The 72,089-nt window shown below is 32.6% G+C and overlaps 5 protein-coding genes across 6 annotated transcripts; 2 read left to right on the forward strand and 3 right to left on the reverse strand.

Moving 5' to 3' along the window:
• Positions 1-2,158: 2,158 nt before the first annotated feature.
• On the reverse strand, positions 2,159-21,846 carry LOC115710354 (cellulose synthase A catalytic subunit 8 [UDP-forming]). Its single transcript, XM_061112597.1, has 26 exons — positions 21,589-21,846; positions 21,422-21,518; positions 20,980-21,041; positions 20,737-20,793; positions 20,550-20,609; positions 20,053-20,109; positions 19,790-19,832; positions 13,792-13,869; positions 13,351-13,678; positions 13,114-13,270; positions 12,932-13,018; positions 12,780-12,803; positions 11,443-11,693; positions 11,075-11,310; positions 10,714-10,790; positions 6,273-6,324; positions 6,028-6,181; positions 5,675-5,941; positions 5,222-5,567; positions 4,997-5,134; positions 4,771-4,896; positions 4,457-4,669; positions 4,056-4,314; positions 3,766-3,965; positions 3,298-3,651; positions 2,159-2,970 (listed from the first exon to the last, which is right to left on the reverse strand). The coding sequence occupies exons 1-26, from the start codon at positions 21,688-21,690 to the stop codon at positions 2,383-2,385; spliced, it is 4,413 nt and encodes a 1,470-aa protein (XP_060968580.1). The 5' UTR covers positions 21,691-21,846; the 3' UTR covers positions 2,159-2,382.
• A 4,781-nt stretch (positions 21,847-26,627) lies between these two features.
• On the forward strand, positions 26,628-28,469 carry LOC115709136 (uncharacterized). Of its 2 annotated transcripts, none has more exons than XM_030637172.2 (2): positions 26,628-27,940; positions 28,031-28,469. In XM_030637172.2, exons 1-2 carry the CDS (start codon positions 27,721-27,723, stop codon positions 28,249-28,251), a joined length of 441 nt encoding a protein of 146 aa, XP_030493032.2. In that variant the 5' UTR covers positions 26,628-27,720; the 3' UTR covers positions 28,252-28,469. The 2 variants fall into 2 exon arrangements, with proteins under 2 accessions (XP_030493032.2, XP_030493031.2); XM_030637171.2 differs by having other exon boundaries at positions 26,632-27,940; positions 28,025-28,469.
• Positions 28,470-28,678: 209 nt separating this feature from the next.
• LOC115710464 (putative disease resistance protein At1g59780) lies at positions 28,679-30,580 on the reverse strand. The gene has a single exon (XM_030638824.2). The coding sequence runs from the start codon at positions 30,578-30,580 to the stop codon at positions 28,679-28,681; it is 1,902 nt and encodes a 633-aa protein (XP_030494684.2).
• A 24,051-nt stretch (positions 30,581-54,631) lies between these two features.
• On the forward strand, positions 54,632-58,779 carry LOC133036109 (uncharacterized). The gene is made up of 5 exons (XM_061112598.1): positions 54,632-55,231; positions 55,433-56,482; positions 56,632-57,998; positions 58,105-58,234; positions 58,375-58,779. Exons 3-5 carry the CDS (start codon positions 57,727-57,729, stop codon positions 58,777-58,779), a joined length of 807 nt encoding a protein of 268 aa, XP_060968581.1. The 5' UTR covers positions 54,632-55,231; positions 55,433-56,482; positions 56,632-57,726.
• Positions 58,780-59,706: 927 nt separating this feature from the next.
• Positions 59,707-62,404, reverse strand: LOC115699784 (uncharacterized). Its single transcript, XM_061112599.1, has 3 exons — positions 61,505-62,404; positions 60,271-61,345; positions 59,707-60,138 (listed from the first exon to the last, which is right to left on the reverse strand). Exons 1-3 carry the CDS (start codon positions 62,323-62,325, stop codon positions 59,707-59,709), a joined length of 2,328 nt encoding a protein of 775 aa, XP_060968582.1. The 5' UTR covers positions 62,326-62,404.
• Between the last annotated feature and the right edge of the window lie 9,685 nt (positions 62,405-72,089).

Here is a 72,089-nt window from a genome sequence, read left to right on the forward strand (position 1 = left end):
GCCTTGGAATTTCAACAATTTTATTTTTAAAAAAATTTGCCTACTTCTAGTTCCTTGAGGTTCCAGTTCTAAGGGCCTGAACCTCTTGGATTTTAATTTTAGGATGAGCCCTAAGAATATCTTTGTAACCTAAAACAAAAGGATAATCCAATTCATCACATTTCTACAAGAGTCTAACATATTTGTTGAAAGTATGGTCGAGCCTACCACAATAGTAGCAATAGTTTTGAAGACCCTCACACTGAAAACCAATCTATTTAGTCCTAGCAATGTTCCTGAAAAAACACTTGCATACCACGATGAAGAGCTCGAGTAACATCAATGAGAACTCTAATTTTAAGAAAGGGAACAACCACCTCATAGAGAGTAGGGGGTGTATCTCTATAAGATCACCCACTTCATCAGCAACAAATTGGGCAAACTGAGGTGATTTATTCCCAAAAGGAATGTGATGGACTTGCATCTAAAGAGGAACGTATCTTACCTGATCAACAACTAAAGTATCCGAATCCTCAAGGTTGGCAAACAACATAAGACAATGATCAAAGTGTCAAGGTTGACCCTCCAACACCCTTCTATGATCACCGTCACAACCAAACCTAGCGAAGAACATACCAGAATAGTACTCTGAAAAACTCATTGGGAATCTAACCATCGAAGCTTCCCTCATAACTTTGTTAATCCACTCAAGTTTCAAGGGTTTCGAAGTGAGAATTTTAATAACAAGAGAAAAAGATTCAATAGGAGGTTCATGGTTCAAGGAAACATGATCAAAGGTATGAATCAATGACTTTTCCACAGTTAAAGCAAAACTAGTGGTAATCGGTTGACTAGAAGTTGCCATAATAACGTAAGAGCTAAAAAGACTAGAAATGGAAAATAATAAAACAAGTGATAAATGCTAAACTACCATAAAACCCCCAAAATCTTAAATAGAACAACCTACGCAAGGAGAGGAAATACTTGGAGCACAGATGAAGTTAGAGGAGTTGAAGAGATGTCGAGTCAGTCCTATCATTAAGCTTCCGTAGGCGATATCTTCTGAGTATAGCTTGCATGAGGGCAAAATCTTTTGGGAAAACTGGAAGCGACAACAAATTAATAATGAAGAGATTGGTAAAAGAACCAGTACTAAAGGAAATTAGCAGGTCTAATTAAATTCTCGTACTTACAGATCACAATCAGTAAGAGCAATAAATGCAAACTAATAATTAAGGGTAAAATGGGAAGAAAAATTGAACATGTAACCAACCAAAATGACAAGAAAAGAAAAGGAAGAAAATAGAAAGAAAGATTAAGGAGAAGAAGAAAAGCAAAACGGAACGAAGAAGACGCAGAAAGAACTGGAGAAAATCCAGAGCCCTGGAGACACCCCTAGAGAATTCTAGATCCAAAGCATTTTTATAAACACATTTGTTACGTTGATCAGCCAGACCTAACAACCAATGTCATGCCACATATAACATAATGTAGCCTTATTGTATCTTAAATGAAAAGACATAATAAGCTCCATGTTATTTTAAATATTTTTTTCTTATTTCATGAAGGGTGTCAAATTAATGATAGTTTCTTGTAGTGAACACCACATTTCTACATTAAATTTCTCTAGTTTAATGGTTAAAGATATTTAATACAAAATACTCAAATATTTATACTAAGAATATAAAAGATCATCGTGAAGTGACATCAAATTAATTAGAAATTATATGTTTGGTAGGAGGGAGAAGTGGAGGGATGGAGAGAAGAGGAGGGAGAGAGGTGGGAGGAGATAATAAATCCTTTTGTTTGACAAGAGGGATTGAAGGAGAGAAAGGAGAGGTAAGAGAATAGCAAATCCACTCAAATCTCTAATTTGTAATCCCTCTAATAATGGAAGGATTGGAACTCTCTTTCTTCAATTATTGTAAATTACATAAATACCCTCAACAAATATTATTAAAAAATAATTATAATGATAAAATAGTAATTTTATAATTTAATAATTATCTATCATTCAATCACTCCATCCTTCCTACCAAACAATATAAAAGGATTATTACTCTCCTCTCCCTTCTTTATATTCTCCATCCTTCATCAACTCTCTATCCATCTAACTCTCCCTCCTTACTACCAGACATAGCCTAAAAATAACATAAAATAGTAAAAACTCTACAATATATGTCATAATTCTTCTTTTTCATCATACTCAATATATAATAAAGAATCAACCCCATCATTTTTACAATAACAATTCTCACATGTAAAATCTCTTTCAACATTTACAAATTAATCATAGCTCCAAAACCAATACAAAAGAGATTGAATCATCACAAATTATTCTATACTAAAAAAATGATGAGTGATAAAAACTATGGGAAAACACTCTCGTAGCTATAGTTCCAATTAACAATCTATAGAAATGCAACTTTGTGCAATTGTGGTACCATCCACTTTGCTGACAAAGGGGTTAATCTTAACCCAGACAAGAGAGAAAACAGAGGCCAAAAGCACAGACCAGAGCACAACAATGGTTGGTGTCCTGTTTTGGCGTCCCATGAGACCCTTGAGGAATGGATAGAGATGAAGGATCACCCAAAAGGCAAAGAAAACCTTGCCGAAAAGTGGTCCCCAAGCCTCGTACCCTTTGTTCAAGGCATCAGAGAAGCCTGCAACAACACCAACCAAGTTAACAATGAGAAGTGTTGTTGGAGGGATCAAAAGGGTTGTCCATTTGATGATGTAGAGTTCTCCAAACTCTGAATCGTCAGCAGATTTTGTTGTGACTGTAAAGTTGGTGTCCAAACCAGCCAACATTTTGAGAAAGCCTTGGAAAACGGCAAAAAGATGAGCTGAGACTCCTCCAATGACCCAAAACTGCTCGTTTCTCCATAACTCTTCGATGGTTACACCACTCCATCGGAGTTCAAGTACACTAGTTGAGATGATGGAGAAGAAAAGGCAAAGGAAGAGAAGACTTGCCAAGTTTGAGAGCTGTGAAGAATGAGTACATGCATATATATAGTAAGTTCTTTTGGCTTGTCATGGCTCATAAGGCTACAACTCATGTAAAAGTTACTATGCAAATGTTTACAATATTAGTAGATTTTAGTATTACATGTGTGAATCTATCTTATATATGAAGGTTGTTAATATGTGAATTTTGACATTATTTTTAGTGTTTAGAGAAAATGAACATTGACATGACAACATATATAGATACTAACCAAGTGAGTAATTTCTCTATTTTATTTAGATGTGTACATATGTATATGAATGTCAGATTTGTGTGAAGAATAAAAAGTAAAAGTAAATAATTACCGTTGGTATGATGAATTTTCCAGTGAGAAGGCAAATGGCGGGGATTAAGCAATAAGCAACGAGAGGGAAGGATGTGAAAGGATAGACAATGGTATTAATATAAGCAAAACGTTGGAGCAACCTAAGACGACCCCCTGCAAAACCATACCAAAGTGGACAATGTCTACTAAAGAATATCTCCACTGATCCAAGGGCCCAACGAAGAACTTGGTGCAACCGATCAGACAAGTTGATTGGTGCTGACCCCTTGAATGCTGGCCTTATGGGCATGCAGTAGATTGATCTCCATCCACGACACTGCATCTTGAAACCTGTTAAGATATCCTCTGTAATTGACCCATATATCCAACCAATCTGCGAATACAAAGCAATAATTTTGTAATTAAGAAGAAAATAAATGTCATAGGTTATACATTATAATTTAATATTTATACTCATAAAAAGTGTATAGAATAATAGTCATCTTACTTCTCTTCCCCATTCTGTTTTCTCCTCATAGCCACAACTAATGACATGAATTGCCTCCTTGATTAATGTCGAAGGGTTAACAGAATCGGGCACTCCTCCATTCTCCATTAGTGTAGATTCAATAAAGACAGATGACAAGCCAAAAGTTTTCTCAAAGCTCATCTGGGATATCAGCATTGACCTCTCCTGCTCATCATAATCTGTAGGAGGAAACCGAAAATGAATTTTATGTATTGAAAACTATGTCATGATGATATGTTGAAATTCAACTTTATAAAAACTAGACTTACTATCTATCTCCTTGAGGTTAAAAATGGCTGCATCAAGCTCTTCACGTTTTGCATCTCTATAAGCCTCTGAAATACTTTTGGAGGGCTTCTTTGTTGGACAACAACATGAGCAACATCCACACCATGAGCATGATGAAGAAGGTTTTGGTAGGGTTGGAATAGAAGAAGGACTGTATCCATAAAGTGCTTGTCTATTAAAACAACAACCTGTTCCCACATAGACTGGTCCTTGAATACCATCTAAACCTTTCATGTTAACCTGTAATCAGACCAATTAGAACTCTCATAAGTCAAAATGTCAAGTCCACAATTTTGTGTTGTATAAATACAAAAGTTAATGACAAGAGTGCTTAAACAAAAGACTTGGCTTCTAGTCCATATAATATAAAGGTTAAACTTACGTCAAAGAAAACGGTGTTTCTATTGGCATATCGATCACTGCGATCAATACCATCAAACCGTTGAGGGAACTGCACAAAGCATACACCTGGTCCAACCTCAGGGTCCATCATGAAACACATTGCTTCACGAACAGCCTTACTATTGTTAACATAATGATCACAATCAAGGTTAAGAATGTATGGAGCATTAGTTAGAACTGCCGAGACTCGAACCTGGTATCAGTCAAAAATTAAATAATCTCTTAGTCAAACTGTTTTTTTTTTAAGAAAAAACATGAAAATTTATTGTATCTTAATACAAGTGCAAATATTACCAGAGCATTTTCAGCACCAGCTTTCTTGTGGTGTTGGTAACCGGGTCTCTTTTCTCTGGAGACATAAACTAACCTAGGGAGTTCATTTCCCTCGATGTCTTGGGCACCTGTATTGCCAAGAAACACCTAAAAGAAAATGATAAAAGTGCAAGTATGATCAAATTCGAGCTCAATGCCTAAGCATATGGTTCATTGATAAATTGGACAAAAGAATAGACAATTCAACCTGAATCATGCCAGGATGATCACGTGAGTTGTTCCCAGGCCATGGCGTTCCATCTTGCATAGTCCAGCCATCATCTGGTGTCTTTTGAGCTTTTGCTACTAAGGCATTAATTCTCACTTTGTACTCTTCATAATCTCTCTACAAAATCATATGAAATCATTAACATGTTATAAAGAAAAAATATGTAATATGAATGACAATTAACCCATGCTTTGGGAATCTTACTTTCATTGCTCGACGTTCTTTTACAAAAGAAGGTTGCACTTTATCTTTCAAGTAATCAATTTTTTGAGAGAAGTAAAACTCGGGAGCTCGAGGTTCTATTGAAAATTTCTTGCAGAAGGGAACCCATTTTCTTGCAAAGTCAGCTGTTTCAGCTAGAGATTCAAAGGTGAGCATGGCTGCACCATCATCAGACACATAACAGGAAACCTTATCAACAGGATAGTCAACAGCCAGAATGGAAAGAACAGTGTTGGCTGTGATTAGTGGCGGTTCTTTGAGTGGATCGACTGTACTCACGAAAAAATCTACAGCAGCAAGCCCAGATGGTTCACCCTCTCTTTCATACCTATCATAACATGAAAATGAGTATAATATGATTTCATGTTACACCCAAAATTTTAACATTTTGTCTAGCTCTATCCAAAACTCAACATTCAAGATAAAGATATGAACCTTGCAGATAGGACATCAATATAGGTCTCCCGGTTAATTGGAGACCATTTAGGAAATTGATCCAAAACCCAAGAAACAGCAAACCAAATCTCGCAGATAACTGATGTCATCCATAGCCCATAGGCACTGTCAACAGGATGTGTTACTCGATAATGGAAAAAGAGAATTAAGATGATCAACCGCATGATTATCACAACCCTGTAGGGTGTAAGTTTACTAGATTCAACTGGAATTATAGTTGATAGCGCTTGTGGAGCTTCTGGAGGCCTACAAAAGCAACCAAAAAGGCTTAAGTATAATACCTTAGTAAGAATTATCATTTACCAAAATGTTTATGTAACATTGTTACTTACAATTGTTGATGATCATCCATCTGTTGCTCGTGAGGTGGAACTTGAATCTCCTCTTTTTCAGCCTTGGTTGCATTCTTTTTCTTTTTGCTCTTTTTATCCTTCCAACTTTCTACTCTGTTCTTCCAAATTGGATTTCCGAATTCGTCATTCATTTCTTCATCAAAAAGAAGATAAGCACATTAATATAAATGATTTAGCTTTAGGAGACAAGAAATGCAAACATAGAAAAATAAAAGATCTCATACCACTATCCACTGTTGACACACTGCTTATATGTCTTGCATGAAGTCCAGTATCCTGAAATATTGGATTAATATGACTATTAAATCAAAAACCCTTAGTATGCCTAAAATGGATGGATACCATACCAATCATTTCTTATTCTATTTTCTTCATGTTTCTGTTGGTAGCTTCATATGGTACTACTACAAAAACACTATTGGTGACTATTTTTCATTGTGGGTGACATGTTTTGTATTATTCTTTACACGACAAGAAATATATTGTAAGAGAAAAATTAGTTTTAAGAAAATATAATCTCATTTAATGTTCATCATAAAGGGACAGGCCACATATTTCACCTCCCTAAATGAAGATGTTAATTTTTTTTTTTAAAAAAAAAAACATTAATTTTCCAATAATACTATTACTACAACTACTTTTTATTATTAATAAGTAATCCTAAAATAGACTAACTCTTGAATTTATTCCTTGTAAAATACTTAAATTGAGATTCTAAAATGAAAATTTGAATTTAGTTACTGGGAACATATTTTTGAAAATGTGATTAGTTAAGTGTTTATAAATTATTTTAGAATTTTTAAAGGTTGAATATGTGATTGTGTGATAATTTATAAAGTAGTTCTGAAGATGTGACTGATGCACTACTTTATGTAACATTTTTAGTTGTCCCTCCTTTTTATCTCCTCCCTTTCTCTCATAACATTCTTTTTTTTTTCTCTCTCTCTCTTTCTATTCCTTATTATGAAATTCGGGAACCAACATTGGTTCAACATATGTAGATTTCCTTTTTTTTTTTCCTTTTGATGCTTACTTTAGATCTTATTCTTAAAAAAAATAAGAAAAAAAGCATGTGTTGTTTTAATGATTTATTTATTATTGAATTGTTGACTTGAGTATGAAGAATCAGATCTTTTAGAACTTTTGTTTGTTCGTTAGATTATCTCTCCAATATATTTTTTCAACCTCTTTTCTGTTACTCATATGATATTGATTTCAGATTTGTGTACATCTTTTCAACCTCTATTTTCTATGCGTATTCTACCCTCAGTTTCTCTATATCATTTCCATGAATAGATATTCTATGCGGTTTATGACCAACACACCCCACATGTTGATATTATTCCATATGTGAAATTAATTTTTAAAAAATTTAACTCTTGAAATAGTTTTGTCTCTGTTGTTTAATTTTATGATTCTTAGGACCAAAAAATTAAAGGGGTGGAGCCCCTCAAATCGATTGGCCTGATGCATGCTTTGACAAAATCCCCACTGCATTTTCTATATTGAGCTTGTTAATTAATGCATTTTGTTCTCTTTTAGTAATTGATTTTTCTGGTTGGATTGGAGTATATTTACTACTTCATTTCTTTTTAGATTATTCATTATAATTTATGTACTCTGGGGTTATCAGTTTTGTGATTATGAATCAATTTTATTGATTTATTATTTTATTAATTTGTGGTTAACTAGATCAATTTACAATTTCAGAGTAAAATACAATTTAAAGAAAAAAAGTTTGAATAATAGGATAAACAAAACTTGTATATGAAGTTATTAATTATAAAACTAGCATTTACTTGATATATTATATATAATTATATTTAACCTAAAATTAAAAAATAAAAAACTCTATATATAATAGGAGGAGGTTCTAATGGTTACATTTTTATTGTAACCATCATGGTTACGTTTTTTTTAGCCATTGGATCAGCATTAAATGGTTGTGATTAATTTGGAAATTAAATAAAATAAAAAAAAAATGACCTGTAACCTGATATTAACCTGTTAATTTATTTCCTTTTAAAACTTTAATTAAAATTAATTATATTTTAAAATTAAATTAAGTATTATTATTAATTAATTTATTGCAATTTATTATTAAATAAGGATCTTTTAGCAATTTATTTTTTTACACTTAAATTATTTTAATTTTTACAACAAAACTCTTAATAATTTAAAATTATACACATATATAACTTGATAATTAAAATTTTATTATCCCGAGCCAACGTATCATCCCGAGTTAGGTGGCCAGAATTTTATCCCGAGCCAACGTGTCACCAATCACCACACTTCTTTTAGAAAATGTGTTATTAAACAAAGCTTTTATAATTAAATTTATTTATTTTTTTTAAGAAAATTAAATTTATTTTTTTAGTCAGTACTGCGGTAGAAATTTTTTTTCTCTATCTCCTCCTCTTTCTTCTTTGTCTTTCTCTCTCTCTCTCTCTCTCTCTCTCTCTCTCTCTCTCTCTCTCTCTCTCTCTCTCTCTCTCTCTCTCTCTCTCTCTCTCTCTCTCTCTCTCTCTCTCTCTCTCTCTCTCTCTCTCTCTCTCTCTCTCTCTCTCTCTCTCTCTCTCTCTCTCTCTCTTCATGCTCTAACTATTTCTTTTCATCACCTTCTTTTTTACTTATACACCCAAATTAAAAAAAAAATGGGACTTAATGAAATCTCAACAAAAGCATACTGTAAAATAGGTTAATATGAAATCAAACAGATGTCAATGAGTGAAATCTCATGGAACATGGGCGCAAACAAAGGGACTTAGTGAAATCTCAACAATTTGTAACCACACCTTCCATATTAACATTAATAATGGAAAAATGGGGAAAATTATCTTGGGTATTGAAATTCATAAACCTAGATAGAAACTAAACAAAAATTTTAATTGCCACATAAAGCAAATAATGATGTGCTGAACTTGCAGGAAACAATGGACAAAGAATTGGACGCCCATAGACTTGAGCATGGTCCCAAGAAAAGAATTGGTTTAATTCATTATTATAAGATTTTGGTTTTCTTTTTTTTTTTAATTATAGAATTTAAATTAAATGGATTGATTAATGGGATCTTTTCAATATTATACCTAAAATTAATTTTATTTATGAAAATTTAAAACTATTATAAAAAAAAAAAAATTGTGAGAATACGAATTCGCTATTTAATTACTTTTAAATTTAAAAAAAAATGTTTAAGTAAATTATAAATTTTGTTGTTATAATAAATCTTATTTGATTAAATTTTAGTTAACTAGATACATTAAGGTACAAAGAGTATAATGGTAATTTTGTGGTTGGCACTAATAAAATTGTAATAAGGTGGAAGTGAGTAGTGTGTGTTGTGTGTTGTGTGTAAGCTATAAAATAGAAACACACAAGTGGTGCACATGAATGAATTGAAGAACGTGGCAATCATTAAAAATATCACTTTCTTTATAGAAATTAAAAAAATTTCTAATGTATTAAGACAACAAAATTGTTTATATGTAAAATTAAAATTCAGTTGTTTAGAATATTACGTATAAGTTTTGATGTATATTTAAATAAATAAAAAAAAAGTTCTGACATAGAAAGAAAATGAAATAAAGCTTATTGAATAGTGAAATGTATAATCAAGAGAAAATTACACTCTATACCCTTTTTATATTGTCCTCTTTTATTTTTACCTTCTTTTTTAAAATCTATCATTTTTACCTCTTTTTTTAAACATTGTACCAATTTTGCCCCTATGACTTCAAGATACTCTCCATGTGATTCTCTTATGTCAGGGTATTTTGGGTACAATACATATAAAAAGAGGTATGTTTCAAATAAATATAAAATTAGAGGTAAATTTGATTAATTGATAAATAAAAGAGGCATTTTTCAACTTACCCCTATAATCAAACAATTGGTATACCTATTAATAAAAGTTTGAAAAATCAAGCCGTATAAAATACATTAATATAATTGGAGTCAAAGCAAATAAAATCAAATTAATGTCATTTGGCCTAAATTTAGCTTGATTAAAAGCTATAAATTTAAGCAATCCTTATTTTAAACAAAAATTTTAGAGTTGATATTATGATTCTAGCTTTTTTTAATATAATTTGGAATTATACTGAATTTTTTTTTAAAAAAAAAAAGTGATATTTTTCTATTTTGAATAAAAGAAAATATTACTGTAATATTTAAAACATAATCAATCTTATAATATATAATAGTATCCGTCCAAATTATAATATTTAAAAAAAAAAAGAAAACACTTCAAACAATACGATTATTAAAATTTTTGAAAAAAAAAGTGTAAATATTATAATTAAATAGGTTAATGGTTAAAATAATTAAATCAAGGGATTTATATATAAATAAAAAAAATTATTTAAAAATTTTAATTGCTAAAATAGGTCTTTGTTAAATATTTATTTAATTACTTAAAAAATAGTTAATTATAATTAATTAATTCTAAAAATGGAATTTTTACCTATTGTTAACCTGCTATTGCAGGTCAAAAAAAATGTAACCATATGGTTACAATAAAAATGTAACCATTGAATAGTCACCCATATATAATATTAAAAAACTTGTAATGTCCACATGAAACTATTCATGACACTTGAATTATCATTTTCGTAGTAGTGTGCATTTGATATATATGCACATGTAAAGGTCAAGAAGTCTTACCTTTGGTTCTTCTTGGTGAGATGTTATCGTTGATCGATTTCCAGATAATTTTGTATCGTCATCAGCTGGTGAATCGTCTGACGTAATCAACGTAACGCATAAATAAGTAATTACGAAAAAAAAAGTTATACTGTAAATTTTTATACTAAACATAGCTAAAATGCATTAATTTTGGTTAAGATCATTCCAGTGACTACTTGTAAATATCGAACTAATCTGAGTTTAGTAGAAAGAAAAATGCATACACACACTTGCTTATAACTTGTTTTTGGAACAATCACAAAGTGTTAAAGATTAATTTAGTTTAATAAACATAGGTAAAAGAAGAAGAAAGAATACAAATATTGAGAGAAATACATACCAGCATAGGGAGTAGAACATCGCAAGCAGGCTTTACGGCCCTCTTTGATCTCATAACTGAGACAATCCTTGCACATGGGAAAATTGCACTCATGACAAGCCACAAACACTTCACCATTTGCATCAACCCCTAGCTGTTCACCACAAGTGTTACAAACAGGAATCCCAGATTGCATCATTTTTATTTCAGGTTCCTTTGGCTCCCCCAAAGCTCTCTCTCTCTTAATATTGGTGATTGTTCACTTGATTTTTATATGGAAACCCCCAAAACACACCACCAAAAGGGAGGGGCAAGTTGGTCTTTTTTCCCTGACGAGAGGGTTGTGGCGGTGGTGGAGATGGAGGAGGATATATTATTATAGAAGTTACATGCAAAAATTGGTTGAGGAGGAAAAATCTTTGGTCTGTCTGTTGGTTGAAGATGTAATCTCCTCAACCGAAACATTCCTTGCAATTCCCGCAATGGCTTTGTCTGTAAGGTTTGTTGGTTGAAGTCTTGAAGATGTAGTCTCCTCAACCGAAACCTTCCTTCCAATTCCCGCAAATATTTCAAGGTAGAGAAAGAGAGAGAGATTGCTTGTCATCTTTCCATGGAAGAAGAAAGAAACCAACTCCCTAACCTTCAAAACCACCGTTATTAATTCTCCACATACATTCTTTCAGTAAAGATATAATATAGTTTTCTTCCATCGCCATCTTTCTCTTCATCTAATGTTACGACTTACGAGTATTCTAATTTCTCAAAATTTCAATTCATTTCCTAAAGTTAATGGCAATTGTAGGCACAATTTTGATCTCAGACTATAGATCGACTACGCTTCTCGGAAATTAGATTTTTCTCCGACGCATGGAAGATTCTCGATGAGTTTGGTTAAATTTAGGTGCAATATTTGATTTTAAAGTTTAGATTACTTTTTCTTTTTTAGAGATTCCACCATTTTTACTTGCCCTGCCTTATATTTTTTTCCTGGGTATAGAACTATAGATGCTTGTATTTGTTGAAATTGAGAATCCTTGTGTATTTTTTATCTTTCTAATTATTTGGATTAATTATATAGTTAATGTATATACTATTGTATTGTACCCGAAGGTATCCAGGCCCGGTAAAGGTATAGTGTGTAAGAACACTCATTTAGGTTCATGAAGCAAAATATTAAAAGACAAGGAACTTTAGATGTATATGATCTATATTTTACAAATTCTCTGTTTCTTTCATTCATTTCTGTCATAGCTCATCGATTTCAACGAACTTTCTTGCGATCTCAAGCTCTTTTTGACACTGGTAAGCACTTCCCTAATTTTATCTCTACCATCTTAATCCAATTTTTTCTGCTGTATATTATTCTATGATCAGGCAATGAATAAGAGAAATGCTGAAAATCTTTTAACTTTTACAATAAAAATATAACATTAATAAAGAATTATTATTACAAAATTTAAACTACAAAAATTGTACTATTACATTTCAAAATGTTTCGCAAAATGAACTCTTCCCCTTCGGGTCTTTGACTACTTTAGATTCAAAATAAAATTCCCAAGTTGCTGGAATTTCGTTTCTTTATCCTCTCATCTCACGCCAACATCTCTACTTACATTATTTTTAGTTTTATCTTTTATCAAATCAAATCAAGAATCTCAAACTTCTGCACCTAAAATCATTAACCGAATGAAGATCTTGCATTGTTGAATATATGAAGATCAAATACCTGCTTAGCTGAGACCATACTATTCTGTGAGCAAAAATTGATGTATACATAGAACAGTCTTCACGATAAAGAGATACTTTTCCAGAGTCAGATAAGAGTTTTTGACCAGGGGCTTACGTTCCCTAAGTCCGCAATTAGCCAGTAGTGACCTAGGAAACAGAATAGACCTTTACCACCTTGGTTGTGTCACAAACGATGACGTTTTCCGATTCGGTTGGAGTGGTGCAGAGCCAATTTACCTGTCAATGTATTAGGGCCATGTTAAGAAGTTAAATATACAATTGAGATACATACAATCAAAGAACTTGGACATTGAAAAGAAAAATGTGCTCACTTTTTTGCTTAGGCTAATGGTGGACTGTAAAATATCACTGCTGCAACTACTAGTTTGCTCAGTATCAAAATATCTAGACCAATCCCAAACTTTAATCGACTTATCATTTCCACCTGAAATAAGGAATTTTCCTTTCTCACCAAAAAGGGAAAATGACCTGATAATTATGCCAATCAAATAAGTGACTACACTTTCAAAATTAGATTATCTAAACTTCCCTTCAAATAAATTACTTACACACAAGACACTGCAGAAGTATGACCTCCCAGGGTGTAATCCAAATGTAGCCTTGGTCTTCCATTTTGTTCTGTGTTCTCCACATCTTTCAAGCCTCTGTTCGTAGATCTAGATTGAGATCCTTTATGGGATATTTTAGAAGATCTTGACTTGATAGCAGCAAGTTCTGTTTCAATGTTAATAACATCTACAGCTCCATCACCCCTTGCAACCACACAAATCTTTCCAGTTATGTTTAACATATCAATATCTGGAACCGCTATTGCATGAATGAAAGCCGGATTAAAGCATTGGCCTCCACTACCACCATTGCTTCCATCATGTAGACCTTAAGCCAAGAAAAGTCATGAACACCAAATTGAATCAAATGAAAGAGCTAATTGCACGGTTACACTGAAGAGCATGTAAATCGGATGGTAGAGACAAAAAACAAGTGCTTACTAAAATCCACAATTTTGTAGGGTCGCCCTTTGGAAAAGTCCCACATCACAAGTTTAGAATCAAGACCTCCACTAATAACTGGCAGAACATACAAAACATAATTATTTCTTAAATGTCTTGATATATATATTTATGTATAATTTTCCCAGATTATGGAAAACATGATGAGAACAGAAATATCTATTCACTAAACGTGTACAAGTCATAAAAATACCATGACAGGTGGGTGGGTTCTCACTTTAGTCAATCAAAATAGATAAACAGCAATGTTAACAAGTAGATGGAAAACATGACCACAAAGATCAGTGGAAAAGAACATGAAATATATAGACAATAAAACTATTAGCTATGCTACTTTCTAAGCACTTCCTCAGAAGCAGGACTGCAACACCTAAGCGAAAGTCAGGGAATGGTACTCTTCTAAGCAAAAGCCAAGTCCTGCTTTAGCATCCTGTTACAGCTTAATACTAGTCTCATTATTATAATTGATTAGGATTTTACAGGGTGAGTTGTCAAATTCTTAGTGGTTTTAAGTGAGTGAATTATTCCATAGTCCTAAGGTGTTAAAACAGCTATAAGGGAGACTTAGTATAAATAGAGGGCTGATCAATTGTAAGAGGGGAAAGAATTGTCTTTTAACAAAGTGAGTAAGGGAAAACACGGCAAGATACCAAACTGTCGAAAAGTTTGGAACTTTGTAATTTCTTTTTGATACCAATAAAATGCCTATATTCTAATTCTTTCAAGCACTGACTTGGAACAATAGTGTATCACATCCAGCCAAAAATCATTTAGACCAGAAATTCACCATAGAGGCCTATTAAAAAATCTACTTAAAATCAGTTATATTATTGAACTCCATCAATTCACACTGTTCATTTCAGTTAATGTATATTGAAGGCTAGGGCCATTTTCTTTTTCTAAATGTAGAAAATAGTGATTCGAATTGTGTGTTGATTTCATAGAATAATACATATTTATATACAGAGTTAGGAGACTAAATATCTACTAAATATCTACTAAATATCTAACTCTCTTACAGCTAATATACACCTAATATCTAACACTCCCCCTCAAGCTGGAGCATAGATGTTAATCATGCCCAGCTTGTTACAAAGATAATCAACCCGCACCCCATTCAAAGCCTTTGTAAAAATATCTCCTAGTTGTTCTCCGGTCTTCACATATCCTGTGGAGATCAGACCTTGTTGAATTTTCTCACGAACAAAATGACAATCAATCTCAATGTGCTTAGTTCGCTCGTGGAATACGGGATTCGAGGCAATATGAAGAGCAGCTTGATTATCACACCATAATTTTGCTGGAATAGAAGTCTTAAACCCAAATTCAGTCAAAAGCTGATAAATCCATATTACCTCACACACAGACTGGGCCATAGCTCTATATTCTGATTCAGCACTGGATCTAGATACAACATTTTGTTTCTTACTCTTCCAAGAGACCAGATTGCCCCCAACAAATACACAATATCCTGAAGTGGATCGTCTATCTACCTTGGAGCACACTTGATACGCATCAGAAAAACACTCAATCTGGGTATGTCCATGATCCTTGTAAACTATACCTCGTCCTGGTGCTCCTTTTAAATAACATAAAATTTGTTCTAATGCTGCCCAATGATGAATTGTTGGAGAAGACATGAACTGACTGATAACACTAACCGGGAATGCAATATCTGGACGAGTCACAGTTAAATAATTCAACTTTCCAACTAACCTGCGATATTTCTCAGGATCTTCAAATGGTTTCCCATCACGTGTAAGATGCACAGCTGGATTCATTGGAGCATTGCAGGGTTTTGATCCCAATTTCCCTGTCTCAGTTAGCAAATCAAGTACATACTTTCTTTGAGACAGAAAAATACCTTGTTTACTCCGAGTAACTTCAATCCCCAAGAAATACTTGAGCTCCCCTAAATCTTTCGTGTTAAACTGGGTGTGAATGAAAGACTTAAGGGATGAGATGCCTTCGCATCACTTCCGGTAATAACGATGTCATCAACATACACCACTAACAAAATGATACCAACAAGTTGATCTTTTATAAAACACGTAATGATCGACTTACTTTTCAACAAACCAAACTTCTCAACAAACTCGACTAAATTTACCAAACCAAGCACGAGGGCTTTGTTTCAATCCATATAAAGATTTGCGAAGATGACAAACTCGCCACTAACTCCCCCGAGCAACAAACCCGGTGAGGTTGCTCCATATATACTTCTTCCTCAAGATCTCCATGAAGAAAAGCATTTTTAATATCAAGCCGATGCAAAGGCCAATGATGAGTATGCCATGGAAATGAACGGTCGAACGGATGTGAGTTTAGCAACAGGAGAAAAAGTATCACAATAGTCCACTCCATAGGTTTGAGCATAACCCTTGGCAACAAGACGGGCCTTTAAGCGAGCAAGCGTGCCGTCCGGATTGAATTTAACCGTGAACACCCATTTACACCCGATAGCTTTGTTTTCCGAAGGTAAATCAACCAAGACCCAAGTACCATTCGCAACCAAAGCATTCATCTCTTCTATCATTGCGGCAAGCCAACCAGGATGAGACATCGCTTCTCGAACAGTTTTAGGAATAGTGATAGAATCAAGAGAAGCAATAAAAGAACAAGAAGAAGATGAGAGATGATTATAAGACACAAAAGAAGTAATAGGAAAAGTTCATTGACGTTTACCTTTACGTAGTGCAATGGGAAGATCATCTGAGATTTCCGGATCTGATGACGAAGATGCAGGTGCAGGACATGAAACAGGAGGTGGAGAAGGGGGGCGCCTGGTGTACACTATAGGAGGCCGAGGGAGTGGTGGAGGTGGTAGAGGTGGTGGAGGTGGTGGAGGTGTAGACAACGTGGGGGTGACGACCGAGGCGAGGTGAAGGAACTAGAGACCCGCCGTAACATGTAGCGGGCGCATAGGATGTGACGAGAATAAACCAACAAATCATCATCCTCCCCCGACTAGTAGAAGTAGTGGAAGATGAAAAATAAGGTGTATTTTCTACAAAAGTAACATCAATAGAAACAAGATATTTGTTGAGATCAGGACAATAACACCTATACCCTTTCTGAAGACGAGAATAACCAAGAAAGACACACTTTAGTGCCTTAGGGTCTAATTTGGTGACAGATGGACGGACATCGCGAGCAAAACAAACACTACCAAACACTCGCGGAGCAACTGGAAATAATGACTTATGAGGAAAAAGAATTTTAAATGGAATTGCACCATTAAGAACAGAGGATGGCATGCGATTAATAAGAAAGCATGCCGTGGAAACCTGCATCGGCCCAAAAAGGTTTAGTGGACTTTCATTTGAAACAAGAGAGCACGTGCGGTTTCAAGAAGATGTCCGTTTTTACGTTCGCAACACCATTCTGAGGGGCCGTATCAACACAAGAAGTTTCATGAAGCATGCCATTAGAGGTCATATAAGATTGAAATTGAGCAGACATGTACTCTTTGGCATTATCACTTCTCAAAGTACGAATAGATACATTAAATTGAGTTTGAATCTCAAAGCCAAAAAGCACGTAATATAGAAAACAACTCAGAACGATTTTTCAGTAAATATAACCAAGTTACACGAGAATAATCATCCACAAAAGTAACAAAATACACGAATCCGAGGTTGAGACAAAATAGGAGAAGGACCCCAAACATCGAATGAACTAACTCAAAAGGAACACTAGCACGTTTATTGACACGTGGACTCAAACTAACACGATGATGTTTGGCAACCGACATGACTCACAATCTAACGAAGATAAACTACTATATTGGGGACACAGCTTTCTTGAGCAAAGGAAGGGATGGATGACCTAAACGACAATGAGCCTCAAAAGCGGAAGCAACACTCGAACAAGCAATAGAGGTTGGCGGAAGTGGGTCAAGAACATACAAGCCACCAGATTCATGTCCTTTACCAATAATCTTCTTCGTCACAAGATCCTGAAACAAACAATGATCAGGAAAGAATGAGATGCAACAATTTAGATTACGAGTGAGTTGACTAACAAAGCAAATTAAAGGACAAATCAAGTAAATGTAAGACTGATGACAAAGATAGCATAGGTGTAGGAACAATAGTGCCAGATCCAAGAACAGAAGCTGTTGACCCATCAGCTAAGGTGACAACAGAAGTGGGACTGTGAGACTGAAAAGTGGAAAAGAGACGGGAATTACCTGTCATATGATCTGTGGCACCAGAATCAATGACCCATTTTGAGGATTTGGAAAGAAGGCATGCATTAGAGTTACACGATTCGGCAATCGCGATGACGAGAAGAAGATGAAGACTTAAGTGTTTCCTGATACCTTGAGAACTTGGCAAATTCATCAGCAGAAATAAGGACCGATTTGTCAGATGCATCACTAGTGCTTGCAATATTGGCAGAGTGTTGTTGTCGATTCTTAAATTGTAACTTCCTACACTCAAACTTGGTGTGGCCTGGTTTCTTACAATAATTGCACATGATGCTCCCAGAATTTGGTGTGCGGTTATCAGGTCCTTGTGAATTACCTCCTTTAAATCCACTTGGAGTAGAGTTTCTTTCCGGTGCAGAATTATTACGACTCACCAAGGCGCTATTCAGAGGAGTTGAAGAGGTAGTCTCTGTGCGAAGAACACGAGTAAACACATCTTGTAAAGAGGAGACATCGTAACCGTAGAGAACTTGTGACTTTGCAGAGTCAAATTCAGATGAGAGTCCTGCAAGAAAACTCATAATAGCCATCTGTTCTCGTTGGCGCTGTTGAACTTTTACATCAGGACTAAACGGTAATAGCACATTAAGTTCTTCATATGTTTTCTTGAAAGCCATAAAATAATTCATAAGAGACTTATCTTGTTTCTCCGCGCGATAAAAAGCTTTGCAAACATCATATATGCGAGATATGTTGTCTTTGCCAGAATACAAAAACTCCAAGTAACCCATTAGTTCTTTAACCAATTCACAATGATTAATCAAACTAATTACCTCATTATCGATAGAATTTCGAATTTGAAGGAACAAGCGAGCATCCTCACGGAGCCATATTTTCCTTGAATCGTTTGTTTCTTCAGGAGGATCGTCAGTCAAGTGATCATCTTTGTCAATACTCCTCAAATACAGTCGAATCGTCTTACTCCATTCCAAATAATTCGAACCAATCAACTTATGATCCGTGATTTTAGACATCACGGGAACAACATCAGAAACAACAACTGATTTTGAATCTAATCTTATCTCTGCCATAATCTCAAAAACAAACACAAAGGACAGAGAAAAAGAACAAAAGAACACCAAGGAATGAACACCCAAACACGAAGAAGACAAACAAACACCGAATTACAACCTAGAACAGATGCGAGTGGGCTTAGAAGAACCCAGTGAAGAATCGGCAACAGACCGCCGTCGAAGGCGCCGTCACACGCGCCTCCACGCGCCGGCGCGTGAGCCCCACGCGCAGAAGCTTCAGGCGGCGCGTGAGCCCCACGCGCGAGGAATCCGGCGACCGGACTTCGGGGGTTCGTAGATCGGCGGCTGGGCAGTCCTCCTATGTGGGCGGTGAGAAAAGATGTTCACTCCAAATAGGATTTTCGAAAACAACCCTAAACTCAAACCCTAATTTTATTTATTTTTTTTTATTTTTTTTTCAGAACCCTAATTTCGAATTTCGAATTTTGAATCACAATGCTCTGATACCATGTAGAAAATAGTGATTCGAATTGTGTGTTGATTTCATAGAATAATACATATTTATATACAGAGTTAGGAGACTAAATATCTACTAAATATCTACTAAATATCTAACTCTCTTACAGCTAATATACACCTAATATCTAACACTAAACAAATTGCATATAGTTTGTAACATGATAACCGATGAACCTCAGCTGTACCATGTAAATCAAACATTGGTAGCACCCCACAGTTCACAAACTCATACAAACAGAGATTAAAGTAATCCAAAGTTCTTATTGAATACCTTCCCAGGGTCTCCATGAAAGGAATTGTACACTGCTACAGATCTATACTATAGTTAAGGTGAGAAGTATGTGTAAAGATTGAAAATAGCCATTCAAAAGTACACATGCATAGGAAAGAAGAAATCCTCAATGAAAAAATAAAGTAATTTCTATGCAGCATAATGTTTTGTTAATTAAACAATCTGGCCCTGTGTACTTGTGTGGTATTGTATGATACTTGATGAAGTTAAAGATAATGAGTTTACATCTACTAGAAGGATACACTTGTATGGCCAGCTCTCAATGTTTTATAGAGACATTTCTGGCTAATGTCTATGATCTGCAACAGGTATTTTAATGAGCACAGAATCACAATAGAAGAAACACTACCAAAATGTCTGGCTGTCTATAATCTCCAAATAATTTCAGAATTGAAGAGAGAGAGAGAGAGAGAGAGATTACAAAGACAAATTGTATTTTCTAACTAGCATGACAATGATTAGAAAACACATCCAAAGTCCAATCAGCCTTTAAATTCGGTGCACCTAGTTAAATTTCCATTCTAAATATATGACCAGATAAAAGTAAAAGGAAAACTTTCAACCGAGTAGTACTACCAATTGACCTTAATAGCCTCAGTAAGATGATACACCACTTCCCTGGCTAGAAATCTATTGAATAGCTACCATTTCAGCTTTTTTTTTTGCTGATGAGAATGTCTATAATTTATTGTTTAATGAACACTAACAGAGAATTATCTGTGAAATAGATGGTAAGAACCTTGACATCGCCACCATCATCTGCAGCTGCAAGAAAAGAAGACTTGAAGTTGCAAGCAATCTGCAAGAACAGGATTATGATTCCATGAGTAAGAATTTGCGGAATCAGATCACTTAAAAATAAAAATTCACAAATCTAGCTCATTTTTTTCCTCTCAAATTATTAGTGTAAGAGAATGAACTTATACCTGATTTATCTCATCCTTATTATATTCATAAGTCTCCAACGGCTTCCAAGAGGAGGCCTACAAAATAAATTACCTACAAACTTAATAGAAAACAAAACATACTTTATTAAAATAAATAAAAAAAAAAAATACTATCTAATCACAAATTCCGCATAAAGATAAACGATATATGTATATGTGAACAGACAGAATACCAATAGAAAAACGTATAATAATACCAAAACCAAGAGCAAGAATGGTTACCAGATGGACATCAAAGCTCTTTACTTCACTTCCCGAGGAAACATAAATGATGTTTTCATTTCCTATATCAAATGTGTGATTAATACCAATTAGAAACTACCAAAGAGAAAATAATCAGCCCACCAGAATTTCCCAGAAATAATTATAATCTTTAGAAGAATATTATGTTGTCTTATGCATACATAAGATATAAATATATGCAGTTATGAGATTCAAATACATACATTTTGGTTCAATTTCGCATAAATTCATAACATATGAGCTAAAATGGTTCTCCATAAAGATGTCATAGCTATGATATGAAAAGAAAACTACCCAGTTCCGAGAATTACTACATACACAAAAAAAATTAAAAGTAGAAGTAGTTTCCAATACTTTCTCACAGGAATCAATGAGGATACCCACATTCAAATCCCAAGCGAAACATATACTCGTACCGTACCAGACTTAAAACAAATGGATGAAATCGCTTCGTTCCCCACTTCCATGGTGTTCACCACATCTTTGCACCGCATATCAAACCAGCACACACGACCATCCTGTGATACATGAATATATATAGAAATTGATAAATCATTCGATTTTGTTAAGCAGAGAAGAGAAAAATACCTCGCCGGTAGTGAGGACAAGGCCAGGGCTCAGACGTGAGGCGATGCAGGAGGTGGCAGTGGAGTTGTGACCTCTTAGTCGCCTTGGGTTTGTTTCTGTCATGTTTGTCGTCCGCCTTTACCTTCTTTCTGTGTATTTCTTAGGCAATGAGGAACGACAGTTGGTATTATTATTTACAAGTTTACGGGCCAACCCCAAATACATAGAATAGAATTCTGCGCTACAAGAATTCCAACCCAAAAATTTTTGTTTTGTTTTGTTTTTTTTTTTTTGGTTCTTTTAGAAAGCTATTATACATGGGAAATTTGAATTTCCATGCTTAATAAACCCATAAATTGGTCCCCTAAACAAATACTATGCATAATTTTTTAAATGGCAAAATACCCCTCCCATTTTTCCCAACCGTCCCTCTCTCTTCCGCTTTTTTCTCTCAAATTTCCCATGATCCAAAACCCATACCGGCCACTCACGCCAAAAACCAACCCACGTCCATCCATACCCATCTCGACCGAACCCACGCACGCACGCCGGCCGAACACCACCGGAGAAGAAGAAGGTCTGATGCCGCGCACAAAGACTAATTTTTTTTGGGTTTTTAAGGTCGGGTCCGATGGGCCCATCAGACACCATCGGACGGGCATCGGGCCCATCAGACCCGACCTAAAAACCCCAAAAAAGTGTATCGGGCCCCATCAGACGGGCATCGGGCCCATTGGACCCGACCTCAAAAACCCAAAAAATGCCCTATCGGACTGGCATCAGACGGGCATCGGGTCCCATCGGACCCGACCCCTTAAAAGCCCAGAAAAATTGAAAAAAAATGTTAAAGAGAGTTTCCTGCGATGGTAGGGGCGGTCGGGTGTGGGCGGCCGACGTGGACGATGTGCGTGGCGGCCGGTGGGTTTCCTGCGATGGGGTTTTGGGCGAAGATGAGGCAGAGAGAGTTTGAGGGAAGGAGAGAGAAAGGGTTTGAGTTTTTTAGAGGGGTATTTTTGGGGTTTTGGAAAAGTGGTCATATATTTTTAATGTAAAAAAGTATTAATTTAGGGAAAAAATTATCCCCTAATGCATGCATAGAAATTAAAATTTCCCTTATATATTAATCAATAAATTCACTTACAACATTATATCTCGAATGACAACCCTCTAAATCTTATCATAATCAGAATTAGCACTCTTGCAAAGAAACACTTGAAATAAAGAATGTCCAATAAAATACATCAAAAATAAAATCATTAAATCCGCTATATTGTTTATGATAAGCATTAACACTTTGCGAGACCACAAGAGCATCAATTTCAATGATATGCACACCACATTCAATCTCTTTTAATTATTGTAAGCAAACTGAAATGGCATTAGCTTCAATTTTTTTGACATTGTACCTCTCTTTGATTAGTTTGGAGATAGCAGCAATCACAAAGTTATTAGAGTCTCGAATGATACTACCAAAGAGTGAAGTGTTTCTCCAGAGAATTCCAAATTTGGTGTGATGAGTTACACCTAACTATTCTTGTCAGCAAACTTTCAATCATGGATGAGAGTAACTAGGACACTAGAAGCTGGTCTTGAACTTCCCATTCAAAGTAGATCGAATTCACTTTGTTAGCTTGTCGATCTTCATTGCTTAAGAACTCAGCAAGAGGGGGTTCTTTGATGTATTTCAGTAGACAATTGCCTCTAATTGTAGCAAGAACTTGTTGCTTCCACAAAAAAAAAAAAAAAATTGTGATCATTCAATCTAATCGAGATGTTATGGTTGAACATGACAGGTTCCTAGTTCGGTCGATTTATGATAGAAGCTCCATCGACAGTGGTAGTGTTCGAAGGATTTGCACTAGGGATCGTAGCACCATTACCTACAGTTGCCATGTTAAAAGCTAAAGGAGGAAAATGCTCTGATACCATGTTAATGTGTCTAGCCATTAAAGAACAAGAAAATGAAAACAGAGAGAAGAAAAGAGTAAAACGAAAGAGAAGACAAAGATAAGAGAAATGTGTAAAGATTGCATCGATTAACAAAACGAGTACAAACCTTTTATGAAGTTTGAGCTAAAACAAAAACTCTAACAAACTCAACTGAACCAACTAACTAAAACTAACATGAACTAACTAACACTAACGGCCAATGACAGTAGGAGCAACCAACTGTCTCTAACACCCCCTCATGGTCAATTGTGGCATCGACATTAAGTTTTAACTTATCAATAGGGGTGGCTACCATGCCTTAACCGTAGTGGCAGTAGATCTTTTTAGAGACCACTTGCTTGTTATTATGATGGTAGAATTCTTGAAGGTAGGTAAATGCTTTCTCAATAAGAACTTCAGAAGGGAGTATGCAAGAGCCATGATAGCATTGGTTATGGTCATGCCATATAAATCACATGAGACAAAGAATGGTCTCCATTTGATCATCACCAAATTGCAAAAAGAGATGATGGACAAAGTCACTACCGTTTGTAGAATGAGTTTCGGGGAGGTCTATATGGGAAGGAACAAGCTGTCATATTCGCTTTACATGATTATAGAGGAAGAAGCATGATTTAATGACTCACAAAGATGTTGACATCTGGAGCAGGTAGAATCATCAATTATATGCCTATGGTGGAGAATGGCAGCAAGATTTAAGGTATTATGAATCACTCGCCAAATAAAATTTTTAACCTTCCGAGGCAATTTTAGACGCTAAAACCTTGACCACCAGCTAGAGGGGGATTGTGATGGCGAAGGACTGAAGCTTCACGCAAGGAGGTAGCAAGATGGTATCCTAATTTAACAGTGTAACACCCTGTAGCAGTATGATGCCAAATAAGGCAATCCTTGGGCGCATAAAGACTTAGTGGAATCTGAAGGATATGGTTAATAGATAAGACAATTAGTGTATGAAAATCATGTTCATAACTATTGCATTCATAATTAAAAATAAGAACATAAACAAAATTAAAGAAAGAGAAGAAGAAGAAGAAGATGATGATGATGAAAAAATACTAAGTAGTTGCTATTAATGAGTTTTTGAGTTTAGAATTCTCAAAACGTACTAAAAAGATTTAGGGTGCGTTTGGAAAGCCACAATGTAATTAGATTTGTGTGTAATTGGAGGTAATTACACAATTTGGCATGTTTGTCTGACCATGTAATTACATTGTAACTGTGTAGTTGGAAGTAATTGAGGGGTTCCAATTACACTCTCTAATTCTCATGGCCGCCCATGAGAATTGGATGTAATTACACTGTGTAATTACTAAAAATTTTCCATATTAAACATTAGCTACTAAAAAATATAATTTTCCCATGTAATTACTAATTATTTTGCCAAACAAGATATTAGGAATTTATATGTAATTACCATCTCATATCCAAACACACCTTGCATTTTAAAATATAGTGTAATTACTAAACTGTGTAATTACCACCCTAGTAATTACCTTACCTAGTAATTATACAGTTACTTCCAAACACACTCTTAGAATTTATACAGGCTAACAAAATTCTCTAGAAGATACTAAAAAGATTTAGAATTTAAACTTCAAAAGATAAAAATGTGCTCAGGAACTACAACTCAGGGTACCGAAATCACAACTCTACTTGAGAAAGTCATATTTTTTCACAATCTTTTTATCTATTTTTTTTTTTTTTTTCAAATTTTTGCTTCTGCAACCCCCTATGGTGGAGCCGCATCCCATGGGCTTATCCTGCTCATTTGTCTCTTTTAGAGCCATGGCTCTAACTGGCTAGCTTCCCAAATTTTCGCACCTTGCTCCATTCTTGCTCCAAAATACCACCAAACCAAAAGTAATTCCATTTAAGTTTGCTTTTCCACAAATTTAACTTGAATCTTCATTTTTTATATTTTTATAATATTTTCTTGAAACAAAAGAAAACAAACATAAAATTGAACCAAATTGACATAAAATACTCTAAAATATGTTCTAAACTATCTTAATAAAGGAGTATAAATCTCGTTTATCAAATTCTCCCAAACTTGAGATTTATTTGCCTTCGGGTAATTTTACCAAACACTAACCCTGTCACAACACTAAAACAATGACACCAGACATAAAAGTCAAGTTAATCAGATAAAGCAAAATTTGAGCCTCAACATTTCCAACAAGCTAGGTAGCACAATTATTAGATAATCCCAACTGTTAATCAAATCTTATTTTTCAGCTTATTCACATCATAATTCCATTAATTTTTTTTAGATATGCCCACATAACCAGTAAATAATAAGAGGTTGCTTGGCTTCATAATTTAAAAAATTGTTTTTTATTTAAAACTGAAAACAGTTTTTAAAAACTAATAGAGGTCGTTTGGCAAAATTTTTTCAAACTAAAAAACAGAAAATGTTGTTTCAATTTTCAAAAATAATTTTTTTTTGTCTAACATATTATATTTTATATTTTTGCTCGCATACTTGGATCCTAGATTCGGAATCATACCCAAACCTGAACCTGGATGAGTTCATGTGTATGGTGTTAAAATATTAATTTTTTTAGTAAGAAAAAATCTAAAAATAGTTTTAAAAAATTTGTGTCAAACACCATTAAATTTTTAAAATAACAAAAAACTATTTTATATTTTCACTTTTAAAAACACAATTTTAAAAATTAAGGTGGCGTTTGGTAAAACTTTTTTAATCAGTTTTTTATTTTTAAAATTGAAAAAGTGAAAGTATTTTTCAAAAACATGTTATATAAAACTATTTTTACTTTTTAATTTTTTAATTGAGAATCAAAATTTTAAAAACAAAAAAAAATTATTTTCAATATTTTTTTTAAACAACTTTATTTCTTAGTCAATATTTTGGATTTCGACCAAACCCAGACCCAAATCCCCCCACGTCCCTGGCGTTGAACCCGGCCTCTTACCCAAACCCAAATTTAACCCCGGACTTAGAGCCGACTTAAATAAAATCAAAAAATAAAAATAAAAATGAACTTTACCGAACATATTTTTACTTTCTGTTTTTAAAATTGAAAAAACAAAAGTGGTTACAGAACGCATTTTTATTTTTAAAAAACAAATTAAAATTTTACTTTTATTTTATGATTAAAAAATTAGATTACAAAAGTGTTACCAAACGGCACATAAAAAATTGAAAACACAAACAGCCTTTTAAGTATCTGAAACAATTTATACATGCTAAATCATATTAACAATCCATCAAACCCTTTATTCTATATGTAAAACTAGTTAGCCTATTTATAAATAACAAGCTAAGTGACACAAGAGAGAAGAGTTCTCGGACCCTACCCTAGATTGTAGTAAGAGAGAGAAGCAGAGGAAGTGTTTGTTGTTGTTTGAGTGGAGCCTGCTGTAGTGAAATGAATCTCAGAGTTGTATAGTTGCATTTGTACAAAGAAGTTTTTAGGGACCATTTGTTTGGTCGCCTTGGGTTGTAACTTCAGACTTGAATCAATTAGTGCAAGAATCTGAATCTATTATTGGGAGTTCAGAAGAGGGGAATAGGCTCTCCAACTATTGTTGGAGGAAGTACGAACCTCTATAATTTTGTTGTGTTATTTCTTAATTTTATTTTCTTTGATTGGTTCGAGTTGTGTATTGTTTTGTTCTTGTGTTTGTGTTGCACTTTCTTGTTTATTGTGTTTGTGTGTGCAGGGGATTTGAGGTTGGTGTTGGATTAAATATCCAACAGTAAGCTATTTGATGAGCACCCGTTATAATTGTCTGGTTATAAAGTTAACCATATAGACTTGTCAAGTAAACAATTAAAATGTGATGTTAGATGGTATACAATTTCATTGGTTAGTTATACTTGTTAAATAAGAAACAAATTGAATTTCTTAAAGATTTGGGGAATATTAAGTCTGTTTAATGCTCTAAACTTGGTGTGAAACCAATTAGTCTATGTGTATTTAATACACACTCAATTCGATTTAATTAAAACATTAATCACATGCATCATATTACACTCTTGCTCATTTAATGGTAGTTAACCTGTTCATGTTATTAAAGTCAAGTATTGGGCTACAAAAAATGAGAGATGCACAACTAATGAGAAGTCCCTTTTGTTTATTTATATTTTCCTATTAACGTGGTATAGAAAATTAGAAATCTTGATAATCAGATTACATTGTCAAAACACAGACCAATATTTCATTATAGTGATACATGACACAACAGAATTTCAGATCAGAATTGAAACCCTTTGGATCTAATTCTCTGGGTTACATTCCTATTATTGCTTCATCTGTTTTACTTGAAGAAAATAGTGCTGCCATTTTTACTCTGATGAAGTTTAATTTTCAGGCAAAGCTGGTGGTTGTTTCTACCATCTTGATTCTTCTTCTCTTGGGCCATTTTCCAGCAACTTTTTCACTATATCATACTGGTAACATACATACATATATATAATACTATATGCTTTGCATATCTATGTTTGTACGTATTAACATAATGCTTTGGTTTTATGAAGCTGCAGCCTCCAATAGCAGATCACATGGCTCCAAATCCAAGAGCTTGGTTTGGAGAAAAAGAGGTAGTTATAGGTGTTGGGCTAGAAGTGTGTTAAGCAATATTAATACCGAAGAGTCCCCTATCCGGCGATCAATACAGCTTTCACCACCTCCGCCGCCTGTTGATGGCCGACAGAGAGCCATGAATGTGCCTCCAGCTCCAGCCTCAGCTGCCTCATTTCATTAATTTTTATCTTTTGTTATTTATATTTGTGGACCTGATTAATAACTAATAGGATCTTGGTATATACATACATATATAATGTTTCATAGTGTCAATGGCTTCCTCCATTGGAATTTTGTGTTACCGATTATTAAAACCTCATTGCATACACAAGTTTTTGTTTCCTTTATTGTTATTTTCTTGATCTGTACCTTGTAGCCAATGTCAATGTCTCTTTTTCATTTTGCTTGTTATTAGTGTAAGGGAAATTTTGTATAGAAAGTACAAATCATATTATATGTAACAAGATGTAATGGAAAACAACACACACAGCAATGTGGACTTATCTTAAACAAAAGCAAAAACAGAGAAAGTTTCATAAGGAAAACTTGAAAAAACAGCAGCTGCAGCATGATACATGAAGTGAGTTAAGCTGGGATTAGCTCTCTCATTAATGATGTTGATTCATCATTCTCTCTTTGAAAAGTTCTTGTATCATAGATGTAGTCATGTATGTTACAATCGGTATGTGTTTGATCTTATAATTTTCTTGTCCTCCATCTGGTTTCAACCTTACTTCATGATCATCAAGCAAAGGCATCAACTGCAAACGCTGCAGCGTGGTGACAAACTGTAAGCCTTCGGGAAGAGTCCTCAGCCGTCTGCAGCTATGAAAGAGGAGGTATTTTAAGCTCGGTAATGCTCCCTCTTCAAGTTCTGTCCATTCCTCTAGAAATTCAGAAGCCATTGTTAGATTTTCAAGTTTTGGAAAGCCACCAGCCTTGCAAAACTCTTTCCCCATTTGTAATCCATCATAAGCATGCCAAAGAGTTAAGACTTTCAAGTTTGGTAGGAACTGAAGTACCAAAGCCGGATTCTCCAAAAGATGAGAGTAACCTAATCTTATGTTTGTAAGCCTTTCCAATGAGCCAAGCCAACTTGGTATCTTCTCCAAATGGCCTTCAAGCTTAAGCTTTTGTAGAGATAAAGGTGGCGAAAATGATTCCACAAGAACAAGTTTTTCAGTTAGCCTAGATTTTTTTGATTCTAGTGACAAGCTTAAAAGGCCCTGCATCTTCATAATAGAAGAAGATAGCTCATTGATAACCTCCTCAGTTACATCCATTACTCCAAGTCTTCTGAGCTCTGTCAAATTACCTATTTCTCTTGCAATTTCACCACTAGGGTCTATACCAGTAAGTGTCAAGAGTTTTGTAAGGCTTCCTATCCCTTGTGGTAACTTCACCCCACAAACACCATAGTTTTTCATCATTTTTAGGTGCCTCAGGTTTGAAAGACTTAGTACAAATTTTGGTATTTCTGCTATGTATCCACACCATCTAATATCCAAAGTTTGAAGGTCTTTTAAATTGATAAGGCCCTCTGGAAGCTCAGTTATCTCAGTGTCTTTCAAACAAAGATATCTAAGGTGTATCAAGTCACTCACTACATCTGGAAGGCTTTTAATTTTGGTACCTTCTAAATCTAAAACTCTTAAGAACTTTGCAACTTCCAACTTCAACCACTCATTTCTCTCTTCTAAAGGTGTTTGCTTCCCAATAAGAAACAGAGAACAAAGTTGGGAATTGTCAACTTTCAACATGTCTAAATTAGTCACCACACACCTTGCCTTATGGGGAACACTAGTTGAAGATTTGAACTTCCCTTCCTCTATTTGGGGAATACAGAATTCGCGGTAAATAGAAGTAACTTGGAGTTTAGTAGCATTACCTGAGAGTTCATAATCTATTTCAAGCATGCCTTTGTTGACAAGTTTAGCTATATGCTCTTCTGCTATATCCTCCATTAGTCTTCCTTCTTTTTCTTTGATTAGACCTTCGGCTACTAGTAGTCGGACAAGTTTCCCTTTATGAATCAAGAAATTCTCAGGGAAGATGCAACAATACATCAAACAATCCTGAAGACACTCAGATAATTTCGAATAATCAGATTCGAGTGATGAAAGAATCGAAGAAGAAGAAGCTGATGTTTGTCCTTCTTTTAGATCATGAGAGCTCATATTAGAATCAAGTTGAGTCACTCTTTGAATGGTTTCTGAAAGGAGAACTTCAATCTTCAGCATATCATCTCTAAAGCATTCAATCAGTGTAGTTTGATCAGCTCCATGCTTCTCTTTTTGGCTAAGAAACTTGTCTATATGATATTCCATGTCGTTTATGACATCTCTAACTTCATTTATCCAACTTTCTTTGTCATCAAAAGAATCTCTAATCTCCTTGAGTTTGTTCACAACCTTTTCTATTTGATCTTCAACTTCAGAAAAAGCTACCCTTTCTTGGACTAACATAGAATCTAATCTCTGCAAGTAGGACTCTATTAAGGTTTTTGCCATATCTTTCAGCAATGTTAGAAACTGAAAAATTGAGACAAAGTTGGCCTTAAGATTGATTTCACTAGATGAGAAGAAGTTGGTATTATCAAACCAGAAATCTTTGAACACTTATACTATATTAGCTTAGGAAACAAGTAAAAAAAGCCAATTAGCTTACTGCCAAAACGACTCTTTTTTATTAGGAGATAACAAGGTGAAATGGTTGGACTCTTGTTCATTGTCTCTACTTTTGTGCTATGTTGTTGTCAAGCAATTTGAAGCAAGAAATAAAAATTTGAAAGCATCCTTTTAGTAACTTGGTCAAGAAATATTTTCCTTATACAGACAAAATGGATTACATTTATGAAAAACAGATTATTAAGTTGAGACAACATTACTAGTGGTGTTTCCTATAGTGTTTTTGTCTGGCTTGCTAAGGACATGTATGAAAAACGACATAAAAACATGAAAACGACAATAATTCAAATCACTTTAAACAGCTAGAAAAACAGGAGGGATGATAACATAAATGGCTGTTTGTTTAGAAAATATCGAAAATGAGAAGACAACACCAAAATTACAAAGGAATAGAAAATGTGGAACTAATCAAACTAATAAACATCGTTAGCTCAAGTGGCAATAAGGGTTATTGGGGTGCGTGTGTAAGGGTATTGGGTTCGAATTCTAACTTAATGTAACTCAAACAAATATATTTATTCTATGTGGGCTTATATAACAGAATTATTGGTTTATGAGAAATTTATAGATAGGTGACTTTTTATTTATATTAAAAATAAAATGATTTATGAGAAATTCATGGATCACTTTTTATTTATATATAATAAAATAAATCCTATTAAATACCAAAAAAAGAAAAATACGATTAGGTTTTTGCTGTTGTACATCTACGATTGGGTTTTTTTTAATTATTTATTGTATTCCTTTTCCAATTACAATTTGGACATTCCCATGAGATCACACAATATTCCAATCCGCACTTCTCTTTTTTCTTCTTCACAACTTAAAAACAAAATATATAAGTAATAATAATAGTAAAAAAGAAGCCTGACTTTTATCAAAGTTCACAAAACCAAGCATCAATGGCAAAAAAAAAAAAAAAAAACCCAACAAAGTTTACAGCTAATAAATAATTCTAAGTGCTCGGCATATGCATTAGTTTTCAGGAGCAAAGTTTTTAAAAGTTACTTAATAATTTACATATATGCTGCAAACACAATATACAAAAAATAAAGAAGAATATGGAAGAAAGAAGAAACCATTATTCACTTCTAGAAAGGCAGTAGAGATAATAATAGAAACTTTTCATTTTTTTTTCTTTTTTTTTATCAATTTTTTTTTCTTTTTGAATAAAGATAAATATGAAATTTTAATCGTATAGAGTTTTATTTTAATAAAATATAGTATTTTAAAATAATTTAAATTCAAATAATTTAATAGTATTTTGTTATAAAATACTATCACTTTTTGTTAAACATGGTTTTCACCTTTTGTCGACACTACCATATTCAATTTATCAACGAAAAAATAGACAATCCACATATATGCGGACCCGGCTAGAATGAAAAGTGCAAAATATAAAAATTACACTATTGTCTCTATCGAAGCAAATGAAGATTGAAATCCACCAATGACTATCATTAGTTTTCTTATTTACAATTTTTAGACAAATACTATTTTCAATTATCAACAATTTAGAGATTAATTTTTAATTTTCTTTTTATCTTACATCCATTTAAGTAATGTTTCTTTAAGTATTGGAACATCAATTTTTAATTTATTTTTGGATTAACTTAAGAACATATTTAAATCATCAAACTTTCTTAAACACTAATATATTGCATTCGGTATTCACTTTTAATTGACAACATTATAAACTATAATATTTAGATACACATAATAATAATCTCACCTAATAACTAATAATATTTTTCTTTAATTTTTAATTGTATCACTTTCAAATAACATAGAAAAAAACTAGCATAAAATTTAGTATACGTGCCTCGCACGTAGTTTTTGCTAGTATGTATATATATTTGAATGGAAAAATCATCTTTTATAAATTAATCTGAGCTACCAAACAAGGTAGCAAATCTACTAGAACATCTTTCAGGTAAAAAGTATAATCAGGATAAAATAGGGAAGCATTTGCAAAGGTATATACAACCTTATTCACTGATCGTTTAATAAAAAAACAGAGATATTTTTCAGCTCAGAAAAAAAAAATTACAATCATTTATATTATGGCCAAATAAAGACAACATATGTAATGAGCATCTAAGAGTTTGAACAACACCACTACAGTCCGTCACGCAAACATGATGCCGACCCTTAGCTTTGATCCAACTATGGGCTTAACTCCCAAGGCTTCCGCCAGCAGAGGTTCCATTGACCCATGAAAACGTTTGCAAAAACCTTCGAGAAGAAGACCCTTATCATCCCAAGCAACCACTCCAACACCAAAGCCTTGACCTTCCCCAAACAAAGCAACATCCACGTTGATTTTTATACTATTAGCTGTAAGTGTAGACCAACACTCATAACAACTCATAATAAATTTTGCAACAATATGAAATCAACTTGGTTTTATACTGTATTTTCAAGTTGAACATATAATATTCTAAAAACTGTTAGACATTTATATGTATAAACTGAAATATATATGTTTATGTATAAAATGCAGAATTAAATCAAACATATATACACTATGAATAAGGATCGAAATACCTCCAGCCATTGATTCTTAAGCTTTAGTCCCAAAAGTTCTGATTTGCAAAGGAAATTGACTACCATGGGTAATCGGGCTTCCTCGCTCTCTCAACTCTCTTTAGATGGAATTTGCTGTTATGAACAGAATGAGTGAGGAGCTCGGGGACCGAGACCCTATATTTATAGGTGAGATACTCCATCAGTATCTGCGCCACATTAATTGTCAGAATATTTTGACAATTAATTCAGGAAATCAAATCAGGTAATGAATATAGAAATCTGACCATATATAGAATATTACATAATTGATTTTGTCCAGATTCAATGAATATAAAATATTCATTTATCAGAAAATCAATTATTTATTTATTTCCTTAAATAGAAATTTATTTCTTCAAATAGAAATATATTTCCTTAAATAAAAATATTCTTATATTCTCCCACTTGGTCAGCATTTAGACTAAAACATTCAAACCCAAACGTTCCTCATTATATAATAAACATACGAATCATAGCGACATGTCCTCATTATAAGTCGAGTATTATCTTCCATGTATTACGATATATTTATTATATAACAATGTACTTTATGTGGCAATATACTTAAGTGAATAAACCCTAACCCTTATGTTTATTCAGGTCCTCTTACGATAATTTTCTCAGATGAAATTAAGGTGCACATAAATATAAGAAAATATCGAAATTAGAGTTTCATTGAATAATTTTTGGCTGTACAAATATAAAAAACTGCATATAGGTTAACTGAATCCCATATTTACTTTATGATCCTTGAATTTGTGTTGCGGCATGCCTTTAGTCAAGGATATATGCGATCACCTAATTCAGTTTGCGTGATTAATGACCACTTATCACGCCTTTTTATGGCTAAATACTTAATGTCGATATGCTAGCTTCGACCAGTACTTTATAGTTATTAGCCATAAATATTGTAGCTGAATTTATCGCAAAATTTTCTTAATGGCCTAATGAAACTGTAATTCTGAACTCTAGGCCTACTATGAAACTCTATAATACATCATACGAGATGTATCCTCAAAACAATAAATGAATCTGACTTCTATAGTGGAAATAACAATCAACATTCTCTACAATATAACTTACTGGTAATCTTAAGGTTGTAATAAAATATTGATTTACGTGAATCAATACAACCAGTGAAGTACGTTACAATCTGATTGGTTAACTATATTTTCAGATGGTCAATTCATCTTAACAAAATATGTATAAGTATAATTTTAGTATCTTAAAGACACCTCATCACTTTGTATGAAGAATAAAGTGGTCTTAACTTTAGTTATTCTGATACTACTTAACGATCCTGAAACAAATGTAGTACAAAGTCTTATTCAGACTCTTAGGCATACATTAGGCTTCTAAAATAGAAACAAATGAATGTTCTTAATTTATTCTCACTCCAGACCATTTTTCAGATGCTGGTTCGAGTTGAATTTATCACACTTAAAGATAAAAGTTATACATAATTTTATTTAATCAGAGATGTTGTGGCTACTCTCTAATTAATTAAAATTATATATGTTATTTATATTCTTTATCTCAAAATAATAATTTGAGATATGAATTATTTCAACTTATATAGAAAACTTTTATCATCATTTGCAAGTAACATATTGTCTACGTATAAAACAAATATTACTCCCACTAACCTTCTGGTATATAATTATTTCCATAATTCTCTTTTCAAACCTAAAGGAGAAGATGATATAATACCAATTTGTGAGATGTTTGTTTTAATCTATAGGTAGACACTTTAAGCTTGCATATTCTCACCACTTATTAGAGGAAAATCTTTATGACAGTCTGTATACCTTCTCCTCTAGTTCACTGTTTGGAATTGATTAATGAATTGAAACGAGCAACAAATGCCAAGGTCTATAATAGAATCTTTTATAAAGATAAGTGAGAATGAAAATCTCTTTTGTTATTGATTCTTAGTTCAAAATGAACTTCTTTAGCAATGAATATTCTTTTATATCTTATGTTTCTCAATGTTACCTAATGAGTATTTATTGGTGAAAAACCCTATGCTTAATTAATGTTCTCCACCCCATTAGTCAACTTTACTAAAGATAAACTTTATTGCTCTTTAAGATATTCATTTCTTCATTCATGGCATGTTGTACTACAACTTCAATTCTTTATCATTCTATAATTTAATTTGTGTCTCAAATTAATATTGTAGTTGAACTCATATTGTACAAAATGTAATCACTAAAAAATATTGATCTTATCGTTCTAATAAGTCATCTTAAGGATGGACCAACAAACTCTTAAAAGAGCAAATGGTTCAATATGCATGTTATTTTAGAAATTATAAGCAATTACTAAATAACATAACTTATTAGAATTTTATCAATGACTTGTAGATTATTAATGATTAGTTATGAATTCTCAATAACCATTAACCTTAAGGGTTGTTGTGAATCATAATTAATCTAACACTTAAGGTGGAAGTTTGAGAAAATATGAATGATCTTTCTCAGAAACTAGGTTCCTAGATAGATCACTCCCACTGATCAAGTCAATTCTTAATTCCACAGTTCTAGTGTTGTGAGATGGATAATAAAATATGTAACCCTTAAACCTTATAGCTTTTCAAATGAAATATGCTCATTTATGGTTTAGGACCCAGATCTTTTCTTTGACAATTGTACTCTAACTATATATGGGTATTTATAAAATGTGTACATGTCATCAAGTCGGTTTTCAACCTTATCACAACTCAAAATATGTTTGAGAAACAACTTTGATTAGAACACGATTCGATATGTACACCCCATTGAAGAGTATCAATAGACAAAGATTTAGGAAAGATTGGAGTTTGCTATGTAGGCTCCACCCCATGTCCAAAAAATGCTTAGTTTCTTAAATCTGTCACACACTATAATTTGGGTGTACCAAGCATATGTATCGGGCAATGAACCCATGCTTTTAAAGAAACTTTGCAAATAGACTGGGAGTTTATCCATACTCACGAATTTTAATGTAGTATTCTCCATTTTATTTTTGATCTCACTATCTTAATATGCAAAATGCACCATTTATCTACTTAAGATTTAAATGTCTTTGAAACATATAAATCTATACTTTTGTAGAAAAATTATTTATGTGAGTAATCGTTAAAAAAGAGATGCAAAATTTGAGTCCATGTCTTCAAAATTAATTGACTTGTATGATTTCTAATATGATAGAATTCTAGTATGCACCGATTTTGACTTGTTGGAATACAAATTCTTAATGAATTTCACACAAGTTCTAAATAAAGTTAGTAAAATCAAGTGTAATGAATATCCCCACCATTTACTAACATTTATTCTATTTATGGAGATATGTTCTATAATTTCTGGTGCTATAATGTAGAAAAATTCTTATTAATAACACATATTTCTTTTTGTCAGATTGAACTTGTATATCTTTATGAGTGGCATCATTTTGTAGTAAAGACCTCTAAATGTGTCTAAATCAAGTTTCAATAGAATCTTGGAACATAAAAGGTCTTTGCTAATTTTAAAACAAAGCCACTACTATATTGCTTGTTCCTTAAACTTCTAAATGTGAGAACTTATCTTGTCTGTGGATAAGATTTGCTCACAGTTACTGACTTTCTTAGGTTTATTTGTAAACCTTGCAAGAAATTATGAATGTGGAATAACAATCTAAAATAATCCACTATGTGTTAATAATCACATTAGCTATATTAGAATGAATTCATACACAATAAATTAAAATTTATTGGTGATAATAAAGTGTGATTTATTTTTCTTAATTATACTGTAAAAACTGTACATTTTAGATTAAGTTATCAGAATAAATTTTTGGAAATTTCTATTGGTATGGAAGAAATTTATGAATAGTGACGTAATAAAATTATATATATAGTTTTGAGGTTTAAATGAATCATGTTTTTACCAATGAATAAACATGCTTACATATGAAATCTTATTAAACAAAAATTGCCTGTGGGCTTAATTTTTAATTTATTAAGATTAGATTTATATGTAGATTATGATAGATTTACACAATTTATGAAAAACTTAAAGTTTAATATTTCTATCTCAATGAAAGGTATGAAACACTTAATTATTTATAAATGTTTCAAAATTTTATACTTTATGATAAAATTATTAAATTAAATCTACATAATTTCCTGTGGGATAAATTAAGAGAATTTAATTTAACATATTAATTATGTAAATATAATAAAATCCCTGTAGGGTAAGATTATTATGTTAACATAATTCATGTCCATTATGTGATCTTAATCCACTTAATATATATAATTTTATATAATTAAGGATGCTGTGGCTACTCCCTAATTATTTAAAATTATGTGGTTCACTAGACACCAAAGTATAAACTGAAGATTAAAATTTTACTAAATTCAAAATTGCCTATGGGCTAAATTTTAAATTTAATAAAATTAGATGAACCTTATGATAGATTTAATTAAACAATTAGTTTAGGAAAATGAAGGTTTATTATCTATCTTTAATTAAATTTGTGATAACACTATTAAATTAAATCCCCATAACTCCCTGTGGGGTAAATTAAGAGAATTTAATTTAACATATTATCCTAATTAATTATACAAATATAATAAAATCCCTGTGGGGTAAAATTATTATACCTATATAATTAATTACAATTTATGTCCATTAAGGTGAATTTTAGTTAATATATAATTTTATACAAATAAGGATGCTGTGGCTACTCCCTAATTATATAAAATTATATTTTCACTTTGACATTAGGTATTGGGTTCTACCTAAAAGTAATTTCGTTATTAACATAATAGACAATCACTGAGATTAGTGCTCCTAGTGTGGTCGTCCGAAGATCATTAAAAACCGTTCTAGATATGAGCATTTGTCCCAAGTTCATGTTTTCTTATGTCAAACCAAAAAATTACTTACATTTTATTCATATTTTATTCATTTTAGGAAGTTTTATGAATATTTTATGAATAATTTTATGAAGTTTTATGAAACTTAATGTGCTATATAAAATATTCAACCTATCTTAATGTTTGAATATTTCTAAATATATCTAGCACTATAAAAAGAATTTATGTATAGCATTTAAATCATACAAATCAAAATTAATTGTATTAAAAATAAGTTTGCCAAATAAATACAAATTAATACAATTATTGTATGATAATAAATTAAATGCTTAATTCCATAATATATAATTAATTATGCATTTATGACCATATAATATCTTAAATATTTGCACTAATAATTAATTTGTATAAATAAGGTAATTATACAAATTAGTACAATTAATTATATGAAATGAATTAAATGCAAAATTAAAGAATATACTTAATGGCAGATTTTTTTTTTAACTTTTATTAATTTAAACAATAAATTACATAAATTTGGTAATAAATAATTAAACGCACAATTATTACATGCCTAAATAAATCATGTAATTAATTACCAATTTAAAACAAATTTCCATTTTCAATTTATACTAAATAACATATTAATTCTAAATATATGTATTAAATTAAAAATGGAAATTGAATGAATGTAATTTATTGACTAAATTAACACAAAATAGGAAAATAATTAATATTTCAAATAAATAAAAATTTGGAATTTTCTTTTTTTTTTTTTAAAAAAAAAAAAAAAAAACTGCCTCGACCCAAACCCAAACAGGAAAACGAATTCCGACGATAAAAATTCATGGAATCACTCCCATTTGAATCTCCATGCATAAATAAAGAGATTCATGTCGGTTTTAGGCAATTAAAACACGTAAAAATTGACTTTAATTTTAATAAAAAATTTCTAGTCCGTATGAGTTCTTAAAAAATTAATTTTCAAATTTCAATGATTTTTCACATGTTTAGATCGATCTATAATACTATATGAATATAGTGATGTAATAAACACCGAAAAAAGAAAAATGAAATAAAACAACCGACGGACCAAAAACTCTAATTTTTTTTTTTTCCAAATGAATCTAAATGCAAAAATTAAGACATTCATATAGGTTTCATGCATCGAAAACACGTAAAACAAAGACTTTAAAATCACCAAAAATTTCGGGTCCGAATTTTTTTTTTTTTTTGAGCTTTCTTTGTTTCTTCAAAATGAGTTTTCATGCTTTAGAACAATCTATATTAATATATGAATGTATTGATTCAGAATGTATAATGTATATATAAACATACATACATATATATATATATACAGAAAATAAAATAATGTACCGTATGTATATATATAATCATGAAATGTATATATGTATATATTTATATATAGCATTTAGGTATATAAATAATATGATATAATGAATATATGAACATATATATATCTACAATATATATACCTAATGAAATGAAGAAAATATCTATATATATATGTATAAACTGTATATGAATATATATATAAACTGAATGTATATATAAACAGAATGTATATGAATATATATAAACTGAATGTATATAGGTATATACGTATGAAAATATATATATATAATATGAATATATATAATATGAATGTATATACGAACCCGAAAACGAATATATAATATATATATATATTTATAAATGAACACCGTATATACGTATATATATATTAAACTCAAACTAAATCAAGGCAGAGATATATAATCCGCTCTGATACCAACTGTTAGACATTTATATGTATAAACTGAAATATATATGTTTATGTATAAAATGCAGAATTAAATCAAACATATATACACTATGAATAAGGATCGAAATACCTCCAGTCATTGATTCTTAAGCTTTAGTCCCAAAAGTTCTGATTTGCAAAGGAAATTGACTACCATGGGTAATCGGGCTTCCTCGCTCTCTCAACTCTCTTTAGATGGAATTTGCTGTTATGAACAGAATGAGTGAGGAGCTCGGGGACCGAGACCCTATATTTATAGGTGAGATACTCCATCAGTATCTGCGCCACATTAATTGTCAGAATATTTTGACAATTAATTCAGGAAATCAAATCAGGTAATGAATATAGAAATCTGACCATATATAGAATATTACATAATTGATTTTGTCCAGATTCAATGAATATAAAATATTCATTTATGAGAAAATCAATTATTTATTTATTTCCTTAAATAGAAATTTATTTCTTTAAATAGAAATATATTTCCTTAAATAAAAATATTCTTATAAAAACAACTCATAGAAGCTTCACAACAATATGATAAAACAACTCATTATTATATTTTAATATTTTGTATTTTTTATTTAGATTGCGCTTTTAACCTTTCAGTTTTTCATTTCCCATTTACATGTTGAAAACAATAGAAAGATTAATCCTATTGTTTTATTTCATTCCATACATTATTCTTGTATGAAAAAGTCACATTCATTAATGTTGTATATATATTTTTTAAGAAAAATCTCAAAAACCACCATCCAAACAGAGAGCTTAAAGAAAAAGTGGAGGGGAGAATGATTGTATTAATTCTACTCATGTAAAATGAGCTCGTTGATACAAGAAGTATAACGAAGTCACCAAATTTTGCTAATAACTTCCGATAAGGTATATTTAGCCATGCAACAATATTAATAGTTCGAACAGAAAAAAAGACTGGCAATTAAAAAAAAAAAAAACTGTCTAAAATCTGCTAAGACTAAACTCAAAAAAGAGGCCAAAAAAACCTGGTTATTAAACTTCTAAACTGCACTCAAACAATCAGATTCAAAAACCACATTTTAAAATTCCAATAAGGGGCATTGGATGGTTGCATGTTGGCTAAAGCTTCCGCCATTTTAGGAGAGAAAGTATCCAAAATGTGCCAAACAATGGTGGTTAGCTGGTTGTTACAATTCAGTTAGCCTTTTCTGTTGTATTCTCGACCTATGTATAGCTCTATCCTTATATTTTCTTTCTCAATCAATAATAGATTCACTTGTTTTTCCAAGCTTATCTTCTTCTTCCCTGTTTCTCTATTGTTTTTCTTTCCGCACTAATAAATTATGATGATTAAATTTATTAAAACAAAGTTAGAGTGACAATAAAATTCATATATTAGGGAGACAAAGCCATCAAAGTAAATGAGTCACTATTCACCAATTGCGGTACAGGTAAGATAAGCTAGTAAACCTTCTTAATATGATAGTGTTTAATTAAATAATTGATCTATATATTTAGTACATTATCAATTGAGGAATGCCATGTTTAATGTGCTGTCCTAGCAAAATGGAATTTATTAAAGCCTATGAATTTAGTGTTCTTTAGTACTCAAGGTTTAGTAGCCTAGTCTTCTCAGAGTTACATTGTCCTACTCTATATACTCTCTTGTTTTTTCTTCTTATAATAAGACTTTGGACATTGCCTACCCTATATACTTAATTATAATTTTCCCATTACTCTTTTTTCTGAAAAGGGTTTTCTTGTTGCAAGCAATATAGGATTCAATGATCATAATAATAGCTTGAGGTTCCCTTTTGAAATTCGAATGAATGAGAATCAGAATCTCAACAATAGTAGGGGGAATAAGGTCATATATAGCCCATATACTCCAGCTAAGCTTAGCATTGTGAGTTAAGCCCAATTGTTAGAAAAAGGTATAATTACACAATACACAATTTTTTTTTTTTTTTTAAAAAAATTAAATAATTACGTTTAAAGAATTTTTTTTTCTTTTTTTTTTTTTACATTTTTACGATTTTTCATAAAAACAACACGAAAACAACAAAAAACTACATAAAAATAATAGAAAAATAACATCCAAAGAACATCAAAACAACAACAAAAAAATAACGTACATATAACAAAAAATCAACAATAAATTAACAAGAATACAATATAAAAAGACCGTATTTTTTGTAAATAAAATCAAAAAAACTGTAAAAATGTTTAAAATTCTGTGAGATAGTATTTTTGTAATTTTTTTTATTTTTTATTTTTATGTATTTGTGAAATAATCCCGTAGATGAAACAATTATCATATTACTCGTTGAATATGTACATTTATAATTTGTCAAAATAATTACCATGATACATATTGTTTTTCTTTTTCAACTACAGGAAAATACATCAGATTAAATTTGATGGTAATGCTAAAAGGTATTCACGGTGCCTAGCAATCCTGTGAGATGTACTATCGTTATTGATGCAACTTATATTACTTTATTAAATAACATCGAGAACTGCTAACTAATTATAGGGCGTCATCTCATAGTGGTGCCTCACTATTAAAAAAAAGGACCTTTAGACGCAATTAGCAAAATTTGCAACCGTAAGTGTTACAGGGGTTGCTTAAGGGGTCAAACAAAACCATCTCTCACTACCAAAAAAAAAGTATTATCTTTAATGACAACATTTTAGTCAAAACATAAATTTATGTGACTTTAGTCACAGCAAAAAATTATTTGTGATTAAAACTGAAAAACCGTGTTTTTGCAAATGTCAGTTGTATATACGAAAATATAAAAACTGTAAGCGTTTGCGACGGCGAAAGTAATTCACGGCAAAAGCGAACAGGCAATATAAAATATTTGCAGAAAAATAAATAACTTGACACAAGAGATTTGTACGTGGTATCAGTGTTCTCCCGAACACTCCTAGTCCACGGGGCCACGCCCAGAGAATGAAATCAATTAATAAAGTATCAAAATTACAAAGACAATTGACTTAAACAAGTTTAGACTCCCTCTAAAGTATTGCCGCAATCCTTTGTAATCCACTTTATGAATCTGACTTCTTGAAACACCTTCAAGCCCGAACTCCCTTCGTCTTGAAGTGTGAGTGCTTACTTCCTCCCGAAGTAAGGCTTTAACAAGTCTTCTCCCGAAGACCAAGTGCTTACTTCCTCCCGAAGTAAGGCTTTATCAAGTCTTCTCCCGAAGACCAATCTCTTGTTCAGTCAAGTAGTTCTTCACAACCTCTAGGATAGAGTAAGAACAGAAATAGAACAACTAGAACCTAGGTGAACAACTAGGCTCTCACAAAACAAAGCAAGACTCTCTTCTCTCAAAAGATAAATGTAGAAAATGAATAATGGAAGAGGTAAATTCGAATGGTTGCTCTCTAGGCTCTATTTATAGATCATAGAAACCAAAGAGGCAACCACAAGTTCGAATTAGCAGCTGTACAAAAACTTTCCAAAAGAAACACGATCTGCTACATCAGATTCGATTGCTGACGAAGCAGATCTGCCCAGAAACGGGAAACTTACTAAAATCGGGTCCGATCTTCTTTCAATGCTTGATTCCTGCCAAAAACAGATTAGATATTCTGATTGTATCAAGATACAATCGAAATCAATAAGGAAAAGGGAATAAACAAAGTTTCCCTAAAAAAGACAACTTTCCAAAAGAGAATTCCTTCTCTTTTGAGAAGTTTTCAACAAAGGAAAGTTCAGCTGAAAGTGCAACTTTCCAAACAAGGAAAATGGCAACTACAATCCGAAATTATAAGGTAAGAAATCGAATATGAATGCACAACAATCTTACCATAAATGGAAAAATTATTTTGTCAACTAACTTGCCAAAAAAAAGACTTTACAATCTCCCCCTTTGGCACTTTAGATGAACAAAATAATTTTTAACATAAAGTACCTGCAAGTTAAAGTTAGCAAGAGCAAATAACAACTCCCCCTGAGTAACATACTCGAAATTGTAAAACAACAAAACAGCATGCTAACTTTTAATCCAAATAAGTTCACAAGTACAAAACACAACTCCCCCTGGAAAAGGGGTCTAGAGTTGATAAAAACAAATTGAATGCTCAATAAAATGCACATTAATTAAGAAATATTTTGACAACTAAATTGCCAAAAAGGACCTAACAATCTCCCCCTTTGGCACTTTAGATAATCAAAATATTATTAATTAACAATTACCTACAAACCAAAGTTAGCAAAATAAACATAAAAACTCCCCCTGAGAAGCACAACATTAAACCAAAATAAACAGCTAACTTTGAGTATACAAACACAAACACAAATACAAACCTCAACTCCCCCTAGACAGTTGAGTATACAATTACTCCCCCTTTTTGTTAATCTATAAGGGCCAAAGACAAAAAGAAATGAAAATATAGAAATATGTCCAACAAAAACAAAAAGGAAGAAAACTTATGCCCCATAAAGCTTGATCAATGAGGACAACTGCTTGGACATCTCTTACTGAACCTCCTCCATGGCAGCAAGATGATTGGAGCAGCAAGAAGAGCAATTGAGGGGGCTTGTTTAGATTCCACCATTTTCCTTTTTGGGATGCCCTAGGTTCTTTGTTCGCACCATTTTGATCTGAAAGAGACAATGAACAGCAAACAAGCAAGAGAGACAAAGAAATAGAATCGGGTAGGTGGTGAGAGTGAATGACAAAAATTGGTTTATATAAGCTTCGAAGCAAGACAAGAAAAGGAAACCAATTTTTAAAAATTAAATGGTAACCGCCAGCCCATGAACACAAAAGGAAACTGCCCACTCCTTGCAACTTCTTTCCCTTTTTTTTTTAAAAAAATAAAAGGAAACTAGAATTACCAACAATATTTCCAAAAATAAGTCAATCTTTCAAGACTAAAGACACATTACATATAAAAGATCAATCTTTAAATGGAAACATATCAAAAATAAATCAAAGAAAGAATGAATGTTGATACTTACCATTTATGCACAAGATTTTCCTTGACCCATGAAGCAAGTCACACGCCTCCCTCCTTTTTTTTATTTTTTATTTTTTATTTTTTTTTATTTTAAAATAAAACCGAAAATAAAATATAATGTGTACAGTGAGTATATGTGATTCGAATCAAGCAGAGAAATCAAATATCATTGACAATTGACAAAGTAGATTACATGTTATGCTTTCAAGGAAAATAACTAATTAGAATCTCATGAAATGATCATACTTAATTGATGTTGAGGAAAAAGATATGCATGTTACTGAGAATTGTGAACCAGGATTATTAATTTAATTTTAATAGAGGAGACTTACAGAGTTGAACACACTTGTCAGACATAAGTGTGTGCAGTGAAAATAGGATCATTGTCCTTGGCAAGATTTTTCATTTTCGCCTTTTTCAAATTGATCCCGCAACTGGATGCTTTCACACCATACTGAAGGTAGCCCTTTTCTATGGTAGTGCATCCTCATCATAGTTGCTAATTACAATGTTCCAGCTTACTCATCAGATGGCTTTCACACCTCAGTATGGGTAGCTCTATTCCAGCAAGGGGCCTGACAAGAATGAAACAAAAATTGCTCAACTCTGTATAAGAACATTTTTTAATCCCAGACACAAATAAAGAGTAACAAGAATCTTTTAACACAACATCACAAAGTATGATCAAACTGAGATCCTAACTAATTATATTCCAAAAGCATAAACATGTTTTGTCAAAATACAATGATAGAAGATTAAGAGCTAGAGAAGAATCACATAACACTATTGTACACGAATTATGAACAGATAAAATTAAACAATGCAAACTCCCAAAGACTTTCTGAGGGAGTCAAAGCGACTTGCATCTAGGGCCTTTGTGAAAATATCAGCTAATTGTTTTTCAGTATCAACATATTCTAATTGCAATGATTTATTTTCAACAAGTTCCCTGATAAAGTGGTGTCTTATATCAATGTGCTTTGTTCTAGAGTGTTGAACAGGATTTTTGGAAATATTTATGGCACTAGTATTGTCACAAAAAATAGTCAAAACACCCAAATCAAACCCATAATCAATCAACATTTGTTTCAACCACAATAGTTGAGTGCAACAACTGCCAATGACTATGTACTCAGCTTCGGCAGTGGATAAGGAGATGGAATTCTGTTTCTTGCTATGCCAAGATACTAGATTATTCCCAAGAAAGAAACACCCTCCACTTGTGCTCTTTCGATCATCAGCATTTCCTGCCCCATCTGCATCACTAAAACAAGCAAGATTTGAATTGGTATCTTTCGAGTACCAAATTCCATAATCAGGAGTGCTATTAACATATCTAATAATCCTTTTTACAGCTGATACATGAGATTCCAAGGGATTACTTTGATATCTAGCACACACTCCCACACTGTAACATATATCAGGACGACTAGCAGTTAAATACAAAAGACTTCCAATCATGCTACGATAGAGTGTAGTGTCTACCTTTACTCCATTCTCATCTTTTGTTAATTTCAGTGTGGTGCTCATAGGAGTACTTACCTGCTTAGCCGATTCAAGGCCAAATTTCTTGACAAGGTTCTTAGCATACTTGCTTTGAGATACAAATGTACCTCCTTCCATTTGTCTCACTTGAAGACCCAGAAAGAAATTAAGCTCACCAACCATGCTCATTTCAAATTCACTTTTCATTTGATCAACAAATACCTGCACTTCATGGTTAGATGTAGAACCAAAAACTATATCATCAACATAAATTTGAGCAATGATAAAATCAGATTTTATATGTTTGATGAAAAGAGTTTTATCCACACTACCTCTGTGATAGCCATGAGAAAGTAAAAATTGAGTCAACCTTTCATACCAAGCTCGAGGAGCTTGTTTCAGACCATACAAAGCTTTTTCAAGTTTGTATACATGGTCTGGAAATTGAGGATCTTCGAATCCTTTTGGTTGCTCAACATAAACTTCCTCATTCAAAATACCATTTAGGAAGGCAGATTTCACATCCATTTGAAACAATTTAATATTCAGAATACAAGCAATACACAAAAGTAAACGAATTGATTCTAATCTTGCAACAGGAGCAAAAGTTTCATCAAAATCAATACCTTCTACCTGTGTGTACCCTTGAGCCACCAAACGAGCCTTGTTTCTCACAATTGTACCGAACTCATCACTTTTATTTTTAAACAACCACTTTGTTCCAATAACATTTATACCTTTTGGTCTTCGGACCAAAATCCATACCTTGTTGCGAACAAATTGGTTGAGTTCCTCTTGCATTGCATTGAGCCATTCCTCAAAGGTCATGGCTTCCTTCACATTTTTCGGTTCATATTGAGAAACAAAGCAAAGAAAGCTGATTAAATTAATATACCTTCTACGAGTTACCATGCTTTCTTCAGGATTTCCAAGGATGAGATCTTTTGGATGATTCAGTTTGACTCTGGTGCTTGGTTCTTTCTGAATAGAGTCAGTGATGATGTTTGGATGAGTCAAGATAGACGGTTCTGGTTCTCCGAGTTTCGGTTGCAGCGGCGGATTCGTCCTTTGCGGCATCGGCAATGGGTTCCGCCGCATCGGATCCGCCGTTACAACTTCGGAGGAGTATCCATGAGACTATCTATCTTGGCTTCGTGGAAAACTCGAAAAATCTCTAAAATCATCAACAACCACATTAGCTGATTCCAAAACAGTTTGAGTTCTCATGTTATAAACACGATAAGCTCTACTGTTTAAGGAATATCCAATAAACACACCAACATCACTTTTAGCATCAAATTTACCAATATGCTCACGATCTCTATAGACATAACACACACATCCAAAAACATGAAAATGACTTACATTGGGGCGCTTACCTTTCCAGATTTCATAAGATGTTTTTGAGGTACCTGGACGAATAAACACTCTGTTTATTATGTAGCAAGCTGTGTTAATAGCTTCAGCCCATAAGCGCTTTGTCAACTTCTTGCTATTTAACATCACCCTTGCCATTTCCTGCAATGTTCGATTCTTCCTCTCAACAACTCCATTTTGTTGAGGAGTTTTGGGAGCTGAAAATTCATGAGTTATACCTGTAGACTTGCAAAAATCATCATACACAGAATTTTCAAACTCCTTACCATGATCACTTCGAATTCGAACAATTTTCCCAATATTACAACCTTTCTCAACTCTTAATCTCGGTACAAAGAGTTTTAAAGGCATCAAAAGTATCAGATTTTTCTCTTAAGAAATCTACCCAAGTAAAACGAGAGAAATCATCAACACACACAAAGATATATCGTTTACCATTCAAACTTTCAACTTGGATTGGACCCATAAGATCCATGTGAAGCAATTCCAATACCTTTGAGGTATTGATATCAGACACAGGCTTGTGAGTGATTTTTAATTGCTTCCCAAGTTGACACGGTTCACACTTACCTTCACTTTCCTTACCAAGCTTGGGAAGACCTCGAACAATACCTGCATTTGACAATTTTTTAAGGTTTTTAAAATTAATATGCCCAAGCTTGGCATGCCACAGATCTGTGGTGTTGTTGATAGCTGAATGACAAGTAAACACAGGGGTTAGAGTGTAACAGTTATCATTGGATCGAAATCCTTGCAATATACATTCATTGTCTTCATTCAGAACATAACAATGATCACTATCAAAAGAAACAAGAAACCCTTGATCACGGATTTGACCGATGCTAAGTAAATTAGCTCTCGATCCTTCAACTAACATCACATTTTTCGCCCAGGTAACCCTTCAAAATTTAGAGTTCCCATACCAACAACTTTTCCGTATAGGCCATTACCAAAAGTGACTTCTCCACATTGCATAGGCCGAATGTTAGTCAAAAAGTCCTTGTCACCTGTCATATGTCTAGAGCAACCACTGTCAAAATACCACATTTGAGATGCAGCAGTTTTATCAGAAAAACCAGCTAGACAATTCTTTTTCACCCATATTTGTTTCAAACCTTTATGTTTCTTTTGAGATTTTTCGAAATTATGAAAATAATTTGTTTTAAACAGATTTTTCAACGTGAAACATTTAGGTCTGATATGTCCTTTTCTACCACAAAAATGACAAGTGGGAACAAATCTTTTTACCTGAGATCTTACTCTTTTCGAAAATCCTGGAGATTTTGCAGCATCAGAAGCTGTTCTTGCTGCAACAGCCGTGAAACCGTTACTACGGCGAGTTTGTAGCCTCAAGGTGATTCGTTGGAACACTAGATTTTACAAACTTCGTGACTCCGAACTCTCCATTCCATTAGAACCAAGGCCTCGCAAAACCTCTCGACTCCGCATTCTGAGCTTTTTCAAAAATAGAAGATCCAGGGTTAAGCATTTGAACATTTTTCTTAAAATTTTCAAGTTCCTTCTTTAATAGAGAGATTTTTTCATCTTTATCACAAAAACTTGTCTCATATTCTTTTATTTTTAAATCACACATTTCAATCTGATGAGACAATTTTTTATTCAATTTATTCAACTCTCTATTTTCAGAAGCAACCTGAATCCATTTTTCATACATGACTTTGTATGATTCAAAGAAGAGATTCTTCACGGATTTCGGACTCATCCGAATCCGATTCCTCTTGTTTGGTGGTATTATTCGTACATACCAATCTAGCTTTCACCTGTGAATCACACAACACATTAGACATAACAGAGGTTAGGGCAACATTTTCAGAATTATCTTCATCACTTTCGGTTTCATCATCACTCCAAGTGACATTGAAACTTTTCTTATTCTTTTTCAATGTGTTTGCACACTCAGCTTGAATATGCCCAAAACCTTCACATTCCCTGCACTGAATTCCCTTTTTGTTAGAGACAGATGGTTTAATAAAAGTATTACCTTTTGAACCTTTCGAAATATTCTTTTTATTTCCCATCTTTTTCATATATTTATGAAAATTCTTAGTTAATAAAGCAATCTCATCATCACATTCACTATCAGAATTTTCATTATCAGCAACTTTCAAAGCAATACTTTTACCTTTATCAGCAATGGATTTGGGTTTGTCCTTTTGTTTAATCTGTTGATTTAATTCAAAAGTACGTAAGGAACCCATCAATTCTTCTACCTTCATTGTGCTAAAATCTTTAGCTTCCTCCATTGCTAAAAGTTTAGTATCAAACCTTTCTGGAAGTACTCTAACAATTTTTCTCACAAGAACGAATCATCAAGCTTTTCACCAAGAGCAAAATATTCATTAGCAATGTCGATAATTTTTCATAAAATTCGCTTAAAGTTTCATTATCGTACATTCTAAGCTCATCAAATTTAGTTTGAAGCATGATAAATCTAGATCTTTTCACATCGAAGTTCCTTCAAACTCGAGTTTGAAGGATCTCCCAAGCTTCCTTAGCGAAACACAAGATGATATAAGTTTAATGTAACCCTCACCTACACCATTAAAGATAGCATGCAAGGCTTTGCTATTGTAGGCGTAAAGTTTATCATCTTCAATAGACCATTCCGATTCGTATTTTATAGTAGTATTACCTGAAGAATCTGTCTCAACTGGAAGAGACCAACCTGATAGAACCATTCTCCATGCCTTCTCATCTTGAGATTTGATGAAGGCCCTCATTCTAACTTTCCAATAAGGATAGTTAGAGTCATTAAGCAACGGTGGTCTAGAAATAGAATTTCCTTCTGCAAAAAATGACATTCTAACAAAAACGTTATAGGACCACACTAAGAGTTTAGTGTCCAGCTCTGATACCAATTGAAAAACCGTGTTTTTGCAAATGTCAGTTGTATATACGAAAATATAAAAACTGTAAGCGTTTGCGAATAGAAAGTAATTCCGCTACAAAGAACCGAATGTGCGTAATATAAAATATTTGCGTAAAAATAAATAACTTGACACAAGAGATTTGTACGTGGTATCGGTTGTTCTCCCGAACACTCCTAGTCCACGGGGCCACGCCCAGAGAATGAAATCAATTAATAAAGTATCAAAATTACAAAGACAATTGACTTAAACAAGTTTAGACTCCCTCTAAAGTATTGCCGCAATCCTTTGTAATCCACTTTATGAATCTGACTTCTTGAAACACCTTCAAGCCCGAACTCCCTTCGTCTTGAAGTGTGAGTGCTTACTTCCTCCCGAAGTAAGGCTTTAACAAGTCTTCTCCCGAAGACCAAGTGCTTACTTCCTCCCGAAGTAAGGCTTTATCAAGTCTTCTCCCGAAGACCAATCTCTTGTTCAGTCAAGTAGTTCTTCACAACCTCTAGGATAGAGTAAGAACAGAAATAGAACAACTAGAACCTAGGTGAACAACTAGGCTCTCACAAAACAAAGCAAGACTCTCTTCTCTCAAAAGATAAATGTAGAAAATGAATAATGGAAGAGGTAAATTCGAATGGTTGCTCTCTAGGCTCTATTTATAGATCATAGAAACCAAAGAGGCAACCACAAGTTCGAATTAGCAGCTGTACAAAAACTTTCCAAAAGAAACACGATCTGCTACATCAGATTCGATTGCTGACGAAGCAGACCGCCTAAACGGAAACTTACTAAAATCGGGTCCGATCTTCTTTCAATGCTTGATTCCTGCCAAAAACAGATTAGATATTCTGATTGTATCAAGATACAATCGAAATCAATAAGGAAAAGGGAATAAACAAAGTTTCCCTAAAAAAGACAACTTTCCAAAAGAGAATTCCTTCTCTTTTGAGAAGTTTTCAACAAAGGAAAGTTCAGCTGAAAGTGCAACTTTCCAAACAAGGAAAATGGCAACTACAATCCGAAATTATAAGGTAAGAAATCGAATATGAATGCACAACAATCTTACCATAAATGGAAAAATTATTTTGTCAACTAACTTGCCAAAAAAAAGACTTTACAAAAACATAATATTTAGATACAAGTTGTCACTAATTCACTTTAGTCACAACAAGTATTGTGACTAAAAATACATTTAGTCACAACAAATTGTGATTTTTGTGACTAATATATTTAGTCACAGACTTTTTAGTTACAACATACGAATTATTGTTTATAATTAGTCCAAACTTTTTTACTTTTGGTTACAAGTTTTGTAGTGACTAATGTGAGATTTTTTGTAAAGGGACCCTATGGTGGCGGTTATTTACAAATAACCACCACCATGGGTATTTTTTTTTTTTATTATTACTTTAATGACATGCAGTTTCAACAACGGAGAATGATAAATAGAGCTAGAGAATTTGATTTTACCAAGAAATCATAGATCTAAACGTAAAGTGACACTTTTTTAAAAAAAAAAAATTCACTACAAATTTAGTTAGCTACAAGAACCACATGCAAACAACAAAAGTAAACCGGTAAGAGAAAACACAAAGAGAAAAACATGGCAAGGAAAAAAAAAGAGATGGGACCTTCGGTGGTGGTTAGGCAGTTAAGGTTGGGTGCCGTCGATGCTAGAGAGTAACAATATTTTTGTCGACGGTGGTGGGATCTTTATGGTTGAGGCGTCGTCGGTGCTAGGGCTAGCAGTAGGTGGGCTAAGAGGTAAAGAAGAAAGAAAAAAAATGCCTTTCATGAAGGCCGACGGTGGTTGGTGAGTCAAATAAAGAGGGAAAGAGAAGAGAAAGAGAGAGAAAGAATGGGCGTTTCTTTAGTTTTTTTTTGTGGTTTAGGCGGCTAGAATTTTGTTAGGATTTTATTGAGCTTTGTTAGGGTTTTCTTAGAGGAAATTAAATTCTATACCCTTTTTATATTGTTATTTTTTATTTTTACCCTCTCTTTTATAGTCTTTCATTTCTACCTCTTTTTAAAAAATCTACCAACTTTGCCCTTGTCATTATTCTCCTCTCATTTAGAATTTGCTGAAACATATCTCCACTGCTAAAAAAATGCTACTCCCATAGAGCTCTTCAAAGTTTAGCTTCTAAATAATATACTGATAATATTATTAAAAGAGTTGAGTTGACCATTGAACCAGATTAAAGCAACAACAAATTGAATATATATAAATATAGATATATATATAAATATATATACTTAGCTAATCTAATTAGCTATTGGTTCTACCACACCAGTTTCTAAAAACACCCCAGTTACAGAAGAGTAATAATTGCAATTATTGTCATCAATTGCAAATTTCTAAGTTATCTCGTCTCCAAGCTTCCGACAAATATTTTTTCTCTAATTTATACAAGATAATAGAAGTTCATCAATAAGGTACCCACTTCAAGCAAAGGTCTCAACCACTATTTACACGTTTTTGTGCTATGTAGAAAAACAATAATAGGCCTGAAGAATAAAACAAGTAGAGAGAAACTCTACGAATGAAGATTGATGAAAAGATAATGAAAAAGATAAAAAGTCAAAAACTTGAAGAAGAAGAAGAAGAAGAAGAAGAAGAAGAAGAAGAAGAAGAAGAAGAAGAAGAAGAAGAAGAAGAAGAAGAAGAAGAAGAAGAAGAAGAAGAAGAAGAAGTACAGTGAGTCCCTCCGTTCACCAAAATCCGAGGGAGTGATTAGAAAATTAAAATCGGAGATCGATTGATTAACCAAGTAAGAAGAAGAAAAATGTAAATCATTAGTTTTTAAACCGACGAGGAGTTGAGAGGCCAATTCATCACCGACTAGAAAATTAGTCTGAGAGAGAGATCTTGGGGACAACGACGGTGATGGAGGAGGCAGACGGTGGCTGGCAATGCCGGAGCAAAAATGCGATCATCACATATAGAAGGATAACCCGAGTTGCGTGTGTTCAAAATTGTGTATGTGTTATGTGAGGGTGTAACGGTATTTTAGGTAAAGTACTCTTAAAAGGTGGTATATTTGAATCAAATCACATTTGAAGGTAAATTTGGTTAATGGATAAAAAAAAAGGGTAATCCTCAATTTATTCCGGGTTGAAACCCATTTAGAAGTTCCCAACTCCTTTAGATACGATTATTTCATAAAAACCGCCTCTAAAGGGGCTTTAATATATTTCTTTCCCTTTTAGTTATAGTAACATTTTTTTTAATAATTGAAAAAATTCGTAATTAAAGTTTTTTTTTTTTTTTTTTTTTTTTTTTTTTTTTGTATTAGTGCCCCCATAGCAATGCTCTTTAGAGGATGAATGTGACATCTTCATCCCTCCATCCCTCTCTCTCTTCTCCTTCTTTCTTCCATTCATTCAAAAAATCATCCCCGCCAAATATAAAAATTTAGACAAAGTAATCATGTGTAATTTTATTTCTTAATTAATTAATTTTATTTTTCTAAATTTTGTTTTTAATATATGGAAGATAACATATCTTTGATTAATTTGTATAAAGTTTTGTCAATTTTTTATTCTCTCTCCAAATCACTTAATTAACTTCCAGTCATTGCTTCTCCAATGTGACTATTTGATGTAAAAATATGGGTAAATTAATGTAGTTTTCAACAAAATAAGTTATCAGGCGATTTGATAAGAAAACTCTCGCGACCTAATTCTGCACAGTAAAATTCTTATTTTTGTGCAAATAAAATAAAGTCAAACGAATCGAAATAAAATTATCATCATGATTTGGCATATCATTATGCATGTACATATATATTATAATTTCAATTTTTTTAGGGAAATTTACACCCACTACTGATTTTTCCCATTTTATTACATTTATACTGTTCCACGGCAAAAACAACATTTATACTGTTTTTTTTTTTTTGGCAGTTTACTACTTTTTAAACTTTAGCCGTGTAAGGGATTTTCATTGCCACTTGTCACGATAGGGTTTTGCCACGTTTTTTTTTTTTTAAAAAAAAAATTAATTGTTTTGATTTGACGGTTATGTGTTCTGATCAAAAAGTGTTGTATTTATGTATTTTTCTTTTATTTTTTTTTTATTATTTTCGAATCTAATTTTTGTAATTTGTAATCTCTCTCACCTCAACTGTTCATCTTCTTCCCCATTTTCAGTTTGCTTAGATGGTTGTAATAGTGGGTAGTTTTTTCATTTTAAAAAATTTCAAATCCCATCCCACTATCTTAAACTTCCCTCTCATTTTCCCTCCCATTTTTATTATTTTTGTCTATAAATACCTTCATAGTTCTTCATAATGGCCGTTACTCGTTCATCACCATCTCCGGCCAAAGTTACAAAACCCACAAAACAATCGCAGAAAACCAGACCCAAATCAAAAATGGGTAAAAAAAATCTGAAAGAGAACCCTCCTAGCCCCACTTCCCCTTCTGTTAAAAGAAAAACCATTGCTGGACCTTCGAAGAACACTCGAGGAAAAAGACCTCGAACTGTTGTTGAAAATTCAGACTCAGATTTTGAGTTGGATTCTGAATTTCTTAAGTCGCCTGTTTCTGTTAAGGTATTTTACTATTTATCTGTTGTTGTTTTTGCGGTTTTTTGTTTTTTTGTTAAATTCGATATTTGAAGTTCATATATCTGGGTATTTGTTTGTTTTTGTTTATGTATTTGTAATTGTTTTATATATCTTGTTTGATTTATTTATGTGTTTTTGTTAATTTTTTATTTGTTGTTTTGTTGGTGTTGTTATTTTTAATTTTAGGGCAAGGGTAAATCCCCTGTGAAGGTGTTGCCATCATCAGGTGTTTCTGAAGAAATTCCTGTTAATAGGATTGTTGAGGTTTGTCATGTTATGCATTCTGTTCTATGTTTTTTTGTTGTTTTTTTGTTGTTGTTATTTTCGTAGTGTTTTTTGGTGTTTTATCAGTGTTTTCATTGTTCTGTTTTTTAGGATTGGGAATGCAAGTACACTCGATCTCAATTTTATCATTCTAGAGTAGTAACATCTGGTTATTACTCTGTACTTGGTGACATTAAGAGAATTTTAACTGAAAGCCAATTGGAAATTTTTTCAAAATCTGTGTTTGGTTATTTTCTTCGAATTCCTGAGTACATAATTCATTACCAATTGCTTCATTGTTTGCTGTTGAGGGAGGTTCAGCAGCCTAATGGGTTGGAGTTTTGGGTTTGTGTCCAAGGGAAATACCTTAGGTTTAGTATCGAAGAGTTTGCGTTGGTCACGGGGTTAGATTGTCATGTTGATTCTGATTTTTATCAGTTTAAGCAAGATGATAATGAATTGGTCAAATCTTGTTTTAAGGGGTAGAAAAAAATTACCAAGGGTGCTATTCAGACTGCTTTTATTGCTGACAATCTTAAGGATAACGACGATCTTGCAGTCAAGTTGGCTGTATTGTATTTTGTGCAGTGTTATTTGTTAGGTGGTCCCCCTGGTAAAGTTGTTTCGTCTGAGGAAATAGATGTTGTGGATAGTGGTCGATATAATGAATTTGGGTGGGGCAAGCATTGTTTTGATATCACTATGCATTCTTTGAAGGGTAAGATAGATTCTGGTTATAAGAGGGTAGTTCGTAGTGACGAGGGTTGTGGGTATTACAGGTTATTGGGTTTTCCTTTGGCTATTCAATTCTGGTTTTTCGAGTGTTGCCCGTATGTTATTGGGAAACTATCCTTGTACTCAAATGTTGGCATTCCAAGGATTTTGAATTGGCCTAAATTACCCAAGGACAAGGAGGGTATGGTGAAAATGGATGTCATGAACACCCTCATTTTCGATCGGTCTTTGAAAGAGGTAATCCTGTTGTTTTTTATTATTTTTCCACTGTTGTTTTAATGTTGTTTTTGTATACATTATTTATACTTTATGTTTTTATTGTTGTTGTTATTTTATAATTTCAGTTTCATGTGCATATTGTTTTTTGTTGGTTTTTGTTGTTTCAGTTAAAATTAAGAAACCTCACTCCAACTTCCGTTGAGAGATTGAGTTTGAGCCTCACTGATTTTTTCTCTGGTGAGACTACTCCCGAGGCTGTGAAATTCAAAATTAAAGGTGGTTCCAAGCCTGCTGGTCAACCTGGCTTGATGGGTTCTTCTTCATCAACTGCTCATGAGAATGTCTCCCGAGTTGAGTTTGAGGAATTTAAAAAGTGTTTATCTGTTGTTTTCAGCCAGCAAGGGATTCTTATGAAATCTGTTGCGGAGATGAACAAGAAGCTGGACATTCTTATTGAGGTTTTTTTTTTAATTGTCATTACTTTTTCTGTTATTTTTTTAGTAGTGTTTTAATGTTGTTTTATACAGTTACTTAATTTTTTTTTTCTCAGTCATCCCAAGGTGGTCTCACTCACAATGGATCTCAGTCTGAAGATGCTCTTCGTACTTCAGAAAATGAGGATGATGAAGATTCCACTTCGGAGGAAGACGAGGATGATAAATTCGACGATGACAAAGGAGATGATCATCATGACGATGAAACTGATGATGATGATGATGATCTGGGTGGAGATGGTGTTGGTGCTGGTCAGGATGAGGCTCACACGGGCGATGTTCGTAACGATGAGGGTGTTGTTGTCCCCGCGGTTGTTTCGAGGGATGATGATACCGGCAAGGTCGATGATGCCAAGAATTCTGACCCTGTGGAACCTATTGCAGAGATCAAACAGGTGTATTTCTTGTTTGGACATCATTTTTGTTTGTGCTTTTTTTGTGTATTTCTGTGTTTTGTGTTTGTTTTAACAGTTTTTTACTGTTTTTTTTGTTATCAGCCTGAACAGTCTCAAGGTGGGGAGGAGAACATTGATGTTGATGCAACAATTTCATCTGCTGTTAAAGCTGTGGAGAATTTGGTTTGTGTTTATGTTTTTTTTTTTTTATATTTGTATTTATTTGGTATTCTATTGTTGTTTTTATGGTGTTTTTATTGTACTGTTTGAAATTTAAAAATAAGTCTTTTTATTTATCCTTTCTCTTTTTTAGATTGGTTCCTCAACTCATGCCCCTGCTCCTGTTGAGACTTCTGAGAAGACTGATCTTGAAATGGTTGTTTTTCAAGAGACTCCTATTTTACGTCCTCAAAAGAGGGATCGGAAGAAAGGAGCTGTTTTGAAATCCCCATTCATTGAGCTTGCTTCTGGTGCATCTAAATCAGGTTCATCCTCGGTTTCTCCTGATGATTCTGTGTATAAGGTCGTTAAATATGTGCGTGGTTTGTGCCCGTTGGACAACAAGATTGGTGAACCTGTTGATCCGCAATTGGAAGCTGAGTTTGTCAAGTGGGTTGATTCAGGTCTTAGAAAGCATAAATCTAAGTAAGTATTTTTGTAGGTGTTTTCAGTTGTATATCTGTTATTGTTTTCTATTTATTTTTTATTTTTTCATTTGTGTTTTGATATTTTTTTATTTGTTTTTTTTTAGCACAACAACTAATGTGTATTGTAAGGGTAAGGACACTATATTTCCGCCATTTCGTTTTGGTGTTGAGGACATCAGCAACAAGATGTGGTTTCACAACCTTGCCTACCCTAATTGTTTCCTTACCAATTCTGTAAGTTTTTATTTTATTATTATTATTATTTTACATATTATTTTTTTATTTATTTTTTTTAATGTTTTTAAGTGTTGTTCTGTTAGTTTTTTATAAGTTTGAATGTTTTTTCACTTACTTTTTTTTATATGTTTGTTCAGCACATTGACATCATTTTCTATTATCTTCGTAAGAAAATAATGTACTCAGCCGAGCCGAAAATCAAAGTCACCACAACTGATTGCCTCTTTTGTTCTAGCATTACAACTTTGTATGAGAGGTTTGTTGAGAAAAAGAACGATATATCGGTGTTGTCTCTTTCTCACAATGTGGCCCAGTACATTCAAGGTGGTAAGATATTATGTGCCACTCCTTGGCATTTGGTTGATCATGTTGTTATGCCTATCAATGTAAAATTACAGGATCATTGGATTTGTGGTCGTCTTAACATAGTTGACAGGCGCATATATCTGTACAATTCACTGCGTTCTGGGAGGTATATGATCACGCCAAAGAGGCTTGCAAGCCTTTCTCTGTTATTTTACCATATTACTTCTCTATGTTAGACTTCAAAGGCCTTCGCAACGAAACTAAGTTTAGCACTATGGAACCGTTCCCTATTGTTGCTGTTGATGGTTTACCCGAGCAGGTCACAACGTAAGTTTTATGTTTAGTGTTCAATGTTTTTTCTCTGGTTGTTTGTATTTTTATTTTTTTGTTGTTGACTTTGTTTTTTATCAGTGTTCTCATAGTGTCTTTTTTTGTGTTTTATTGTTTTTTTTTCCAGTGATTGTGGTGTTTTTGTTGCATCATTTGCTGAGTATTTCATTGATGGCAAACCCATCCCATCCTCTGATTTTGATGTGGAAATTCACCGCGATCGTTTGGCTGCGTTATTTTATCATTATGGGATGAAGAAGCAAACTGAGAACATTGAAAGTGAATCCGAGGCCCCTCCCAGCCTTCCCAAGAAGTGATTTGCTTTTTCAATCAGACTGTCATTGTTTTTATAGTTTTTTAATGTTGTTTTAATGTTTTTCATGTTGTTTTTCGTAAACAAACATTGGTGTTCTGTTGTTTTTCCTTACGCTTTGTGTGGACAATATGTAATCTTTTATTTTTGTATGTTTTTTCTTATTATTTTTATGTACAAACGAGTTGGTATGTTAAAGTTGTTTGTTTTTTCATTTCACATCCATTCTTTTTTTGTTTTTTTTTTCTTATAGTTTCTCTGTTTTTTTGAATCCAAATATTCATTTCAGTATTAAAAACACAAACTGTTTCAATAACAAACTTCATATATATATTCAATTTAGTATCCAACATCTTTTAATATCCAATCTAGAGTATCAACAATTCCCAATGTAATCAATGTTTTTCAAATAAAAACTGTATTCCCTGTGTATTTCAGAAATTTAAATTCCTCAATATCTAATTCTCATAACGTATGTGTAGTTTTCTTTTGTTTTTCCACTATTGTTCTGTTGTTGTTTTTATTCCCTTCTACGTCTTCTGCTGCATGTTCTTTTGTTATGCCCCAGTTCACCACATTTGCTGCACTTGTTGTGTTGATCCCTTTCCCATCCAGCCTTCCTTCTTAATGTTTTTGGTCTTCCTGATTTTACTCTTTCATGTGGAGGCAAGACTGTAATATTTTTCACTTCTTCCGGTACCTCCCATTCACTTTGGTGTCCTATTGGGTAAACTGTCCCTGAATAAGTTGCCGATCCAATTTTTTTTTGTGTAGTAATCGAACGGTAGGTGTACGGGTCCATGTTCATCTCCCTCCTCACGGCCACTGCGTGCCCGCATGGCATTTCATCTATTTGGAACCTGTTGCACGTGCATGTTCTTTTTTCTAGGTCTACTTCCCACGATTCTTTCATTCTTGTTACCTCAAACAAGTAATCTGTTGTTGCTTTAACCTGTTTTAAATTTTATTGAAAAAAAAAATCAAACATAGCTGTAATTCCTACAACAACAATACAAAACTATTAAAATAGCACTACAACAACACTTCAACACTACAAAAAAAAGAAGCATAATTAATATTTTACCTCCAGATTCAATGAGTATGTGTAATTTTTCAACAGTATGTCTTCTCCAGTTGGTGATAGCTTAGTGAAGGTGTTCTGTGCTTTTGTCCTATTAGTATGCGTCCATTGTTGCACCAATGCTCTCAAGCATTCTAGCAGCGTTGTAATTGGTAGCTCCCTTGCTGCCAAATTTGCAGCGTTCAGTGATTCTGATATGTTTGAGGTCATTGTGGAATACCTCTTGTTTTGGCTATGAATTCTTGACCACTTTTCATACCCGATTTTTTTGAGGTAAGGTCTTATGCGTTTGTCCAATCCATCCAATTCAGCCATGTGGAACTCGAATTGCTTTTCTGTGTAGGCTTTCACTGCTCCAAAGAATGGCAGATTGTATTTGGCAGCATGTTGTTTGAAGCTTGTTTTAAGGTTGCTCAAAATGTGGTAACCGCAGTAACTGTGTGCAATTTCTGGATAGATTTCTCTCGCTGCTTTGATGAGGCTTTCATTTCTGTCTGAAATTAGGCATTGGTGTTCCCGTACACCATACGCTTCTTTAAATTTTTTGAAGAACCATTTCCAAGATTGGTCATTCTCAGAATCTGCAACACAAAACGCTAGTGGAAAAATATGACCTGCTGCATCTTGTGTGCATGCGCACAACAAAGTTCCCCCATAAGCTGCTTTGAGGAACGTTCCGTCCACAACAACTATCGGTCTGCATGCTCCCCACCCTTTTATGGATGCATCCAACGCCATGAAAACAAAGAGCAAGCTGTTGTCTTCTGCCGTTTTCAGATCGACAAATGATCCAGGGTTTGTTTTTTCCACCATGTGTAAGAAACTCGGTATTAGGCTGTACGAGTCACTAGCATTACCTCTCAAGTCGTTTACTGCATGTTCCTTACTTCTCCAAGCTTTCATATAGTTCATTTTGATGCCAAATCTGTATTTCAACTCCCCTTTTATGTCCATCGCTGTTGCCTTGGTCTTTATGTTCAAGAACTTCGGTTTTATGCATTCCCCTATCAGTTTCGATGTTGCTTGCCTTTGGTCTTCATGCCTTATATTTATGGGGCATGTGTGCATATTTGAGAACCTATTGAAACAAAAAAAAACAACAAAAACAACATTAAAAAACTATTAAAACAAACCTGTTGCAGATACCAAACATGTGTATTTCAGTACAAATTGTGAAAACAGGTCATTTGTTAAGGCTGACAACAAAAACAACATTAAAAAACTATTAAAAACCAACCTCCTGATTATGAATGTGTTTGTTGGCCCATTTCTCGATGCTCTTAGTGACCAATTGCAGCTTTCGTAAACACATTTCAGACTGTATTCTTGAGAGCAGGACTTCCACACTTTGTACTGAAAGTTGTTTTTGATTGCGTAGTAGCTGAGGACATTTTTTAGAGTTTCTTTGTCTTTGTATGCCTGTCCTTTTTCCACTTCGGGGTGTTGCTTGTCTGTTATTAACTTTGCATTGTTGATGTCGATTTCTGGATCCAGTTTTTTACTGGTGTTTTCAAGTTGTTCTACCATTTCTTCAGCAACCAGATTTGCATAGTCAATTATGTCGAATTTGTCCTCCTCATCTTCTATTGTTTCTGACTTTTCCCCTTCTTCCGTTTGCTGTCCCGTTGTGTATGATTCTGTTGTTGTTATGTTGTTTTCAAGCGTTGTTGTGTTGTTTTCGATCATTGCCACATTATATTCATTCGGTGTTGTTGTGGATATCGAATTTGGTGTTGCAGCAGGTGTTGTGTTGTTGTTTTGCTGGTTGACACATAGTGGATATGTCGTGAAATCTGTTTCCTTCATTTTCAATTCCAAGTAAAAGTAGAGGCTTCGATCGTTGCATATTTTGATCGGTGGTATTCCTTCTTTAGCTTGGTACTGTATTTGTAGTGTTGTGCTGGTGTTTTCGCACCCCAATGAAGTAACCAGTATTTGCAGTAGCTCTTCATACTTGCATTTTGTTGGTATGAATTCTCCACTAGCCACATAGTTCACATAATTGTGATCTTCATTCCATTGTCCATTGCTCTTGATGAGTACTGGTAGACGTTCCATTACCTGTCATTCCAGGGTCTTATTTAATGTTAAAACAATAGTACAACAACAATAAAACAATAGCAAAACAACAAAAAAAAAACAACAAAAAAAATAAAATAACAACAATAAAACAACACAAAAAACAACCAAACAGAAATACCCATTATTTTTTTTTTTAAGTTTTTATTATTATATTTGTCTGATACATATATGTATGAATGTTGTTGTAGTACTGACCGCAAAACAACATTAGAACAACCCTGATGTTGTGTTTGAATAATTGTACTAATTTATCGATTTTTTTTTTCGAAATCATTTTGTGTTACAAACGTCAAATTAACAATAGAACAACCCTCATTTATGTTTTTGCATCATAAATTAAAGAATATCACAGTTGTGTTTTCGTTTTTTTGTTTAAAACTTTAGATCTAAATCTTGTTTTTTTTATTTTTAATTTTTTTTGGTTTCTTAAGAATTAAATTATTTTTTGGGTTTGTTGTGTTTACCTCTGTTATTTTGTTGGGACAGTTTTCTGTACGTCTTGTTCTTCAATTCTGATTCCTTTTCAAAAAACTCTTCGCCGGATTTAATGGTTTTTTCTTGGTGATTTCCGTCTCCGGCGTCTCCCCACACACGAACAAGGTTGTTTCCCGTGTGTTTTACTGTTCACAGTAGAAATGAAATGATGTTGGGCTTGAGCAGTACAAAAGTAATGAAATTGGGCTGGGGCAGTATAAATGTTGTTTTTGCCGTGTCCCAGTATAAATGTAAAGTTTTGGTCCAAAAGCAGTATTTTTGTAAAATTCCCTTTTTTTATGTAATAATTTATTTTATAATTATTTAAGACATAAAATAAAATTTTGAGAAATTAAGAATAATTTTTAATACAGAGGGTTTAAACAATTTCTTCGACATGCGTATTGTTTGCTGAGATTTTCAGAAAACTAATTATTTAATATTTAAGCTAAAAAGACAATTAAATGATCGATAAATTAAGAAGACACTCAGAATTTTTATGTGGTTAGAGCGTTAATAAGCCTTAGTCTACAGGTCAGTATTATTATTATCAGATAGGCTAAAAAATCCTAAAGTATTACAATGAGTATGAGCACTCTATTCTCTTCTTGAGCATGTCAGTTAAGAATTTCAAACCCTTTGCATGAACAATTCAGTATGTATTTATAGAATAATAGAGGTCATACATAGTTACCATTTTTCTCTAATTGGGAATTTATGACGAATACATAAATTTGGGCTTATCTGGTAAAGCCCAGCCCACAAGACAATGCATGTATGCTGATGTGGAGACTTTATCACAATAATAGTTGTTCATTCGATGTCCCTTGATTGTGAATAATTAATGTCACATTAATTATTAGATCTTCAATTTATTTTGGTGGTGTTTGGTAACACTTTTTTAATCAGTTTTCTGTTTTTAAAAGTAGAAAAGTGAAAATATTTTTCAAAAACATGTTCTATAAAACTGTTTTTACTTTTTAATTTTATAATTAGAAATCAAAATTTTAAAAACAAAAAAAAATCACTTTCAATATTTTTTTAAACAGTTTTTTTTTTCTTAATCAATCTTTTGGATTAAGACCAGACCCGGACCCAAATCCCCTCCCTACGGCCCTGGCGCTAAACCCGACTTCTGACTTGAACCCGAATTCGACTCCGGACCTAAACCCGACTTAAATAAAATCAAAAAATAAAAATAAAAATGAACTTTACAGAACACACTTTTGTTTTCTGTTTTTAAAATTGAAAAACAATAGTGGTTACAGAACGCATTTTTATTTTTCAAAAATAAATTTTTTAAAAACAAAAATTTTACTTTCATTTTGTGATTAAAAAATTAAAAAACAAAAGTGTTACCAAACGACACCTTAGTTTCTCTTTTTAGATTAGATACTATTTTCTGTTCATGATCTTCGAAAAGTATTCCCTATTTTGCATTGAGTAGTAAATAGGAAAGTTAGACTGGCTTACGGATACTCACTGAGACTCTCTTCCAGGTACACGAAATTCGACACTCTTCCGTATGTTGACTAGACTTAACGGAAGCTCATTTGGTGAGAATTTCAGTTATTCTCCCAGAAGGCTAGATAAAATTTGGGCTTGACCCAACTTATATTATTTGGGTATTTGGGCCTATTGATGGGCTTCAAGCTTTTATTTAGAAGGGAAATTTACATCATTTACTAATTTTTCCATTTTTCTTTCAAATATACTGTGACACGGTAAAGTTAACTTTTTTACTGTTTTTATTTTTTTTGTTTATTACAGCAGTATACTGTCTTGGTCTTGATTCAATTTGTATATATAAAAAGTTTACAAGAATTGATTGATGACTCTCATGTCACCTTCATTTCATGTCATATTTTTCTTTTTATTTAAATTTAAAATTGATTGATGACTCTCATGTCACTTTCATTTCATGTCAATTTTTTTTTTTATTTAAATTTAAAATTTAATTTCAACTCACATTTTTTACTTAATTTGAAAGTGGGCACAATCCACCCACGTGATCCCCATTCCCAATAATTTATATATGTATTTTTTTTTTGACGCGATTTATATATGTATTTTATTTCTCTCTCTATCTCTTTTTGTGGGTTAAAATCTATAGAAAATTTCTTGAAATTAGTATTTAAGATAAAGACCATCAACAAAGACTTTACATAAAACTCTTCTCCCCACTCTTCACTATTTCAAAAACTTACAAAGCTCATTCATTTCATTCATTTTTTTTACTTAGGTTTTGAGAGAGAAAAGCAAGAAGAACAATACAGAGGAAAGAAGAACAACAGACAACTCAAACTTTCCAAGTAAAAAAAATTCTTTTTTTCTTTATTTATTTTTCTAGAACAACATAAACTTTACTTGGTTTTTGTTGTTTTCACTAATTCAGTTTTTTTTTTTCTTTTTTGGGGTTGTAGTTTAGCTCTGATTTTGTGAGTGGTGGTGTTGTATCGTTTGATGACTCTTATGGCTTATTTTGTTATTTTTTTTAGGCTTGTTTTTTATATTCTTTATTTTTTTTTGTGTTGTTTTAGTTTTGTTTTAGTAGTGTTTTCTTATGTTTTTTTATAGGATTGGGAATCCAAGTACACCCGATCGGAATACTACCATTCCAGAGTTTTTTTATGCTTGTTTTTATGTTCTTTATTTATTTTTTTTTTGTTGTTTTAGTAGTGTTTTATTATATTTTTTTTATAGGATTGAAAATTCAAGTACACCCGATCGGAATACTACCATTCCAGAGTTATAAACTCTGGTTATTACTCTGTTATTGAAGATATTAAAAAACTTCTTACTGAAACCAATTAAATATGTTTTCAAAAACTGTATTGGAAGTTCTTTTTGATTGCGTAATAGCTGTAAACTTTCTTCAGTGTTTCATTGTCTTTGTATGCCTGACCTTTTCAACTTCTGGTTGTTGTTTATCTGTTATTAGCTTCGCGTTGTTGATGTCGATTTCTGGATCTAGTTTTTTACTGTTGTTTTCAAGTTTTTCTACTATTTTTTTAGCAACCAGCTTCGCATAGTCAACTATGTCGAATTTGTCGTTTTCAAATTCTCTTGTTTTTGACTCTCCTCCTTCTTCTAATTGGTGTTCCAATGTGTATGATTCTGTTGTTGTTGTGTTATTTTCAAGTATTGTTGTGTTGTTTTCGAGCATTGTCACATTCTCTTGAAATAATTATGTTCTTTTTTCCATTGTCCATTGCTCTTTATGAGAATTAGTGTAGATTCCATGTCCTGTCATTTTTCACAATATTTCATTTACGTGGCATTTTTTTCATATTAAAACAACAGTAAAATAACACTACAAAACAGTAATTTGTTGTTGATTTAGTAATTTTTTCTCTTTTCCAGATTTTATGGTTTTTCCTGGTGTTTATATGATTCCGGTGTTGATTTGTCTGTCCCCAACCACGAAGGAGAGGTGTTGTTTGTGTTTTTTTACTGTTTACAGTATAAAAGTAAATATATTGGGCCTGGACAGTATAAAAGAAATAAAAATGGGCTTGGACAGTAAAAATGTAAAGTTTGCCGTGTCCCAGTATTTTTGAAAATATTTAGTAAAAAAACAGTATTTTTGTAAGTTTCCCTATTTAGAATGCACACGTCTATTGCCGGAAATGAAGATAACATTCACCCTCCAAGCTTCCAAAATGCTATGGATTGCGGAGGCTTGCTTTAGTCCGTAGAGGTGGACAAGAAGAGGCTAAATGTAAAATCTTTATAAATTCTAAATACTTTCTGTCAATTATTCTACAAATTATCTAGGCTATTTTATTATATTTTAATGGTTTAAACAACTAATAAGCAAAATTGATATCTAAAATTTAAAAGTAATAAAAATTCAAGATATTGCCAATATTATTTTTCTTGTAACTCAAATTATAAAAATAATAATAAATATACAAAATTTAAAAATTGAACAATTATAATTAGGATATTTATGAAATATTTAGACTAGTTTTCAATATTATTAGTATTTAATTGGAATATAAAAATATAATATTTTAAATAAAAGATTAAAATTGCCAATTAATTAAAATCTATCTAATATTTTGATAATTGATCTTATGAATTAAATGATAAACTAATGAAATTTAAATTCATACCACAATTCAAATGCATTTAGAATAAATAAAAATAAGTTTCTAAGCTTCATTAAAATTTAAAATTAATAATAATTTATTCAAAAAATTAAATATATGAATTTAGATTTGATATTTAAGTTCAAAAATGAAATATTAATTTTCTAACATTTTTTATATTTATTTTAATCAAAAATGATTTTTTAACTAAAATATACCACAATAATTCATTAGTGACAAACTGGTAACGAGGTGACTGGTTACTAGTCACCAATGTGCATCTGTCCTGGAACACACATCACTCGCGAGAAAAAGGACTAGAGGACCGAGAACTGACGAGTGAAAGCATCAAGGAGAAGCCAAGAAACCTCGGCCAACATCCCGAGTTACACGTAAAGTGACAGGGTTTCTCAGGGATGATGCGCGTGTGGGATACACCCCTAGCCGAGAAAACTCAGCTTTGCACCTATGAATGCGAGCACTAATTGGCCAGCAACCCAAAATTAGGGTTTTGGGTCAATTTTGACCCAAATCTCATCTTAAAAAAATTTCATGCATAAATCTCAATCAAACACACTTTCTAAAATAATTTTAAAATAATAAACATGAATAATAAACTTAATTTCTATAGAAACATATACAATTTTCACAGAAAATCATCAAAACATAAACAATTAACATGAAACCATCCAAATCACATTCAAAACATGAAGTATCGTTTTAAAACCTATTTAACATGAAAGTAAATTTTACTAAGGCTCTGAGGCTTGTTGTTAGAACTTATTTTACTAGAATTTAATTAATTATTATGTATATTTGATTATTAACATAATAATCTAACATCCTAAAATATTATTATCAAACGATTTGATAAACACATATTTGTTTTTAGATTCTTACATTGATTGTAGCAAAATAAAGTGACTTTTTATGTTCAATCACTCTGACCCTCAATTCCCCTTCCCTTTGGAATTATTACACAGAAAATATAAATTGACATTTTATTTACAAAAATACCTTCATAAGGTAAAGACAACATTTATACCTTTTATGTGATTTTAATTACTAAAATACCACTTACACTATCATCACTTACACAATCAAACGGTAGTTGCAGGGTGGTTGCGCGGTAGTTGCATCAGACGAAAGTTTCAATCAGACGATGGTTGCAGGATGGTTGCTAGGTGGTTGGCCGAAGGTTGCATCAGACGAAGGTTTCAATCAGACGAAAATTTTTGGGTGGTTGCTAGGTGGTTGGCTGAAGGTTACATCAAACGAAATAACTGTTAGTAAAATATTTATGCAACTGTAATGAAACTGTTGTGAAACATTAAAAATCATAACAGTGTTTTCATGTACGTAACTTTATCTACATGTCTATTTATGATTTAATATGAACAAATTCACCATTAGATCTTTGGAAAATAGCAAAAATACACCAGGATACACATTTTACTATAGTATCGATGTAATTTTTTTTGGATTATACTTGAGTTGGATTGTTTGGAAACTCCAGTTTAACTTTTGGAGATCTGCCTTTCATGAATCTAAAAATTGAAGTCAGTTCATTAGTTTTGTGCAAATTAAACTGGATTTTCCGGTTGAATTTGAGTTTCATAGTAGTTTTTCTACAGCTTTTTTTTTTATAAATTAGAAACAACCTCTGTTTTCATTGATTCTTGTCGTCTTCTCAGGTGAAGTCGCCGAAATTAATGGTGGTTCTCTTTCTGGTTGAATTTTCATTTTGGTTGCTGCGTAGTTGCGCGATGGTTGCACGATAGTTGCCCAAGAAGCATGGATCCTGGGTTGAAGGTGTGTGTAAGTGGTATTTGTGTAATTTTTTTTATTTGGGATGTATATTTGTTTATTTGGTCAGCTGGAAGTATTTTTGTAATATTATTACTTTTTTTGGTTAAAATTGAAAAAGCCCATTCCCTTTCTATAACAACTAACAAGGGTATTGCCAAGGACTCATGAATCCATATTATAGGCTCATGAATTGTTTTTTTTTTTTTTGCCATTTTGTTTCAATTAATAAAACAATATATCTTTTTCTAATTTTTACCAATCATCAAATCTAAACTATTAAAATACAAATTTTAATTTAATAATTATAAATAACTATCAAACAAAAATACAATTTAAATTTATATTTATTAGTTAGATTCACAAAGTGTCATAATTAAATAATGAACCCTAATTTCTCTTTTCTTCTCAAAATAGCCCAACCTTAGAAAAGTTCTCAAATAAGACATTGTCTATTTTTAAAATTTAATTGATTGCTTAATCCAATTAATTGAGTCATCAAGATAATATTATCCTAATTAATGTGGGGACTATGAGCCTATAAAATCAATCTCCTAATAAGTTGATTTGAAATTTATTAATTCCTGATGACTCCACTATAGACTTAGAATTGCACTATTGCTTACATAGAACACTTTATATATCCAATATAAATACGCTATAAATTATCTATTGTTTCAATCAAACTAATCAATGATTCTCTATAGACAGTCTACATTAGATAGGTATAAAATTATTATTCTACCCTTCAATGCATTTTATCCTTTAAACACTAAGCTCCTTATAAATGATATTTCAGTAAACTAGTATAATTACTGAAATAATTACTCCACCATTTAACTCGTTTTGCTAAGCTCAATGGAAATGATCATTTTACTTCTAAATAATTATAGAAGGTATGAATTCCATATCTATAATTACCCCCCCCCCCCCCCGCCCAAACTCAATTGCACTACCGAGAGTTTCCAAAATGTATGTATAGGTTAGTCAAACGGGGAAGCTAGTAATAAACAAGTTTAAGGACTCTAATACTATAGTTGGAAAAAGCTTAATCATCTCAAGATTAAGATTAATTGATCTATAATCAACTAAGTGATATTGACTTAGAAAAGATATAATAGTAAGTTTATGATATCTTTTCAACTGTCAATATCATTTCAGTCCAATGTAAACCCTATACATTCGATACAAGCTTACTTTGTTAATGTTCTAAAAAGACATTCCACTTAGCCAAGTGTAAGTAAACCACATCGCTAATTATTATATTAGTGTAAATCTAGTGCACTAATAAATTATGGGACCAAATAATTTGAAGCATATAATCATGATTATTTTCTATTTTTGTGACAATACCATAATTGTGAATAACTATATGTTCGAAATTTAGCAAAATTTATATATAAATTAAATAATCATGAAAGTAGCATGTGAGCCAAGTCATATACAATAGTAAAGGATCTCTGATCTTTTATTGATAAGTAAATAACATTACATTAGAATTGAATTTTATTTAGGGCATAAAATCCTAACATGCCCAACCTAGGGTGTCATGGGATTTCACAAGGGTTTTTATTCTAGAGACCTTAATTCGAGAGGAATACCATCAAGGATATGAGTCATCAAGGTACAAGGAGACTAATACTTAAACATAGAGTAAACATTGCATAAGAGTTCCCCTCCAAATGGCCTAGGTAATTCGTGCCATCCTTTTGTACAAAAAGATGGCACAACGCCTCTTTCAAAATATAAAGGGGGACTTTTCCATATGTGTTCATCCAACACAAAACAGCATAAAACCATTGAAAGAAGCTATTCCCAACCTATGCAACTTGTGCCATATTTTGGTACAAAATGATGGCATAACTTCCCCATTAAAAATGAGAGGGAGGTACTTGGTGTTAGGTTTTATGCCCTAAATAAAACTCTTTACAATCTGATTAGTTATCAATATAAGAAATTTGAAGTGATTGATGTTTGCATGAATTTTACATGCTAATGGTTTAATATGTTTAATATGTTTATTACATTCATACACACAAAATCAGTTAAATCCAGATTATATGTTTATTCACAATTACAGTATCGTCAACACAGTGGAATGTGATTGTGATCATATGAATCAAAAGTTTTGGTCCCTGTTTCATCAGTGTTATTGGATTTACACTAATGTGATAATCAGCGATGATGTGTACTTACACTTGGAGTAAGTGTTATGTTCTTTCCAGGACATTAGTAAAGTATACTAGTTTCGAATGTATGGAGTATACATTGGACTGGACCGATATTGCAACTAAGTTAAGATATTACAAACTTACCGTTATACATATCTTTCCAAGTCAATATCAGTAGTTGATCTTAAGATTGAAAAGAATCTAAATCCTGATATGCTTGGGCTCAACTCAGGAGTGCTATTCATGTTCTTTGATTTATTAGTTAAGCCTACTTTTGGGTCAGGGTGATACGTATATTTTGGGAACATGATAGTATGATTGAGTGGGAGTGCTGAACATAAATATGGAATCTATAGCTTCTACTGGTGTATAGAAGTTAAGTGATGATTCCCTTCGAGCTTAGCAAATAGAAGTAAATGGATGAGCTCTTGTTTAACTGACTAATTATTAGATCATTAAACACCATTTACAGGTAGCTAAGTGTTTTAAGGGGCAAAATACATTGAGGGGTGAGAACGGTAAAGAAATCCCATCTCGATGTAAATCATCTATATAGAGGATCTTTAAATCACAATAAGATTATAACAATGGTTAAATGAGATAGTATATTGGTATCGTGAAACATACAATATGCTCTATATAAGTCTGAGAGTGCAATTCTAAGTTCTAAGAGTGGATTCAACGAAGAATTAATAAGTAGGAATTTACTTGGTAAATTTGGTTCACTTATTGGAAGCTCGGTTATATAGACCCATGGTCCCCATACTAGTTGAGAACATTCTCGCTTATAAGACTCATTAATTGATTCGTGATTGATCAATTATAATTCTAAAGTTAGACTATGTCCGATTTTATGAATTTTCACTATTCGGGTGAAATTGTAAGGAAAAGAGTTTTCGGGTTTATTTATTTATTAATGGACTTTATATGTCTAATTAATAATTAAATTAAATGACAATATTATTTAATAATGTATTTTAATTATTAAATAATTAGTTTTGGCATTTAAAAGGTTAGAATTGGAAAATTGGCATTTTTAAGAAAATAGAGATAAAATTTGATAAAATTGCAAAATTAAGTGGGGCCCATTACAACACCTATGGCCGGCCACTTATAAGGCTTTTTCAAATTAATATTTTCATTATTTTAATGCCAAATAATTCTAAACCTAAACCTAGTAAGTTGCCTATAAATA

This window comes from Cannabis sativa, chromosome 3, assembly GCF_029168945.1.
Source record: "Cannabis sativa cultivar Pink pepper isolate KNU-18-1 chromosome 3, ASM2916894v1, whole genome shotgun sequence".
NCBI classification, from domain to species: domain Eukaryota; kingdom Viridiplantae; phylum Streptophyta; class Magnoliopsida; order Rosales; family Cannabaceae; genus Cannabis; species Cannabis sativa.

Coding starts and splice junctions, on each gene's coding strand:
- LOC115710354 (XM_061112597.1), bottom strand. CDS start 21,690: ATGACAGAAACAAACCCAAGGCGACTAAGAGGTCACAACTCCACTGCC. Junction 13,870..19,789: donor TTCATGGAGACCCTGGGAAG/GTATTCAATAAG, acceptor ATGTTCTGCCAG/TTATTAGTGGAGGTCTTGAT. Junction 11,311..11,442: donor TCCTCAACCAATTTTTGCAT/GTAACTTCTATA, acceptor AATCAAGTGAAC/AATCACCAATATTAAGAGAG.
- LOC115709136 (XM_030637171.2), top strand. CDS start 27,721: ATGACACAACAGAATTTCAGATCAGAATTGAAACCCTTTGGATCTAAT. Junction 27,941..28,024: donor TTTTTCACTATATCATACTG/GTAACATACATA, acceptor GGTTTTATGAAG/CTGCAGCCTCCAATAGCAGA.
- LOC115710464 (XM_030638824.2), bottom strand. CDS start 30,580: ATGGCAAAAACCTTAATAGAGTCCTACTTGCAGAGATTAGATTCTATG.
- LOC133036109 (XM_061112598.1), top strand. CDS start 57,727: ATGGTTGTTTTTCAAGAGACTCCTATTTTACGTCCTCAAAAGAGGGAT. Junction 57,999..58,104: donor CTTAGAAAGCATAAATCTAA/GTAAGTATTTTT, acceptor GTTTTTTTTTAG/CACAACAACTAATGTGTATT. Junction 58,235..58,374: donor ATTGTTTCCTTACCAATTCT/GTAAGTTTTTAT, acceptor ATGTTTGTTCAG/CACATTGACATCATTTTCTA.
- LOC115699784 (XM_061112599.1), bottom strand. CDS start 62,325: ATGGAACGTCTACCAGTACTCATCAAGAGCAATGGACAATGGAATGAA. Junction 61,346..61,504: donor AACACATTCATAATCAGGAG/GTTGGTTTTTAA, acceptor TTGTTTCAATAG/GTTCTCAAATATGCACACAT. Junction 60,139..60,270: donor CATACTCATTGAATCTGGAG/GTAAAATATTAA, acceptor AATTTAAAACAG/GTTAAAGCAACAACAGATTA.